We start from the raw sequence: 72,089 nt of genomic DNA, 5'->3' as shown, positions 1-72,089 counted from the left end.
CATCCCCCTGCAGAGCCCACCTACCCTCCAGCACATTGACTTTCAACTTGGTGCAAACTGTGAACTTGCTGAATGTGCCCTCAGTCACCTGATCTGAATAAATAAAGGTATTAATCAGGACTGGACCCAGTACTGAGCCCTGAGCCCCAGTAGTGATTATCTGCCAGCTGGATTTAACGCCATTCACCATCTCTCTCTTTCCTAGCCATCAAGCCAATGAAGACTGCATCCACTGGAGCCTTCAGAAGCCAGATTATCCAGGAGAATGCTGTGGGAAATGGTGTCAAAGGTTTACTAAACTCCAGTTAGATACATCCACAACCTTTGCCGCATCCACTTTAGCAGGTCACTTTGTGAGGAAGAGATCTATTTTGGTCAGGCAGGACCTCCCTTTCATTTACCCATTCTGGCTGATACTCTGGTTGTCCTGTATGTGCTACAAGATCACACTCAGGATGGTCTGTTCCATGACCTTCCCTGACACCGAGGTCTGGCTGACAGGCCTGGAGCTCTCCAGAGCCTCCTTGCAGCCAAGGCACACTGTGACACACAAACCTGTGAGAACCAAGAATTAAATACTTGGGATTGTCTATGCCAGCAAATTACATGGAGTCAGGAACTGTCCTGTGTCACTGAAACTCAGTTGTGTACCTTGTTAGATTGCTGGCATTTTTCCTGTTGTTCTTTTAGCCAACCAGCCCTGGCCCAAATTGTTCCTTATCACAGCTCAATAATTAGTACAGGCAAGCAACCATTCCTAATAAGCAGTTTCCATGCAGCTGCACTTTACTGGAGGGTGAGAGAGTGAGGTGGTTTGGATGTTAGAATAGTCTTTTCTGTGCCAAGGTGTCCTAGTGACAGAGAACCATCCTAAACAAGCATAATTTGTTAGTATAAATTAAGTTTATGATCCTGATTCCTACATGTTTACCCTAAACACAATATAATCTGAATGTTCTGTTCCAAGCTTTGCTGTTGCTATCCAAAAACATCTCAGGAAGACTATATCTTAGACAAGCAGGAGTTAAGTGATGAGATGAACCCTGATTTTGAAATCAGGAGCTTTGTCTGCAAAAACAAAGTGCAAACTCATAACTGGTAAGAACATGCTGATGACTTACTGACTGCTCTTTCATCAATGCAGCTTTATTTTCTCCATTTTAAATTACTATTTTTTGCATTGTTTCAAAAGGAAGGTGCTGGTCATGTTAGAGCTCTGCCCTGATATTAACAGCTGGCAACCATCAGTTCATTACACTGTGCCACTTCAAAATGCCAGTAAAGTAGCAATGGATGGAGCCTCTGCAGATGGGATGATGTGATTCTGCCATGGAGCAGCTGTAAACTTTGTACCAGCCTCTGCTGGTGGTTTGTACTGGGGCAGCCGTGCCAAGGATTGCAATGTGGGAAAACCAGCAGCATAATGGAACTTCAGATGTGTCATTCTTTTCTGATTGTTGTTTGTTCTGCTCTGGTGCACTGGCTCAGAACTCAATATTAATCTCTCACTCTTGATGTGAGTTCATGATATTAGTTTGCTGTGTAGATATGCAGCATGTATGGAAGAATGAGAAAAATGAACTGTTAACCTTATTCTGGTCTAGGTTTCTATGGGATCCTTTGAAAACCCTTATACTTGGAGGGCATTTTTGCTAGGTGGTACCTGCAACTATGTTTCCAATACAGAATTATTTTCTTCAGTTTTTTTCGTAAACCCTGAAGCACTGCTTCTAAGCTGAAAGACACCAAGTCTCTCTGATCCTTCTGAGTCTTCTCCAGAATTATATATTTCCTCCTTTGCAGAGCTTATGTGTTGTCCCAGCAGTTTTATTTACTACTGAGTTTTTTCTTAGATGTCTGATATCCATAGAAGTATTTGAAATCACTAAACTCAGAGGCTAAATTACTTGTATTAGTGGAATATTCAGAAGCTGTGGATGTATCTTCTGAATTAACTGGGGACAAATTTAATGTTCCTTTCCCCACCTGCTCTTTTAAGTGCAGTAAGTCCAAACTCACAGACTTGCTTGGAACATGTTCTACTTAAATGTCACAGCCAATAATAAATCAAAATGAAAGTGTTACATAAATAGGCCAGAATAAAGCTGGCTTTGCATGTTGCCAGCCTACCTGAGGGAGGTTTGGTTGTCCTTAACAATAACATTAATTTTAACTTCTAATAATTTAACAAGCTTACATATTAAGAAGAGAGATATACAAGTATGCTAACATCAAAAGAGATTAGTAAAAGCTTGAGGTTAGAAAAAGCTTGATGATAACTTTTTCTGTCAGAACACACTGTGACTAGAAATGCTTTGCAAATTGGGTTTTTCAGGTTCTTTCTCAGAATTCTCTTTTAGAAGAAAACCCAGGAGAAAATTTCTGACCTTTTGACTTTTTTTCAGAATCAAATATTTAAATTTTGCTATCAGTGCATTATTTTGATGTGTATTCTCAGCAGTGGGAGCTGTGGTGTTAATCTTCATCGTAGTGTTAATCTCCTGCCATTGCATCTTCTGACCACAGGGTCTCATTGAAAGACACTCTGAGAAGCAAACCTCGTGCTTCTCCAGAAAGTGAAGAAGTGTTTCATAGAGGTGAAGGGTAAGTTACAGGCCTCTGTGATGATTACCAAAGTTCAGTGTGCAGGATCTTTCCTTTCATCAATGTAGAGATCTGGCAGCAGGTGGCTTATGCAGCCGTAAAACCCAAAGTCAACTGAGTGCCTTGACTGTCCTCCCCATTTCCTGCACCTGGTCAGAGACACAGCTGCATTACCTCTATTGCCTCCCATTTTTGGTGGATCAATGTAGACATGTCTTCATCTCTGCTGGTGGACTGAGGGCCCTTGATGTTCCCAGTGGAGCATTAAGGGGAACTCAAACAATGCTGCAGGAAGGGTAGGCTGGAAGCCTGCTAGTTAGATGATTCATCTGACCTAACATGAGGTGTCTGCCTCTTGCCTGGGCTTTTATTATAGTAAGTGGTGACCTGATCAGTATAGTCCATGGAGATTAGTGCATGATTCATCCCAACAAATGCAGCTGTCTCACTGAGGGTGAGATGAATCATGACGCAAACTATAGTAGCTCTACTAATTCTTTGCTGACTGCAAAGGCATCCCAGAGTGGCTTGCTTAGAAATAAAAGCCTAACTCTTAAATATTCTCATTTAGCTAAACAAATTCCACTTCATACATCTTAAGGGCTGTCAACACTTCTGAAATACCTTTGACACCTGCATTTGAGCACCTAAATTAGAAATGTCCATGAGTAACCATACTTGAGAATTGTGCTAAAATCATGGTGTCTCTACTGATGCTAAATTACATTGATAGGAGGACAATAAGTCATAGCTCTTCCTGATGCTTTACACTGAGGTATATTGTAACATATTCTAAAGGATATGAGAGGTCTTTGTCTTAAGGAAGCATCAAAGGTATTATGGAATTTTTTAAAAAAGATTTAGCTTGAATGCATGCAGCAAATAAGCAGATCTAGGTGATTCACTTACTTCCTCTCTGGTGTGTTCTAAGCACCTGGAAGTGAAAAACTTCCTTTGTTGGGATATTTTTCATGGAGGAGAACAAAGGAGTTCAGGCAACTTTATCTTGTCTCTCACTGCACTGCTCTGTGGGATTGACACCATCTTTCTGACAAACTCAGAAGGAGTTGACTTCAGTAAAGCCCAGATTTTATCCCAAAAGGACAAAGCTGAAAAACTTACACAGCTTTGAGCTGTGATTTCAAAATCCATAATATTAGCACTTGGAGTTTTCAGTTGGGGTCTAACTTTTGGGGTCAAATTAAACTACATATAATATATATTCTGCTAAAAACAAATTAAGAATAATCTGTCCAGTTGTATAATAATACTTCCCATATATTCCCTTTTTAAAACTGCAGTAAGGACAGTCAATACAGTTTCTCACAGAGTTAATCGTGCCTTGGGCATCATATGATCCAAAGACTGTGGATGGAATAAAGTTTTACTAAAGGTAAAGGCTTGTTTAAAGCATAACAGTGGCAGTAGAAGTTATCAGGGCATTGTCAATAAAGGAATAACTGGAATTCGAAACCAAAATAAAATTGAAATAAATTCAAATTCCTTCTTGAATAAGAAAGACTCTGGAAAATCACATAATCGTTGAATTATTTGGGTTGGAAGAAACCTTTGAGATCATCTAGTTCCAAGCCTCTGTCATGGGCAGAGATACCTTCACTAGACTGAGAACTCCATCCAATCTGGCCTTGACACCTTCAGGGCTGGAGACTTTTTAATAATGCCTGAAATCATTAACAATGTGTCAGAGTAAGGAAAACCATCTCCCTTGTTTTTGTTCTGGATGTGGCCTCTGGATGTTACTGAAAGCAGAACACTATGAAATTTTAAGAAGGTCCTTATGTCAGGGCTTGAAAGAGTACCCTGGAGACACTGGTTGTATTGCGTCATAGCTCTCCTTTGTGATATTTCTAAAAGAAACATCTGCAATGCCCCCCTGGCACTGCAGATTTAATGCCAACACAGTACAATTTAATCATGTGCTGTAGCAGGTGTTTAGCAGGCTGCTCAGGACATTAGCTGAGAATAAGACCAGAGCTGTTGTCTGGGGGAATGAACAAAGTGATGCGAGAAGCTGTTCCGTTGTTCCCAGCCATGGTATCAATTCCTTGGCACCCTCCAGAAATGCACATAGTGCTGCAAGAACATAATGAGGCGTTCTCTGCCGGAAGGACACATCTGGGAATCCCTGAAAAAATCTAAAAGTGTTTCTTTTGCCTTTGTAATGTCATGTCCTCTCACAGTGACCTAGAAAAAGTCCTCTAGGACACATGAGTCTCCACTATCATTGTTGCCTTACCTTTCCTTATTTTCATTTTTGGAAAGTAACCTATTATCTTGCACATAAAAATATTCCGGAAAAGTTTTATGAGAAATTAACCCTAATTATACTTTTCATTCTCTTTCAGGGAATAACCCAGAAGCTTGAAAGCCATTTCATTATATAGTTGTAAATGAGCCACTCTAGGCTGTAAAGAGGTCATGCATATATTATATCTATCTATCTATCTATCTATCTATCTATCTATCTATCTATCTATCTATCTATCTACCTACCTACCTACCTACCTACCTACCTACCTACCTATTCTTGAATTGCTTTTGTTTATTAAATATTCCTAATGTAATGAAAGGAAATGTATAATTTTTTTATTCATAGTGTGGATTTTTTAGGGAAAGGAGAATGCTACCAGAACATGGTACAGTATGTATATGCCAGAATACATCTATCATAGAAATCAGCACTAGCAAAGAATAATCCAAAAGTAATTCCATGTTTATAACTGAGACTGAGCATTTTTAATCCCTTCCTTTTATTAATTATCATCTATGAAAATAAGGCTAGAGATTTTGTTTCCTGTATTTTACAGTCTATATTTCACCTAGATGGAGCCATTTGTGTCTCAATAACTGCACACAGAGACAGCCAAACCCTTAATTTCTGTTTAGACCTTCCCTAATGGATGCATTTTCTGCTACAGATGCCTGGAAGACTCAATGAGATAACTACAATTAGGTGAACTGAGCCTTATTCACAGTTCTTTGCTGCTGAATATCTAATTTCTATGGCACAGGATGGGACATTTCTGTAATGCATCAGAAATGAAGTTGCTCCACTGAGAGGAGCAAAGAAGTTGTTTTTCTGATTAGCATAAAGTCATCTTATTAGAGATGAAATATGGGTTCAGAACATTGGTCTAAATTTGTCAGAACATGATTTTGAATTTGGGCTTATTTTAATAAGCCTATTTTGGGGGAAAATATTTTCTGAAATATAAATAAATCTGGGTACCTCAGGAATGTTTCATATTAAATAATCTCTCAAGAAAATCATGCAAGGAATGGAGAGCAGGTTTAAAATGTGAGCAGAACTGCTCTCTGAAGCTCTCTGAACATGCACCCAAGACAGAGGAATCTGATAGGAATCTTCACATGATGCTTACTGTAGTAATAGATCAGGGCCTGTTTTGCAGCACTGGGATGTTTCATTTCAGGAAAGTTTTCCCCCATTCCTTTAGACCCCATTCCTTTAGTCTCTATTCCTTTTAGACTGATTATGATTTTGTTATACCTGGACCTTGCATGATATCAAGATATGCTTTCTCCCTTAACAAATAACAAAGCAACTTTTTTTTTTTTTTTTTCTCATCCAGATGTTTTGAAGAACATCTTCTCACAATGGAGAATACACATTTTAAACTAAAGGATTGGTGATTTCTCTCACTTCTTTTTCTCACTTCTACCTAGGAATTGTTATTAAAGTGCATTGGCAGTGCTGTGAAGGACCAGCCTTTGTGTGACAGGTAACTGCAGCTGCTGTGTGATTTATAGATTTAGTAAGGATGACCTTAGCATTCCCAGAATTAGGATGAGACAGATTGCTGCATCTGTATGATGTTGCATTAAAGTTGTTACCAACAGAATCTTAAACTTGGTATAATTTCTATAGATGTGTAGCTGCTTACTGAAGGCAAGTAAGTCATTATCATGCAAAAACATTTTTTTAGAGAATATTTGCTTCTGAACACAATATGGAGTACAGAACCTTTGGATGAGCTCCAAGTTGTCAGTAGTAGAGTTGAGTGAATGTTTCAGATCAAGCGATGTGACTAATTAATTTTTATTTCTGCTTAAAAAGTGTCTTCAGAAACATCTGTATATCTTGAGACTGATTTGTCTCAAATCAGCTTGTGGAAGAGGAAAAAAACACAGAACAAAAAAAATCCTTAAGTGTGTAGTAGCTTGATCTAGAGAAATCTCTTTGAGAATACACATTACTCCACTCCTGGAGACTAGTGCAAAGAATAATTTTTTTAATTGAAGAAAACAAAAACTAGATGTTTCATCTAAACAGGAAGCTGCTCTGGGGAGAATTGGTGTTGTTTATAAGGGTTTCTGTCTTTACTTGTCAAGAGATGTCAGGTTAAAATCTGTGTAGGAAGGTGATGTGAGCACTCCTGATGAAAAATTGCATTTTTTGATTTCTTTTGGAGGTTTTGTTTTCTCTGTCTGCAGTGATTGGGTGGTTACCACTCTGAAGGAGATCTTTGAGACTGGTGAAAGAGACCTGCACTGAGGGAACTGTAAGTATTTGGATCCTTTGATCTTTGGTCATTGGCACTTGGTTTAGTGTGACCATGGTGGTCCTGGGCTAATGGTTGAACCCAATGTCCTTAGAGGCCTTTTCCAACCTAAACTATTCTATCGTTCTATCCATAAAATACCAGATCATGAAGACAAAATCAAAGAGTTTTGCAAAGGATGCTTTGAGATGGTTGAATGAGTTTGGCTGCAGCTCATCTGGGAATCCAGAGATGTTCAGATGAACATCTCAAACTTCAGATCATATTTGTTGATGTAATCTACTTAGATCTGGGATGTTTTTCACCATTCCTCACTAGCTGTGGTGAGGACAGAACTAGTCCCCATACAGATAAAACACCCCCTGCACTCAGCATTTTCCTGTCACTGGATTGCTGGAAAAAGGCATAATAAATGACCTTGGGGAAGGGGGGTAATGCAGCCAGTGCGATTTACCAGCAAGCCCCCTGAAAATTTGCTGTCTCTGGGTGCTTTTCTGATCTACTTTTCCCTTTCTCCTCTGACTCCTTGTCAGTTCAGAATGCAAATTGGCTGAAGGAGGGCTTAGCTCTGTGTATGCAAGATTCCTCCTGAAATTGATATTCTGGCTTCCCACAAGGCCTCCAAGTGTCTGCACCCCAGCAGTAATACAGGCATAAAGTCAGCTAAGCTATCTCCATACTACTGTCCATGGATTTCTGCCAGAAGATTTGTGGCTCATTATTCAATGCCTCATGTACTGTCTCAAAAATAGAAGGAATGTTTTGGGTTATAGGAGTGATCTATAGTGGTTTGGGAAATCCCTTTTCCTTAAGAGCCCAAGGAAAAAACAACTTGGAAACACAAAATGATTTTGTTTTAATGGTAGAAGCACTGCTGTCCATATTCTGAAGGAAGAACTAATCTCTTACTAAGCTTTTTTTTCTCCTCATCAATTCATGTTTAGTTAACAATGTTTAAACTGCATCATTATAATCCTTTCCTCTAATAAATGCTTCAGCCTTTCAACTAAAGCAAGGTGGTTTATGTGTGTGTACACTGTGGAGCCAATCTGCAGTGCCTCGTGGCAGTGTTTGCAGAGGATGTAGTAGGAGTTTAGTGCCATCTCTGGGGAGCTGGACTGCTATTATTTACAGTCATGTGAGCATAAGTCCCTGCATATCATTTCTGAAATGTCACCCTGATGCAGTACATAGCAAAGGGTGAAATTCTGTGCATGTTTGTGCCACCAGATTTTGGCATGAATTTGGAATTTGAAGAGCAGAAACTGGTCCCACTAAATAATATGAACCTTGTGGAATCATGCCAGCTGCTTCCTGCTAATGTGACCTTTTCTTCCATGTTTCTCTTTCCCTGTCTGGCTGATGGATAGGATGATTTTAAGAGACTTTAGTACATGATAGGGCTGCCACGTTTGGATCCACATCCAATTATTTCCAAAGGTCAGAGGCACTTGCACTGGGCATTCTTGTTTGCATTCCTTCTCTAAATTTCTAGGAATACTGGTGACAAAAATAACGCAGAGCATAATTCTACTGAATAGATGAACCCTTGGCTAGATATCACTGCTATCTTTCTTATTATAACATATATTTTAAAAGAAACCAATTTATTCCTTACCTGCCTGCTCATATGTCTTTTTGTACCTTCATATTCCAGCATTGAGCTTCCCTGGAGACAGAACTGAATAAGAGATGGATGGATGGATTCAGTGTGGCAGTTCCTGTGTTAATATTGGTCTTAACTTCAGGAGTTGGTAAACAATAAATAAATGAATGAAAAACAAAAACACGCTGGGGTTTTTATTTTTTGACATGGCAGAAGAATGAAAAACAGAACTGAGACCGCTTAGGTCTCCTACCTTGTTCTATCTGTCCTGAGATAGAAAGAAACCCATTTAAACTTTTTGAGATCAATATCCATGAAAAACGTATGACTAAATAAATCAAAAGGAGAAAATCATTGACTAAAGTCATATTCTGGCTATCTGTACATTAAAATGTGAGTTTGCATTTTGTCAGCCACTATCTCTTTGATCCCCATATGCTTCAAATTTAAAGATGCTGTAGCTTCTCTGAATTATTTTTACATTTATCTTTCTGTGGATCCAGATCTTTGCTTTTGGTTAGAAGAAACAAAATTCATGAGGACTACAGTCTTTTAGATTCTGTGCAAGCTGTAAAGTTTCCCTGAAACCACTTTCATTAATTTTGCAGAAGTTGCAGCCTTAAGGCTTTAAAAAGTGCTAAGCAATCAGCAGTCACTCATTTGGGAGCCTAATTATGGAGTTAGGAAACGAATATGTCTTGGTCTATCACTTGCCTTGCATAATATGTGTTCTGGGACTTAACCCCACACCTGCTTGTACAGATGTGTAAATACCTGAGACTGCTGGGTACCAACAGAAAAATCTCTTTCCAAGTATGCCACTGAGTGACATGGGAGAACATCTGCATCTTCACCCCATGAAGAGGAGTCTCCTGGTGGCTGAAACTGGTATTTTATGATTTCAGATGTCATCTGATGTATTTGAAGTGTCTCTGAGTAGCAAAATAATGACATCTATGATATGACTTGATATACATTCTCACATATATTATGCAGGAAAAGGGTAAACATCATCCTTTCAGATGTGGAGTAAACAGAATTAAGCAAAGATGTGCTATTTTCTGAACTCTTTCTTTTTTAGGAATATTTCTAACCTCTATGCCAAACCAACTCATCTCAATTTTAACAATAATTCATTTTTTTTCCTCCCATGTTTTATTGACAATAGCAATAGACATTGGCTTAAAGCAGAATTACTTGGAATGGACTGGCATGGTTTTTCTGATAGAGGGTTTGGAAGAGGACCTGAGCTCACCTAGGTGGACCAGGCAAGCCATGACCTTGAACTCATTTGATCCTCCCTTTTGTCATCCCTAAACTGAATCCCTGCTCCCTCAATTCTTCTTTCCCCCGTCTTCACAGCCTGAGGTGATGCTTGCTGCATAGTTTGAGAATTTGAGGCTTTTGGAGAAATGTGAACCTTTTTTCTTGTATGAGATGACACTGGTGGGTAAGCACTGGCCAAGGGCCAAGCTCCCATCCAGCTGCTGTCTCCCTCCCCCTTCTCAAGAGATCATATGGAAGTAATGAGATGGAAAATTTTTCAGTTTAGATCAAAATCACTTTCAAATTGCCACCATGGGCAAAACAGATTTGACTTGGAAAAGGTAGCTCAATCTATTATCAGTTATAATAGACCCAGATAATCAGAAACAAAGACAAAAACTAAACATCTCCCTCCCACCCCTGTTCCCACTTCTTTCCCAGTTCCTCTCTCCTGAGGGTGCAGGGATGGGGTGGTTGGTCCCTCACAGCAGAGTGGGCTGCCCTGTGCCCTTGGTTACAGTCCTTCAGGGACAGCTGCTCCCAGTGCGGGTCTCTCCTCTGTCTCCATCTTCTGTGGCTCCAAGGGTTTGCTGCCTTCAGCCTCCTCCTTTCACACTGGACTGTAACTGCTCCTCTCCAGGACAGTCAGTGAGGTACATGAAGGAGCTCTACTTCCATATTCCTTTTAGAAACTGAGTTCCTCTTTGCATTCATGCCCCATAACCCCTTCAAGTGTGAAAAACCCCACAAATGCCTCCTGCCAGTCTCTCTTCCTACGCCTATTTATTCCCAACCCTTTTCTCTCCATGGGACTGAAAAGTCAGATGTGAATGCTGAATTTCCCAAAAATGGTGCAATGCTTTCTGAATGACTCAAGCAGAGGCTTTGTCTGAGGTTGCTGGATACATGTGCATTGGAATTATTGCTAAAATTTGTAAAGCACAAAGACCAAGTGTTTGAGTTTAGGTAAACCCCTTTACAGTTGTGGAGCAAGTGGAATTGGTCCCCAGTCTATATGGTCAGAAGCTGGGAATAAAAACACAGCAATAAAATCTCCAGGTGGGGTTAAAAGGGTAGGAATCATGAATGCCAGAGTGGACAGGCCAATAACACAAGGAACTTGATGGAACAGAGACATGGGAAGAGAAACAATTAATTATATGGAGGAAAATGTGAAATCTGGTCTGGGTGCTTTGAGGGAAAACTCATCCCAAATATTCACTTGATAACAGAAAGGAAAAGCCTGAGAAAAATCTAAGCTGAGTCTAAAAAGTCTACAAAACCTCCACAAGCAAGGAGATTTTCCTGGTACTCCCAACCTTGCTAATCTGGGTATTTGAGAGGGAATGTGTTTGTCTGGGGGGTGATGAGGAAGGAGGGGGTAATGGAGAACGCCTCTGCCTCCAGCATCTTCAAATACTGTGTGCACACACTCATCTTCCACTCAGTGCAATTTCACTTAGATTGTTGTCCCACGACACAGGAGTTGTGTTTCCCCTGAAGAGACTCTCCCACGTGACTCTCTGCTAAATTTTCCATATTGTAAGGGTCAAAGAACAATTATAAAGACGTATCAAGAGAAGCACTGACTTAGAGAAACAGCAAGGAAATGATGTGATTCTTCTGGCAATGAAATTGTGAAGAATGGCTCAAAGAGGAAGATGAAAAATAGATACCAAAACAGGAAATGTAAGCTTTGAAAAAGAAGAGAGAATTGCTGTTTTTAGAAGAAAACAGTCTATAGAACAGATTCTTCTCTGAACATAACTGGTACTTGCAAGTAGAGCTGGTCAGAAGATAAGGAAGCTTAACTTTTTGAAAAACAAAAATCTTGCAAAGAATTGATCTGAAATTTTATTCAGGGTCAGATCCACCATTCCTCTTCCCTGCTGCTTTATATCTGGGACTTCCAGGCCTCCAGGCACCAAGGAAGACAACTTCACCTCAGTCAGAATCACATCGCATAGCTGGTTTTTCTCCTGATATGTGATATGAATTAACATCCTTACTAGAAATTGTCAGTTTACATCATTAATTACTAATGATTAAATTACCCTAGGCCTAGTTAGCTATCTAAACATCCAACCCCTTTTGGAATTATGTTTATGAACTGTCTGATTAGGGAAGCATAGGAAAATGCATCCTTTTGTGATGATATGGAAAACTAAATGTTTGTGAAAAACACAGCTTTTCACTTTGTAGAAATGAAACAAAATGTCCGTGTCGAAGACAGGTTGCTTTTATTTTTGTTTGAGAGAGCATGATGAAATAAAGCCCAAACAAATCAAAACATCAACAGGGCTAGAATATTTGGGGGAGGAAGTGGGAAATGAAAGGCTATTTTTTTACTAACAAGCAATGTGAATGAAAAATTTTCATACTGTTTGAACTCTTCAAAACAAGTTCTATTTATAATTGGGGAGAGGCAAAGAAGATGCATTTAAATGTGGATGCTGGAAGTGTTCTTATTTCTGCAGTTTGTGAAGGCTCTGCCTGATTTCTCCAAAATGAAACATTAGGCAAGCAGGTAGGGTCTAATTCTTTACTAGCATAACATATTAGCAACACTGAAGCCACTGGACCTATGGCAATTTATGCCAGTGGAGATTTGACTCACAATACTCCAACGCTCCTAACCTTTGGTGAGGAAGGAAGTGCATCCTTTAGCAAGTTTATTTTATTACTTTTATTCTTTTCTCTCAGGATATGCAGTCACTTTAATGGCAAAGAAAATCATAGACACATATTCGTATGGCTGGATTAAGCATTTTTCTGGCATTAAATACAAGATGCTAAGTTACAGGATTTGAACCTGCTGTGGTTTATATTGTTTTTCCTTGAGGGTAATTTCACAGCTCCATACATGTAACGGGAAGTAGATGTAGATGAATGGTATTTGACTGCAGAAAAATGTGAAATTGAGCTTTCAACTAAATTGTTATTTTAAATTAGATTTCAGTGATGCTTTCCACAGAATACTCTGGGTACTTCACATTGTTTTGGATTTCAAACTTCAAAATTAATTCCATTCCCTAATAGATGATACTGTATCCACAGTGTGCAAGTATCAAAACTGTGTTATCATGGTACCAAAGACACACTAGCACAGTTTGTATGGCCTTATTTTGTGGTGTGACATCATCTGATAATTCTGATCTCTGTTAGCAAGAGCTATGTCAGGTGCTAATGTCCTGTATTGCATTTTTAATCAATCATTCACTCCACAGAACAGCTTTTACTGACAAATAATTAATTTCTTTATCAGATTAGTCACTAATCTATCTGACAACATTTGGACCAGAATCATATTTTGAAGTAACTAAGCACAGCTAAAACTGCTTCCAACTTGTTTTTGACTTAACCTTTCCCCTAGTCTAGTCTGCCTTCTCTAGATATATGATTTTTGAAACACCCACAGCTGCAACTGAAGTGAGTAGATGAAATTCTGGCTTCCAGCTGCCAAGCTCTTACTGACCTCAGTCACAAAAGACCTACTGGCAGTCGTTCAGCACCTTTGAAAATCAGTGATTTAACAACTGGGCAAAGGTCAGACCAGAAATCAATGCCAAAAAAAGGACTAGACCTCTGCAGGGTCTAACTCCCAGTGTGGCCCTGGAAGCATAAGGTACTTTCTTGCCATGGAACATGTCACACACTTTTCTGTCATTTCTAAGCCTTTTTCTCCTAGTTCACGTTGGACTGGGGAAGAAACCTGACAATATCCTGATTAAGCTGCAAACATGCATCGGCTCCTTTACCCTGCAGTACAAGGGAATTTAAACATTCTGAGAAGAAAAAATGTCTCCAGGCATGAGGCAGAAAAAAAGACTAAGTTTTCAGAAACTCCAGCTGTAAAAGAAAAGTGAAAAACACAAGCTCTTCAGAGTATGAAAGGTTCAAGAGGGTAAGAGAACCAATGTCTTGAGATTTAAAGAAGGGCTGTGTTGGCTTAATAGTAACTTACCCCAGCTTTTTTCCTACTTTGAGAATGGGGAGCATTACCTACAAAAGGAAAGAAAGGAGAAGTCTGGCTTCTTTGAAGACTGTTAAGTGTGCTTACCTACTGGGGAAAGAGGGAAAAGGAAGAGCCAGTTCATGAGAGTTGGCGGTGCATCCAAAAGTGAACTGCTGTTGGCTCTGGGAGGCCAGCAGGATTTTCTTGATCTAGTTTAACAAGTAATTTTGGTAATGCAAAGGTTATATCCTTTTTTTTTTTTTTTTTTTTTTTTTTTTTTTTGACAAATATGAGGCTGCAAAGACGTTCCTTTGGTTTTATGGGGAAGGTTGTTGAGAACAGATCTTTGGTTAGTAGGATGTTGGAATCTTTGGTTAGTAGGATGAAAAAGGTGGAAAGCTGTAGAGAAAGCATGCCTGATCCCGATCCCATTCCTATCAGCATAAACACTGATTTAGTTCAGAATAACACTGGCATGAACAGATTCTCTCTCAATATTTTTCACTACCTTCTGCCCACTTGTGTTTGTGTTCTCCTCTCCTTGGTGAGCACCCTAACAAAAGTGCAGTTCATACCTGCATTTGTGCACTCGATGTCCAAAGCCATCTTGGAGCAATGTGGTACCTTATAGGATATTTTCCCTCTGAGGAACTCTTGGGTAATGAGATTCCCCACTACCTTCCATGCCTAAAGTATACAGGAAGGGTATAGCAGGTTGGTATTCAAGGTGCTCCAACATAAGAACTACTGGAAGGCTTGCAGGAAGCTTTAATTTACTCTGTCATGCATCTTTCATCACTTCAAACTCTACAGTAGTGAAATATGATAAAAAGTGAGCTCCTAACAGCTAAGGTCCTATAAACCTTATCCTTTGAACACAAGTCCTTTCACATAAACCATGCTCTGCAGCCCCCACTTGTACTATGGGGTTCCTCCTGTGGACATCTGAGGCACATGTGGAATCAGAAAAATGGGACTGTGGTTAGGACTTGCACTTCCAGCACTATACAAGGATGAACTCACCCAGAGAGCTATCAAGATGCTTTCACCATTTCCATGACTCTGAAGACTGGTGGTACCTTAGCAAAAATAGAAAATAATGAATTCTGTAAGGTCTACTTATAAATTTGTAACTACTGAAACAGGAACCAGGTCTTGCTCTCTCCTGACAAGCTGGATATGTGCAAGTTACCTGTGCTTTGAGTCTATATTTAGTCATGATTTAATTCGCACATGGTGAGAAGGAATTTCTGGCATTTGCTCTGCAGGCTGGCAGACTGTCAAGTAACTCTAGAATTCATTGAGACTAGAAGAGGCTCTGGGCTGACCTGTCACAAGTAAATGATTCTGTTTTCCTCAATCAGTCCACCAGAGCTGGTACCTTGAATATGCTTCATCTAATTTTCTTGCATGCTGGAATCTGACAAATATAATAACGGTATTTTTCACTCATTTGCAATAGTGCATTTCTTTGAATGGCATTAAAATGCTTCTCAAATGCCAAACTTCTTAGTGAAAATATTCACATATCAGTTTTAGTAATGTAACTAAATATTTAGTTGTAGCTGTCTATCTCCCAGGGGTTTTGTGAAGCTTGTTTAATTGAGGTTTGAACTGTCATTATTTGTGAGATGAGATTATCTATCATTCATGAGCTTTCAACTGAATACCAGTTCATTTGGAAGGGAGAATGTTGGCAAATCCTGAAAGTTTTGTGATTTCCAGCACACGTAATTATTCCTCCAAATATTCACTCTATATAGTTTGTTATTTATTACTAGCTGTTCATTATCCTATCTAAAAAACAGTCATCCAGTCAGGTACCAGAATTAACAGTATGTGACTTCTATGACCATTCACATATACAGGAACTTGCACAATCAAAGCAAACAGAGCATGAATAATGTACAGACAAAATTTGTTTACATGAGCTATTCCATGAGTATTTATGAACTAGAAACACATTTGTAGAAATTAGGTTCAGAGAGCAAGGAGAAAAGCAGAGCCAAAATTGCTAGAATTCAATTTCTACCCAGAGTTTATGCTGGTGTTAGAGATAGGTAAACTCTAAGTTCAGGTGAGTCACACAGAGTTGTGCAGCAAACTGGTGGGACCAGAAGGGAAATGGCAACCTGGGGCCAACCCTGCATGGCAATGCTTTCCCTGCCTCCCATCAGGCTGCTGTGCTGTGACCCCTGCTAGGCTGAATTGCAGATCTGCAGCCATCTCCAACCTGACATTAGATTCACCTACATTCCACACCAGCAGTTTCCTCTGCGTTTCCCATCACAGCATGGGAGATGCTCCTCGTGCACCAAAGGCAGGGTGACTGTGGGAGAAATCCATGCTGTGGACTGCAGGAACTTCAAATCTGTCTCAGGAGCAAGAAAGCCTTGTGTCTCAAACACTGACTGTGGTTCAAGCTAGCAGAGGTCCATGCTGTTGTAAAATACCCACTAATTCGTCCAACATGTCTGCCATAATTTCCCAGAGCAGCCAAATGGATGGATGTGAAAGTGGAGCTTTCCTCAATGCCTTTGTTTTTAGCACGTTTGTCAGGTTTAACACCAGATGGCAACTAAATACTGTTAAGCAGCTTCCTCACTCCCCTCCACCTACTGTGAGACTGGGAAGAAAACTGGAAAAAAAAAAAAAAAAACAAACCTCATGGGTTGCGATAAGAACAGTTTAATAATCAAAATAAAGGAATGAGAAGAAGATGAAGGAGAAAGAGAAGGAGAAGATGAAGAAGGAAGAAGAAGAGGAAGAAGAAGAAGAAGAAGAAGAGAAAGAAGAAGAAGAAAGAGAATGGAATAAATCCAAGACAAAAAAGTGATGCACAGTAAAAATCGTTCGCCACTCACTGACCACTGCCCAGCCTGTCCACCAGCATCAACTGTCCTCTCATGACCAGTTTATATACTGGGCATGCCATTCTGTGCTGTGGAATATTCCTTTGTCCTGTTCAGGTCACCTCTCCTGGCCTTGCTCTCTTGGGGATTCTTGTGCACCTGCTCCCCAGCAGCACGTGAGACACTGCAAAGTCCTTGATTTAGAGAAAGAACTACTGAGCAACAACCAAAACATCAGTTTGTTATCAAGGTTATTCTAATATTAAATCCAAAACACAGCACTGTACCAGATGCTAACAGTAATATTAACTCAAGCTCAGTGAAATGAGAAAGTTGACTTTACTTTTTTTGAAACATATACAGAAGTATAGCTTTTGCACTTACAGATTTCCTATGCATTTTTACATAGTCAGAGGATCACAGGGGGATAAGACTGCTCTGTATTATTTCCTTGTAGAAAAGGCATCTTCCTACCCACAAAATCGAGCAGAGACTTAGATTAAAGGCAGACAAGAGCTTGAGAGCATAAGCAGTGAATTTAAATCCCCTTTTGTCTTTCATCTGGCAATAAAATCCTGCCTCGTGTTTAAAAACGCAAATGTTGCATATTAAAAAGCAAAGACTGTATGTGTTACACCAACCAGCTGCATAAATCCTAGTGGCCTTGGAAAATTAATGTTTTGTTTTAAGCAAAGCTGAAGTTACTCATGTTATTTCACTCTATCAATAGCGAGTACATTAACATTATCTAGTGTCTGCAAGCACACTATTAATTTACCTTGTACTGTCCCAATAGAGGGAAAAGAATTGTTCGAGGCAATGAGGCGTATCCACTTCCACTCCTTGGGACTCCTTACCTCCAAATAATCAATATTAATGTGGTGAAGGGAGGGAAGAGAGGAAAAAGATTCTCTGACTGATTTATTAGCTAAAGCCACATCACAGTGGAATGATAGTCTGAAGATTCTTCACTAGACTGAACAGACACTAAATGGTTTATCAAGGGTGGAGTCACTGTCACAGTGTCCATGTGAAGTCAGGATTAATATGACATTTCCTAGCCAGGAGGCTGACAGATATAACTTTCCATTTCCAAAATGATACATTATTGATTGCAGAAAAATATCCAGTATGTTCTTGAAAATACTTGCTCACTCCAGCTCACCTTTTTTTTTTTTTTTCCCATTAAGGGAAATGTTTTCTTACAGAAAAGCAGGATGTTTTCTCTGATGAGAACTTCTTTTTTGCCTACAGGTCAGAAGAACAGCACAACACACAGTTCTTACCAATATGATGGCAACTCCTTGGCAAAGTACAATTGGCAGGAAGTAAAAAAAAAAAATATTGAGGGGGTAGGAGAGGGGCAATTTTTAAATAACATGACCTGAATATTTCTTTTTAAATGTTGGGAAAAGTAATTGGTGTAGAATGACCTTTTGTCCTTTTGACCTTCAGCAAGGAAAAAGTTACTTTTAAAATTGCATTATGGCAGCAAATGCTGTAATTTATACATAGGCTGAAGTCAGAGAGGGATGGCAAGCACACTGAGGCAATACTGAAACATTTGGTTCTGGCTGTCCACAATAACACATGCTTACACTTGAAGATATAGATAACAGTCACAAAAAAAGCTCAGCTAGGGGAAAAAAAAATGACTCAGTGTCAGAAAAAACAGTTTATTTTCTCCACGTTGATACCAAGAGTAGAATACAGGTCTAAGTACTTAACTCCCTACTGTAAGATATAAAACCTGGGTGATTAACTTGCTTTCTTTACTAATCATTATATCAAATTAAGATTAAAGAATGCCTAAACTCATGCCTATACACATACATTTATTATATGAGAAAGCAACACTGGGTGCTCATCAAACCTGCAGCTGGGGCTTTATAAAGAAGCATGTCCCAAAGACAGACCAGGCAAGATGTCCATATTATCCCTTAAGTCCTGTGGGGGAGAGGCTACTTGGAGTTTAGAGGAAAAGTAACTGGGTGGACACTTTCAGGCTGGAATTATAATATAAAGAAACTTGTAGAATGATGACACAAATTATGGAAATTGGGGTGATAATCCAGGCTATGCAGTGGTGACAATGGGGAAGGATGAGGTGCTGTTGACCTTTTCTCTGTGCTCTGCTTTCCTTGGTGCTGGAGAGAATTCCACCTTTGAGACAGCTGACATTTTTTGGGATGGTTTGTTGCAGTGACCTACAGTGAAATGTGTATTACAGAATCATAGAAATATTTAGGTTGGAAGGAACCTTAAACATTATCTTGTTCCAACAACCCTGCAGGGACACCTTTCACTAGACCAGGTTGCTCCCAGCACCATCCAGCCTGGCCTTGAAAAATCCCAGGGATGGGGCATCCACAGCTTCTCTGGACAAATTGTGCCAGTGTCTCACCTCCCTGACAGTAAAGAATTTCTTCTTAATATCCAATCTAAAACTGGTTTCTTTCAGTTAAACTGGAACTTCCTCCTTGTCCTATATCACCTTGGTTTAAGTATCTGCAGTATGGACTTTTACATAACTTATCAAATTTTTCAAATGTGTGTTTTGGGATCAGAGGAGCTGAACCCAAGGCTCAGTTCATTACACCACCTGTAGCCAAACACAATTTGTTAAGGTTTATTCTTTACTTCTTTTCACAAGCTGAAGTGAGGACACTGTCCACTGCAAAGTGTGTGCTGTGCTTTCTGTGTGTTGTTTAACACAACATGAATCTGCCTCTAAATGTACGGCAGGTTTATGCAGCCAAAATGTGAGGTTTTAAAAAAAGTGAATCAAGGGGCTGTAACTAAGAGTAATGGGATGATATTAAGTGAGACAAGTGGTACAGTGAGTGTCAAGAAATGCTCCTGGGCAGTGCAGGCACTTGGACTGTGGAGGAGGCTCTTGGGGGATGGACACTACATAATGTGCACTTAACGATATCTAAAAGGCACAACACTGCACTGACTGCTGCCCAGACTAAATGATATTGCAGGGGTTTACTGCCCTTTATTCTAGGTACTAGGCTCTAAATCATTGTTTAAAACCTATATAACCTAATTCTTCTCTGGGGTAACTTATCTGAAGTTCTCAAGGGTGAAAATGAGCCCTCACAAGTAGGAGAGAGTACTGCAACACCCGGAGGCAGCACTAAGAAACAACTTAGATTTTTGTAACGGATAAATTCAGTTTAGTTTGAGACAGGAAATAATTCCATTTCTCCCTAGTTTCATGGAAATTACACCCTAGAAAACTCCCCCGAAGGATATCCAGTTGCAAATACTCTGTAAACAGAAAAAAAAAATATCATTCACTGTGGTCTTATATCAAACTTTCTCTCCTGAGTCTAAGGATAAAGAAAAGAGGAAAGGCAAAAACCTCAATGAATATATCTAAACTAAATACCTATTAAAAAGATGTGATTTTAGTATGTTTTTTTGGAGAAGAATATCTGTTTGCAACAGCTGCTGGAAACAGGTTTTTATTTCTTCTTTATATATTACTATCACTTCTAATTTATTCAGTCCTTAGAAAAATTAATTATATTTTCAAATCCTCTTTTCTTGATCCGCCTTTCACTTATACAGAGGAGAACACATCATTGATCGGCAGAGATTGTCTGAGATTGATGGGTGCACCCAGTCTGTTTTAGAACTCACATCTTCAGAAGTTACCAAGAGAATGATCCTGAGATTTTCTCAGTTGGTCAGAGCAGATGCTCCTAACACCAAGGTTTGTAGATTTAATCCTCATATGGGCTGTTCATTTTAGAGCTGGGCTTGAAGATCCTTGTAGATCCCTTCCTCCTCAGAATATCCCGTGATCTGGAGTGGAGGAGAAGGGTCAGTGCTGCTTGGAAACAAACAGGAAAAAGCATATGAGTTAGTTAAATAGAGATGATTCACTATAGAGTTAGAATGTTTTCTCCCAAAATACCAATATTCTGGTTTTTAATCCTGCTTTCTGGGGAGTTCTGAAGAAGACATAAGCCAATATATAATTTTGTTTTCATATTCCTGATTAGAAATACAAAATCAAGACAAGAAGAGCAACTTACTCATTACTTTTCCATCCTGAGAGGAGGTTGTGAAATCCTTAGTGGAAATCACATGAGTTTTCCAGGGACATTTTGTATCTTTGGAGCACTCAGGGATTCCAGAGATGCTCCTTAAAAGATGTGTGATATTTGATGAAGTGCACTGAGATGACGTGTGAAGATAACTACAGACACTGATTCCTCAGCTCTGCAAAAGTCAATAGCAACAGGATCAAGTTCTATCTCACTAGCAACAATTTCTCATCAGTGCAGTTCTGTAAATCTTAGTTGGCCAGTATTGATAATAATCTTATTTTACCTTTGCATGAACACTAATTTGAGACGTACTAGGATGTATTTATCACAAACACGGAAGACAGGACATAAAAAGAATGGTTTGGTTGCCCTGCTTGAAGGAAACATCCAAGCAGTGCCTTCTGGTTAAGATGGTGTGCATGGTTTGGCCCTAGCTAAGAACCACCCTGCACTCCTCTCCTGAACATGAATTGCAGCATCTCCCTACAGAGCTGCTGCTGTGTCTGCATCTCCAGCTCTACAATTTAACTTTGCTCTTCCACCTTCTGCTCTTGGAAATTTTACCATTGCTTTTTCTCTAGAAGAGCTGTTACTAAATAAATACCTTGACCTCAGCGAAGCAGAGAAAAGGAGAGATTTCTTCAGCAGGAGAACAAGAAAGGAAGATCCCGTAATCTTCCCACTTCCTTCCTGCATTTGCAAGGCCAAAGGAGAAGTTGAAGAAAGTAACCCCCTGCCCTTAGTGCAGCAGCCACTGTCTCATTAGCCCAAGCATGTTCCATCCCTCTTCTTTAAGTACAGATCTGCACTTTCATCCTCCTTGCTGTTTCTTACCTCCTATTCACATTTATTATTGATATCACCTATCAATAATGCTTTCTGCTGCTTCAAGAGTTTGGCCTGTCTGCCAGATCCCAACTTTCAAGTGCTCTTTGCTTCACCTCATTATATTTTTAATGATCTACACATTTTCTCTCTCTTTTCCATCTTGTGCCTGTCCCCTTCCTTGCAAAGTGAGAGAGAAAGGTGTTGGCTGAGTAAGGGCAGAGGGAACAATGTTGGTGCTTTAAACAGTTGCTCCCACACTGCCCCTCAGCTTACCAACCAGTTTAGCAGCCTCTGCAAAGGTAGAAAATGTACTTGTTTAAAACCTTATTCAAGCATGGATGCTTGCTCAAAACCACCACACAAGAGAGTAAAACCTACTTATTTCCTGCAATTTTGCTGCAAATAGCTGTACTTGATCTTTGAAAAGACAGTTCTCTTCATCAGGTTTCCCAGCTTTATGAATTGAAATCTTTAGCCTATTTTATCTTCTATTTGTTTTCAAAATCAGCTCATTTTATAATGGCTAAGGTACATCCTGTTACTCATAAGACACAGCAACATTAGAGCAGTTATACCTGAGAACAGGATTACAGCATTCAGCCAGACGGACTCAGTGCCAAACAGAGACAGGATTAGTAAATTAGTCTAATATTCAATTTGACAGCCTTGTATAACTGAGGTACCTGATCACAAAGGATTTGTCAATGATATCAGAGTAACACCAGCATACATATTTTGAGTCCACAGAGGAAGTTTCTTTGCCCTTTAACTTTTAACAGCTCTGTCTTGACTCCAGTCTAATACAGTATTCTGTCTCTTGCTGCCATTTCCGCTGTCTGCTGCTTTGTGAGTCTGTTCAGCTCAAAAGACACGTGTTATGTCTCCTGAAACCAAATCAACCAATTATGTCATTTCCCATTATTATAGTTATTTAATTGAAAAAGAATAGCAACAGAAGAAATGTTACAGGCAGGCAAGATCCAACTTTCTTTTTGAGAGGAGTGAGGCTGCCATACTGCTTCTGCGTACATCAGCTTGCTCAGAGTCTTGGTGTGATGGTCAAACCTTCCAAGCTTTGACAGAGGTGAGGCCCATGGAAGGTAAAAGTATTGCAGTCAGATGTAGTCACTGGTCCTCCAACTCTACAAACCACATTGTGACTTCTTCCACAAATGTGATTTCCAGGGTATTTATAGAAGGGTCAAATTGTGATTTTAAGCGGGTGTAAGAATTAATTACATGGGGAAAAAGTCAGAAGGAGCAGGAGGGTGTTATGAAGACACTGTAAGTATCGGAACAGAGGAGAGAGAGTCAAGTGCTCTTATGCTGTGTGAAAGTCATGTGCACATAAAACAATTAAGCAGACATGTCCTGGTTAGAAACAGTGCACTTTGCTGGCAGGGTATCAGCAACATCTGCATCTTTCCATTGCACATCAAGGAGCTGTTTCAGTCACAATCAGAGATGTGCAGGATGCTCAGGAACAGCTGAGCTCTCTGTGGGATCCATCTTGTTGGTATCCTGTCAGCACAGTCTGTACCCGGGTCTGGAAAGGAAACTGGTGAATGCTGCACACCATTCAGTGGTTGCTGTACTGCAAAAGGATGGTTCTGCATGCTGTCTACACCCTGGCCTACCACCAGGAGCATTTCTAGGATTCAAGAAGGTCAAGGTGTCTGTTTTGCCATGGTGGAATTGCAGCAGAGATGCTCCCTTGTTAACCTCCAATGAAGAGGCAGATAATTTACAGTCGGGTCTTGGTATCAGAATTCCATGGCTTCAGGACTCAGAATTTTCCTGATCTCTTACTTGAACGGGTAAGGCACAGCATGAGTGTGACTAGAACTGCTGCCTCTGGGTGTATTATAGAATTTATAGATATGGGAACACAACATACAAGGATTTTTGTCTTATCAGATTGATGTCCTCTATGCTCATACCTTTGGAAGAGCTGTGATAATTGAGATAATCCTCATCCCTAAAAGCAGCTTTTTAAGCTGTGATTATTTTGGCAGCACAGCTCAAGTTTTATCACTCACAGAATGCAGAGGAAGAAAAGGAATAAAAACACATATTCTTTTTTGTTCAGCTTTAACCCAAATAAGCCCAGGCCACTGAAAAGAAGAAGAAACACCTCCCGGTATTCATGTCTCCTCTGATTACTGTCCAGGCATTCACACTTGCTAGAAAATACCTCTCTAATTATTTTATCATCTCACATACTCTGAATATTCTTACAAAAGGAATAAGGGATTTCTGAAATGCACAATCTTTTGCTCTGCATAACCAATGGTCTGTAATTGTGAACATCTATGTCCAGAGCAAGAGCAGAACATGGGAACTTCAAAACCAAATCTAGGACTCTAGTAAGTTTTCAGAACAAAAAGTTTTTCCTTAGCCTTCTTTTAGATATAACATAATAACTCAGCTTCATATTCCTATATTGACTCACCTTCCTAACAAAAATATATATGGTATCTAAGGCTTGCTACTTTCTTTGAATTTCCTATTTGCTATTTTAAAATATTTTCTGTCTGTATTTACTGCTTTTGAGACGTATTCTCTGCCTGACAATGTGTGGGAATTCTGAGGGTGTGAGTCAAGGCTGCAAATTTACTGAGGCACACTTATGTCAGATCTTCCTGACTCCAGCCTCAAACTTCTCCCATCATCATTAAGTTTATGTTTATGTCACCTTCAATTCTGCCTACTCTGTGAGTACCATTGAAGCACAGTGGATTTCCCAAATATCAATGTGGCACACAAAGGTTAAGGATTAAAGTGACAAATTTAGGCACTAAAATAACCAGATATATTAGACGACTCACAACTCTAATGTCAATACCAGTGCACATTGAATTCAAGATCCAAAACCAGGATTCAAAAAATCAATTTTTTTATTTTACAACACACCAAGTGAGGGTGTGTTGTAAATCATACCTTTTTTCTTGTAGCTCCTGACCTGGGGAGTACAGAACTCCTTGAGAAACTGTAAGTCAAACTGCAAGTTGTCTGTCATGCAGCTTGTCCCATTCTTGGTATTCCACTTTAGAGGATGCAAACCCTGGCCATGGAAGTAGGACTGATGGTCCTTTAAGACTCTTTCCAATCCAAACACTTCTACTATTCTTATCTCTGCTGTGGTGGAGAGTGTGAAATCTTGCTGGAGCACAGAGGTTGCTTCTTTAGGTACTTTCCAGGGCTTCTTGATAAAGGAGTTTTATATGTAGAAGCAATTTCAGGCACACAATGGGACAAGATAATTGGTAACAGAGTCTGGATAAATAATGTGTAATAAATCAGGATAAATTTTCCCTGATCAAACAGATTTTTTTTCCGTGTTGAAATAGCAGTGTCTGCGACCATGGGTGGGATGGGGTTTAAATCATTTACATCAGCTTTAGGAAAACTTGCAGCACAGTTTCTTTAGTATCCTCACAGTCATAATGAGAATATATGCACTGGAGGGGTGCACTGTTTGGTGAGTATTAAATTTACCAGATTGTCAAGCTCAAAAGTGTAGCTGTGATTCTGGATTCCATTATCAACAAGGAATGGCTTAAGTAATTAGGTTTCTTTAACCTTGAAAAGAGAAGGACTATTTGCTATGTTCAACTACCTGAAGGGTAGCTATAAGAAAGACAAAGTTAGGCATTTCTCAAAGATGCAGAGGAAGGAAAAAGAGGAAATAGTCACAGTTGCCACAAGAGAGATTTCAGTTAAATGCAGGGAATGAATATTCATGCAGACCCATTCTTCACAGGTTAACCACAGAGACTCTGATCTCTCCATCCCTGAGGACTGCCACAGCTCAGCTGGACAAGGACCTGATCTAACAGACAGCTGGAGGTAACTTTAAAGCTAGTCTTGCTATGACAGGGGTGGTGTCTAGATGGCCTCCAGAAATCCCTCCACTCTATATTCATCTGTGGTTGTAAATATTTTGTAAATCAATAATGTAACCCAAAGAGTCCTCCTGCTCCAAAATGAAAGGTCCCAAAGCTTCTGCTCAGCTAAAAGAGGGAGACAGAAAGCTGAGACCTATGGGATCTGCTGAGGTACATTCAAGAGTCCTGAGGGAATTGGCTGAAGCTTTTGCCCTAGGGAATTGTCTAATGTTATTGCCAAGCCATTTTTCATGATGTTTAAAAAGTCATGGCACTCAGGTGAAGACCCTGGTGGCTGAAAAAAGGAAAGGATTTCACCTATTTTTAAAAGGTGTAGAAAGGAGGTCCCTGGGAATCACCACCCTGTCAGACTCCCTTCCATGCCTGGGGAGATCATGGAGCAGACTCTCCTAGAAACCATCTAAGGTATACAGAGAACAGGGAGGTGATTTGGGACAGCCAGCATGGCTTCACCAAGGGAAAGTCCTACCTGACCAACTAAGGGGCCTTCTATGATGTAGTGACCACATCAGTGGACAAGGGAAGGGCTACAGATGTCATTTACCTGGACTTCTATAAAGGCTTTCACATACTCCTACAAAATCCTTCTTTCTAAGTCAGAGAGAACGATTTGAAGGGTAGACTTTGGTGAATGAGGAATTGATTGGGTGGTTGCATCCAGAGGGTGGTAGTCAATGTCAAAGTGTCTGGATGGACACAAATTATGTCACTCAAGGGTCTGTACTGGGACCAGGAGTAATTGATTTCTTCCTCAATATCACGGACAGTAGAGTCAAGTGCACCTCTAGAAAATTTGCAAATGAAACCAAGCTGAGTGGGGAGCTTGTTGCATCTGAAGGACGGGATGCTACCCAGAGGGACCTGGACAAGTTTGAGAAGTGGGTCTGTGGGAATCTTATGTGATTTAACAAAGCTAGGTACAAGGTCCTAGTATAGATACAAGGTGGGGGATGAATAGATCGAGGAGAGCATTGAGAAGAAGGAGTTGGGGCTACTGTAGATGAAAAGCTAGACATGACATTTTCAAAGGACACTCACAGCCCAGAGTGTCAACTAATCCTGGGCTGCATCCAAAGGAGTGTGGGCAGCAGGTGAGGGATGGGATTCTTCACCTCACTTCACTCTGGTGAGACCCCACCTGCAGTGTCCATCCAGCTCTGCAGCCCCCAGTGCAGACAAGATGTGGGACCTGTTGGAGTGAGTCCAGAACAGGGACACAGAATTATCAGAGAGCTGGAACACCTCTGCTGTGAAGAGAAGGATCCAGGGAGACCTCACTGCAGTCTTTCAATACTTGAATTAGGCTTCTAAGAAGGATGGGGACAGACTTATTAGAAGAGACTATTGTGACAGGACAAATGGTATTGTTTTTAAACTAAGAGATGCTAGATTCAGACTAGATATAATGAATAAATCATTTACAATTAGGGTGGTAAAACACTAGACCAGGTTGCCTGGAAATATAGTTGCCCCATCCATGGCAACAAAGTCAGGTTGTACTGAGCCTGATCTAGTTGAAAATGTCCCTGCTTATTGCAGGGGATTTGACTTGATCACCTTTAAAGGTCTCCTCCCACCCAAATTCTTCTATGATTCTTTGAGAGACCTCGAATGAAATGGAGACTCAGCAGGTCACACAATATGGTTTCCCTGGAATTGGCACTGCAAGAGTTACTACTTTTCTCAGAGGAATTTGAAAGAAGGCACACAAGGGCCAGAAATATTACTTCTTTCAAGTGGGTCCTCATCTCTGCCTTCTCCTCATCTCTGCCCTTATCTTAAAGCACTAGTCAGCTAAGTGAGAAAGACTGTTGATATATAAACCTAAGGAGCCGGAAAAGGAGTTTAATGTACCCTGGTCATTCTCACTGGGTGTTCTCACCTGCTGTTAGTGGGCTCCCTCCCACTCATTTGCTCTTCTTACATGTGCTTTTTTGAGACTTGCACCTGTAGCTCTGCCCATGTGTGTGCCAGAAAGTGCAACTTGGAAAAAACTGCATTTTATGAGGATCTTAGTTTCTGGAATATGCTAAGTATTCCTGATATTTCTTCAGTATTGTAATCTGAGAGAAGGCATAATTTCTGAATCCTGGACAAGCATAACATTAATTAGCTGCCAGCTCACTCAGCTCTTGCAAGATATTTTGTATGAGATTTCAAAATATTTTTTAGGCCTGGACCACCTTGTCCATTCTCTTCCTGATATAGTACCAACATATTCCTTTATCCAGAGAGCTTTGTTTCTCCATATTGAGCTGCAGTGAAAATAAACACTCTGTAGCTGGTTGATAAGATACAAGGTGAGGTTCTGCACTGAGTCACTCTGGCTTGAGATAACCAGCAAGCAAATAAGAGAAATCAGAATCACTGTCATATTGTGACACTTAATCTCTGTGTGCACTTATAAGAAAAGTCTAAATCAGTATAACCGGTATTTTAATTTCTCCTATTGTCCTTTTGTTTTATATGAGATTTTTCTTCCCTTGTTTCTGTCTAGTGGTCAGGTTTATTGTAGTTTATTTTCCCCCCATCACCATATCTTATCATGCCACTATTCAGCTCAGCACATGAATTATTAATACTGGTTTTATGTTAAACATCCCTACCTTGCACATAATTTGACCTTACTTACTGAAGATGTATCTGGCAAACCCTTCAGAACACATTGCCCTCACTGTGTCTGTGAAAAATGTTTGTTCCTTGTGTTTGGCTTACTTAACCAAGATTCAAAACACTTTGAACAGTCATGTGACCATTTTTATTAGCCCTTTTTTCATTGCAGAGTAAGAAATAAAAAAATAAAACACTAACCTTTCTGAAACCTAATTACCTTTTTGGTTGCTAGTAATTGTCCCTGTATTTTCATACTGGCATCTATCCTTGAATACCATGGGAAAGATAAAAAATTAAAACTTGCCTTCCAGTACACTTAAAAAATTACTTGACCATCAAGAAATAGTCAGTGTAGCTTTCAAATATGGTTTAGGAAGGAGCTGTAGCTTGCATTTACCTCAGGATAATTGGAAAAGGTCTCAGTTTGTCATATTGGTTCTGTACTCAGCAAAATGTTTTCTTATACCTCTCCCAACATAGTAAAATTTTAATCCTGTACTGAGCTCAGCAGGAACCATTTTAAATACCAGTCATAATGTCCACCATCTTTCCCTTAGGGAGTGTAGTTTCATTTCCATGTGGAACTGAAATGTAATTCCAAAGTCTTTATAGAAAAGGTGTATGTTTACCAATGGTCTGGTTCACTTCCAGCGAAAGTAACAGATGCCAGACATTTTGAAAGGCAAATGTTTGCTAACAATAATACATTACAGAATAAATAGTTATCAAGCAGCATAAAATATTAATCAAGTTAACAATTAGCATTGTGGTTACTCTGATGACCATTGAAATGCTGTCTTGCTTTCTCAGCCCTGATATGCTCTTGCTTCCATAATATTCTGTGACAAGGATTTTCATAGCCAAATTACAAACTCAAGTCCTTTTTTTCAGTACCCTTATTTCCTCCAGTTTCAGTACTCCTATTGGTTTTCCAAATATGTTTTGTGTCTCCTTTTTCTCCTTGCCAAAACAAGAAAGTCTGGTCTTTTACGGTTTTTGCCACTTGACATTCTCCTTCCTTATTGCACTCATTTCCATGCATACCTGGATCCCCTCAGGCTGTTTGTGTGAAGCAGTGGGCAGCACTGCAATAGGATGAGTTCACAGCCTGTAGTTTTTCAGCTTTCAACAGTTTTTGATTTCAGAATGTGCTCATTGCTCGCTTCCAACAGCTTCCATTCACTGTGGCTTCAGAGGAGGAGGAATAGGCAGAGTGGTAGCCAGACAACACCTCAGTCCTTTCTGTCTGAGTATAAATTTGGAGACCTTGTCCTTGAAATCTGCTATGACATGGATAGGGAAACCCTGTCAATCTGAGCTGCCATCATAATTTTTTTTCAGGAACCTCAGCATGTGAATTCATAGTTTTATTCAATCCTGATGAAACAGGGCCTCAGCCATTTGTAACCCTCAGAATATTGACCTCTTAATGCTTTTTTGTACATTGCATGAACACATAAAGAAACAGCTCCTCCTATCTTCTATATGGCTTACCTTTTGCCAGTAATATAATTTACATTATTTGTAAATAAAAACATACTTACATTCCTATACTTACTACATGATAGGGAAAAAAATGTCTTAACTGTGAAACTGCAGCAACAAGAATATTTATATATACACAATAACCAAAACTGTAAATATTTGGCAATTATCACTGGGACTAATTCTAAAAATTCATCCTCATTTATAACTAGTCAGAATGTCACTCATGAGACATTGTTTTGAAGACATTAAATTTCTCTTTATTATTATTATAATCAATTTGAAAAAAATTTGTTCATAAAGATTTAATTGTGCCCTTACCAATGTGTAGGCTTTCATTGGTAATCAAAGTTTGTTTAGATTCCACTATCTGTCTCTGACACTTTGCCTTACTTTCACGAGTGCTGCATTCTGCTGTCTTATCAGAATACATTCATTACAAAAATGTAATAGACTGTTTCTTAATAGACACCTTCAGTGTTTAAATGATTTCTGAATGCTTTAAAAGTCAGCAAATTAAATTGCCCATTTTTACCTTTTCACCAGCAAAATCCAAAAGAAAGAGATAATACAAGACAAATAATTATCATCACAACTTTTACAGTAGAAGCTTAAAAATAAAGTAAATTAATTTAAATGTCAACTTATTGTCAGGTTATGTTCTTAATTTTTTTCATTTTTTTCCTCTTCAAATGTCAGCCTTGAATAAAAATTTTTGTACAAAATTAAACTGTGTACCCAAATATTCACTACAAGATAAACTTTTAGAAAGGAGAAGGTTGACTCTGCTTTTCAAAATATACAGGTATTTCAGAGTATCTTCTTCCTCTGATATTGGCATTTGATGAATACAGGCGAGCACTGTAAGTTTGTCCAGGCTGGGAACCATTTGGGCATAAATATTTGCATGGCTGGATTGTGAATATGTGTTGGAGATAAGCCAAACTCCCTAAACTTCTTTTTCATTTTTATTTATGTAAAAAGAAGGAGAAAACACCAAGATACAAAACAGGCTAAAACTTAAGACTGCTCTTCTAGTCACCTTAGTATCTATTATTTTTCATAAGGAAAAATATGTCCTTTCCAGCATATTGAAATTAAATGGATGTCAAATATCACTGCTATGTGCCAGTTCCCCATAGATGTAGAGTTTCTTCATTATATGTGATTAATTCAGGAGACAGAGAAGATCTAGTCTATAATGTTCCTCTTGCTCTGGTTACATTCATTACAAGGGATTTTTTTGGCTCACTTCTTTCCAAGTTACTAAACTGCTGTTGTTCCTATACATTCATGTCACAATTTGTAAACTTTGGTGTTACCATTCTTACATTTAATAGTGTTTTCACAATTAATTAATACACTTCTGTGTTACTAAGCCTATTCAAATTCAATTCCAGATTCTGCTGTGAACTTTAATGAGTTTATCAGGCAGGATCCTGCAGGGAAAGTTGGCAGGGCACCACATGGAGTCTTGTGTTTGTTTGACTCTGGCAAGTCACTTCTCCATCTCTCACCCAACATCTGCCCATTTTGCATAGTCAGTGAGCAAATCCTTCACCTGTCATGGCCTGTGCCAGCAGTGCACTGTTGGAGCTGGCAGTTATTGGAAAGCTGAATCAGGGCTTAGAACTCTGCTAAGACTTTGCCAGAAAACCAGGCAGTTTAGCAATGACAAAAGAGTAGACTGGGGAAGGACTCAGTGCTAGATATTCTCCTCAACAGAGTGCCCCACCTCCCTCCCATGCATAGGTCAATGGTCAGTATCACAGGATGTTTAAAGCTGAAGTTTCTTTTTCAAGAAATTCATATGATTTTTCAGGAAATTTCAGGAAATTTCACATGCTTTGGACTGACATCGCTACCTTAACCTGGGATGGAACACCTCTCAAAACAACATATGGTATCCAGTCAGTCTCTGTGAGCCGTCTTTGTTTCACCATTTTTGTACCACTGAAGTGCTCAATGTTGATGTGGGTTTTGCCTATAAATGGTAGTTTCAGTGCATGTGTCTGTATTCCTGACATAGAGGGAGACTGAGAAAGAGGCAGGAAATTTTACTCTGTGTACATATATGCACTGAACACTTCAGGAATACATTATTTAATCTGTGATTTGATAGCAATCGCTGTCAGTTACCCAAATCCAATATAAACTCATTTTCTGTTATTTTCTTCCTTTTTTTTTTTTTTTTTTGCCTTCAGTTTTTAGCACCCCTGGCACAAAAGACTAGAAGTGAAATATTAACAGAAATCTTGTGCCAGAAAAGTTCAACTCTAGAATACAATTTTAATTTCCCAAGTTTCTAGTGTGTCATATGATACTTGGTCAAACAGTAATACTCAAGCCAGTAGTGTGTTTTGCACTAACAAAGAAAATTTAAACTGCTTCTTTTATGCTAAAAGACAAAATAATTTGCCTGAATTAACTGACAAGTGGCAAGTTTGTTACTATGCAGTGGATAAAGAAGGCAATGAATTGTAAATCCCCTGTGAAACATGCTTTTTATACAAGCTCTAGGGAAGTTGTTGATGTGGTCAAAAGCTCCTGTTTCTGATATCATTACACTTTCTAGTTAAGTCTTATTTTAGTTATGCCCATCTTTATTTTGGTCTTATCATTCAAGCATGATACTTGCTGTATCACAATATGCATAGATGACACAATAACAAATTGGCTCCTGGCAGTACTGGTGTAGGATTGAAGTCTAAACTTTTATTAAAAGTTCTGTTATACTCAGCTATGGTGATCTAAAATAGACCTGGAGACAATTTTGGATCTACAATATTAATGATGTTCTGTAGCTCATAAAGGCTAAGGAATCTGAAAAGTGCATATATCAAATGTATGTCAGAATTGGAAATTACTGATTCCCAGTTAAGACAATTTAAACACAACACCCAGATTTGGTGATGCTGCATCAGTGAGATATTTGGCACTGAAGACTGGACAGTCAAGCTAGGATGGACATCTGCTATCTCATTTTTGAAAACCCTTTTTTTTTTTCCCTCTTCCATCTTCCTAAATGAAACACTTGAATCTTTTCATTTGCTTGGCTGTAGGCCAAGTTTGTTCTTCAAAGCAGAGTTGTCTACTATAATGTGTCCTAGAAGTGACAGCGACCTTCAGGATAAATGAGAACAATGATATGGGAAAGAACTGCAGTGGCATATTGGACTTACTGCAGTATTGCACAGGTATGACCCAGAAGACAATCTGCATGTCCTGGAGCAATGGCATAACTGGGTTTGGCTGGGATGAAATTTCACAGGTGAATTCCTTTGTCACAACCCATGTGGGGATTTGCCTTTGGGATTGAAACAGTGTGGGTAACACAGCAGTGTTCTGGCTGATGCTGGGCATCTCTTGTATCAAGGTTTTCTCATTCTCTTCCCCCACCCTCCCAGGTAAGAAGGTTGGGATTAAGAACAGTCTGTGAGGAAACATATCCACGACACCTGCCCCAAACTGACCAGAATTATTCCATGATGTCATATTCAGCAATGAAACTCATAGTAAGGAGAAAGAAGAAGAAAATTCAGAGTTATGGCATTTGTCTTTTCCATTTGCCTTTGCATGTTATGCAAGCTGAGGCTCTTACCAGGAGACAGCTGGACATCTGCCCACCAACAGGAAATAGTGAATTAATTCACATTTTTGCTTTACATGCACACAAAGCTTTTGTTTTTCCTGTTAAATAATTACTATCTCAATTTACAAGTCCTTTTACCTTCCTTCAACTTCCTCCAGCTCCACCTTCCAAGAGGAGAGTGAGGAAAATGCAGGGTCCGTATTTGGATGCTCTCTGGAGTCAGCCCATCACAACTGGCCTAATAGACTAGGAAAGTTATGGCTGTTATCAAAGGCAGAACACATTGGGCAAGAGCAGAGGACCTTGCATATTCTCTTTTTTACATAACACACCTTATATAATGTTTCCAAAATTGACTTTTTTTCCAAGTACAGTGGGGAGGTGTTGGGACCCAACTTAAGGGGTCTGCTTCTTAATGTGCACCAACTACAGGTGAGGGTGTATGGGCTCTCCTCAATCCCCCAAACACCTGAGAGGCAGTGGGGTACCTTGCCTGGGCTCTGACTGCTGGTCCAGAAGACCCCAGGGTATGCTGTAGGTCTGATGTATCTGCCAGCCCCACATCCCCTTGCTATCTTAAAGAGCTCCATACCTATCTGAGAGTGTCTGAATTTTGCCACTGCCCAATGCAAGCAGAGGAGGAGATCCTATTGGCTCCTAAAGTTGATGGAGCAGCTGAATTGCTCTCTGGGCTCTGTTGGCTGAGCTGACCAGATGAGCCAAGCAAGGGGATACCTATAAAAGGATATCTGATGGCACCTGGGTCACTCAAATGGACCCAGGACTACCCAAGCACCTATGACACACAACTTCTAAGAGTACATGACTCCTCGGAGTGGCACCTGGAGGAAAAGCAGGGTGCACTAAATGTCTCATCCCACTGGAGATGACATTCAAAAAACTGAAATGCATTTCTTAAATCTCAACCAACCACAGTGAAGACTTGGACACTAAAAACAGAGGTGAACATCTATTTGTAAATACTTAAAATTAGGAGTATTAAAATGAACCCCACCTGATAAAGGCAGGATAACTGTGCCCAGGTTGGGTGGGTGGCTGGTGCCATTTCATGGAGCTCTGCTCTACTTCCAGCTGCTGGTCCAGGCAAGCACCACCATCCCACAGGTTCTGTGCAGCAGCTGCCAGCCCTGGGAAGATGTCTCAGATATCTGTGGGTGTTGCAAATAACACATGACACGTCTGAGTAGGCAACTGACTCAAGCCTCAAGATCCATTCAAGCAGCTTATCAAATAAAAAAAGGAAACTCCAACACTGATGTGTTATGAAATGCTATGCTTAGAATCTGCAGAATTGCAAATAATAGAGCTAAAATGCCTTTTGACTATATTTGCTGCAATTAACTAAAATGGAGTCATCATATAATCATCAATAACTGAAGGAAAACAACTGTTGTGCAAAACCTGAGAGCTGTAAGTGATGCTAAAGACACCATCAAAAATTCCACCAAGAAGACAAAAACCAAATGAAGTCTACTGTGAATTTCTTAAAAAAAACCTGAAAGCAATCTGGCTGATCCCATTAAGCAAATAAACTATACATGTGATGGAGGGATATTGAATTGATTATATGAGTAAACAGGTCGACAACTCCCTGGCTGAGTCTCTGAACTCTTCAGTTTTGGTTTCAATAGTTTGCCTAATTGTCATTAGTATATGTATTTTTGGCAGTGTTATCTGGATTCCACTGAAAATCTTTTGTAACTAATACTGCCAAAATTACACTGCTTGAAAATTTGCTACATCTCCACATTTTCATTTACATGATATTTAGGCATTGTAATTTTTGTGCGATGTTCACTGTGCAAACATAGCTATTATACCTTTTCTAAATGCATAAGCACAGTTTTTTTTCCTTCTCCCTGGAACATCTGCAATAGTTTCTGAAGTTGATGACCCTTTGATGCTTGCCATATCCTCACAGCTAACACATAGCTTGCCTGAACTCTCCAAATTAAAGTGCAAACTGAACCAGATTCATAGAAATCAACAGTGACTGTTCCAGCCTAAGACATCCCTGAAAAGAGGAGAATGGATTTGTTTTACTTTGCTTTTGAGAAGAATAGGAACTCCACATATCCAGCTTCACACAGTAATGAAGAGGTGAACGGTGCTAGCAAACTGCTGTTGTAGAAGTCTGAGAGTATGTGACTTCATTTTAGGTTCTGTGATAACAATTCACACATTTCCTGGAAAAACTTGATTTTTTCTTATCTGATTGCCCATGACAACTAGAAAAGGTAAAAATCATAGACCCTGGAAGTTTGTAAGATCACAAAATGTTAATTAAAAGCAGAGATGTTGAACTTCAGAGAATTTGTTGATAAATTTCATCAGTATAGACTCATAGAATTGTAGAATTTTTTTGGTTTGAAAATACATCTGGAGACCATCAAGTCCAATCCTTAATCCAGCACTGCCAAGTCCACCATGAAACCGTATCCCTACATACCACATATCTTTTAAATATCTGCAGAGATGGTGGCTCAACCAAAAGTCTGGGCAACATGTTCCAGTGCTTGGCCGCCCTTTAGGTGAAGAATTTTATCCGAGTATCTGATCTAAACCTCCCTTGGTGTAACCTGAGGCTATTTCCTCTTGTCCTTCACTTGTCACCTGGTAAAGGAGAATACCCTCTACCAAATACAACCTCCAGGTTGTATTGTACTGTAGTGAGCAGTAAGGTCATCCCTGAACCTCCTTTTCTCCAGGCTACAAATCTCTCTCACCTGCTCCTCATCAGATTTGTGCTCCAGACCCTTCCCCAGATCTCTTGCCCTTCCCTGGATATGCTCCAGCACCTCAATGTCCATTTTGAATTGAGGGTCCCAAAACTGGTCACAGGATGCTAGGTGTGGCCACCCCAGTGCCCAGCACAGAGGGACAACCCCCACCGTGCCACATCCCCAGCCCAGACCACTGTCCCAGATATCCTCAGCCCTGGCCAGCTCTCCTCTGGGGCAAGTAGGGCAGTGGAAGCACTTTCCATTGTACCCTGATGGATTTTGGAGAGTGCTTTGTGGGTCCTGAGGTCGCTGCTGATTCCAACGGTGAGGAAATGAGGAGAGGCACTTGTTGGGGGCAAAACTCTGATGCTTACTGAGGTCCTGAAAATCAAACAGCATGCAAGGGGGCCAGCCAACAAGAGCAACTGGGGGCTGCTGGCAGCATGTTATATAGGGAGAGGGAGGGGAACCGATCAGCCAATGGGAAAACATAAAGGAGTGGCTCTTGTGGGGATTGACATCTGGGGGATCCAGTGAGGGGGAGACAGGGGAGGGGCCCAGGCCCTCATCCAATCACTCGGTGCCCTGGATGGAAGTTTCTAGAGGCAGGGGAAGGGACACCGAGTGACGGACAAGGCACCTGGGCGGGGACAGGGGACTGACTTGGCATTTTCTAGAGAGATTGACACATGAGGGAAGGCGGGAAAACTTAGGGAGAAACCAATACAGTATGGGGGTACACTTGGAACAAACCATGACAGAATAAAAATGTAATAAAACATACAAAAAACACAACTCCACACCACCCTGTTCCTGCTGGCCACAATATTCTGACACAGAAGGCCAGGAGGCCAATGGCCTTTTTGCCCACCTGGGCTCATGGTTTCCGCTGGGAGCACTGCAGGGGCGTGTTGGGACAGGTGGGCAGGAGGAATATATCCATGGAGTTACACCCATGTACATCTGTGATGATCTACCTGATGGAGTCTAATAATCTTTCACCAGTGGTAGACAAAAATGGTACTAAATGTAACTAAAAAATACAAATTGGCTGCATTATATTTAAACAGAATTTGAAAAGACTGTTGGAATTGCAACTGCCATCATTGCCTTGTGTTGTCCTTTGCAAATCCATCTGTTTCTTACCTTATAATCCTTATAACCTTTATAACCCTTATAACTCAACTAGAAATCTTGCCTTGCAGGGCTCTTATTTCTACCTACAAGCATATTTTCAGCCATGTTTCAAAACAAAGTAAGATGATGTAGTGATCCATCTTTGTAAATCCTAGCTAATATTAGCACCATTATTACAGATTGTTCCTAATTAAGAGGGAAAACTAATCATTTGCATAAGTCATGGAAGATAAAAAGAGGAAGAGCTAGAGAGAAAAATCTAGCTAAACTTGTACTTTCTAAAGAAACAAGAAAGCAGCCAAAAGAATTGAGGCCAATTGTGACTAAAAGTGAGGACTCTATCTTGCAACAGATACTGGGTCTCAGTACGAGGTACTTTAAAAATAACTGTGATGATACATTACTAAAACCTCTGTCTGTAAAAAAAACCTCAAAGGGACATAAGAAGCTTGTACCAATACACAGCAGATTCTCAGAAAGCTGATATTTTTTTTTTAGAAAAGCTCCATGTTTAAAAAGTAATTATGGGAAGAAGGTATGTTTGTACAAAGGAGTCTGGCCTGAGAAAGATGCATCTAATTGATCTGAAATGGTGAATAAAACAGGAGAAGCAAGGTGGTACTCACAGGAGCTCACTGAAATGGAGGCTGATAGCAAACAACAATCATATTTGCCATTTGCTCTCTTAACCTTGAAACTCAGTAAAGAACAGAAGCCATGCTATATTAGACACCCTGTTTGCCACTATCTCATTTGAAAAGACAGCAGAAGATAATTATTTATTTCAAATATTTTCTGTGTTGCTTTTTAGGCAGAAACTTCATTATCATGACTCAGAATGTGTTTATTTATTCAGGTATAATTTATTATGCATCAAAGTTAACTTTTCCACGTTGTGACCATATGAACACTGAACCAGTCAACCCTACAATGACTGAGGACCCATAACCTGCTGTATGTCTGACTTAGTGATTGACACTCTTCATCTGTCTGAGAAATTATTCTTTCACTCAAGAAAATATAATGAATAGATTTTAAATAATAATAATCAGGTTTTCCTATGGCAGATTTTGACCTTTTGATGAAAATTTGAAAACACTTTGACCCTGAAATGTCACATTGGTATATTCCTGGTCGATCCAGGAATCTCAATATATAAAGAAGAAAAGGGGTATGAGACACAGAATTCATGAGTCAGACACAGCCAAACAGCCAGCCATGTGTCAGCTGAAGTTGGAAACACAAAATAATTTGAGTTTGAGCTTCCCCAGGAGACACTTTCATGAACATTTCATTGAATTATAATTTTTTTTCCTTTGAAACAGCCTCAGGAGATTTATTTATTTAATTAATTATATATTTTTGTGAATTGGGTGAGTTGTTGGCAGACAAGCTATAGATATAAACACTCTTCCATTGTAGACCAATTTGATTTTTCTCAGGAACTGGTCATTTAGACATGAAGTATATTTCCTTACACTAATCCTCTAAATCATTCAATTAATTTTTTTTTAAAGCAGAATTTATTTGTGCTTTCTTTTGCTTCATAATATTTTATTTATTTAAAACATCATTATTTTTTCTCACCTTTTCCAATTTTGATAGATCCCAAATACAAAGGGAACACCAGCTCCATTCTTAAAATAGTTTTTTAATAATATATATTTTCATGGACATTTTTTGGCTGGAAATTATTTGAAGATATTTTTATTTCCTGATGTTTTTCCTCCCAAGAGGCCTCTTCATCTGCACTGAGAAAAAAAAAAATGCTTCTGTTTCTGTGCAGTAAGGCTTTTTTCTCAGAAATCACTGTCTCAGAGCCTGAGGGTTCTGTGTTATGGCTGGACTTTTTGTCCAAAGAGTTACTTCTGACATGGGGTGCCAGGGCAGATTTGATGGTGGTTTTTGGAAAGCCAGAGACTATAGAAAAGTAGGTATTTTTAGTACTGTGGAGTAAAGAAATGAGACTAGAGAGTTAGAGAATTTTAGGTAGGACCTAGCTCTGAAAAATAAGGGAAAAAAAATCTCTAGTTATTAAAATAGTTTCTTATGGGGCTTAAGTTTTTAGGAAGTGGTACTATCCTCTATGTTGTATTCTTGGTTAGTTGTCAATAATTCACGTTTGATTAGAGCAGCAATTCAGGAGAATAAAACCTAAATTAATGCACCAGCTCTCACATTTTAAATGCATCCAGATGCAGAGCTTTGGAAGGAGAAAGTTGGATTTCTTACATGGTGCCAAACAGGGAAACAGCAGCTGAATTCCTGCATGGATGTACCAACCCACTGGATATCACACCTTGGCACCCAGTTGGTGTGCAGGTTTGGCACATGGAACCATTTCTCTACTGTCAAGATACAGAATGCAAAAAGCAATTTGCATCGAAAGGAATCAGCTTCCCTCACCTGGAGATGTGACTCTTCCCCTGAGAGTGAAGGTAATTACTTTAGGGTGGGCACATCATGTGTGTCGGGCTACAGGAAATGGATTTTACTTGTTGAGATAATGGAACTTTTTATGTAATCCATAAAACACCACAGCAGAACATCTCAGCCATTTTTTGCAGAGGCACACAGAACGATGCTATTTCTTAATTTTTTTCCTTCTCTATGGTTTTGTGGCAGACTATCTTTCTAATCTATCAGTATTTATGAAATGCTCAGTTCTGAGTCCCATGTAACTTAATTTCCTACAGAATATATAAATTGGAGATTGTTCTTTCTGTATAAATAACACATGCATGCATTATTATCAGAAAGAGCTCAAAGAAATTTACAAGACAGAGTTTTGAAAGCAAGGTAGAGAACATTAGTATATAGCTCACAAACACTTAAGGATTGAAAAGAATCTCTGCCTTAATTGCTTGAAAATAAATTTCCAATTAATTAAGGAAAAAAAAAAAGAAGATGAGCTAAATAAGGTTTCTCAATTAATAATCCTGAAAACTGAAATTAAATCTCGGTCATTAAACTCATGTAATGTCTCTGCACCTAATTATGATTTCCCCAGAATTCCTCTTAAATTTATATTTCACATTATCTGAACTTAATGGCCCTTTTATAATTGGAGAAGATGTAAACTTAGCCTCAGCCCTGTGCATTGGACCAATCCTCAGTGAGGAAACTACAAGTGCATGAGCAGTGTGAGTAATAAAGCAACACCGAGCTGAACAGAGCGGGGAGAATGTAAACACTGGAAGACCACTAAAGGTGTAGTTGTGTTTATACACACACAGGTATGTACAGGGCATCCTCTGTAGCTTTCTTTTCAAATAGTGTCATTCATGATGACCAGAATACCCTAAGGAAAGAGAAAGAGAAAGAGAAAGAGAAAGAGAAAGAGAAAGAGAAAGAGAAAGAGAAAGAGAAAGAGAAAGAGAAAGAGAAAGAGAGGAATAAAAAAGAAAGAAAAAGGAAAAAGAAAAGAAAGGAAATAGAATAACAGCAAAAGGAAAGGATAAGGAGAAAAAAAAGAAAAAAAAGAAAAAGAAAAAGAAAAAGGAAAAGGAAAAGGAAAAGGAAAAGGAAAAGGAAAAGGAAAAGGAAAAGGAAAAGGAAAAGGAAAAGGAAAAGGAAAAGAAAGAAAGAAAAAGAAAAAGGAAAAAAAATTCTAATACTTTTTTCCTAAACTCATTTTATTATTAAAAAAATAGAAGTCTGAATAATTTTCTCTAACTTTCCCTGACAATTTAATGAAGTAAGCACATTATTAATGAAAATAGACCTAGAAGGAATCTCATGTATGCAGCATGCTGGGGACTGAAGTTCTGACCTGTATAAAGCTCATGTGCACATCTGCAAAGCTTTACCAGCTGACCAGCAGAGCTTTTGCATATCCCAAATTACTCTTGTTTAAGAGGGACCAATTCAGCAGCTAAAGCAAGCACAGCAATGATTTCATCTCTCCTCTGAAAAATTAACTTGGTACTCTGTTCCTTCCTCATCTCCTCAACATACCTAGTAGGTATTTCATGGATGTCAGACCCACTAATAATAAATTTATTTCTCCAACTCATCCTTAAAAATTTATGTCTAACATCCTTCTGGATATATCCATTTAACAATAGAGATTCCTTGGCAAACTCGGGAAACTTGTCATCGGGCTGTATGAGCCTATGAAAAATTTAAAATTTCCCTGTGGATTAGGTAAATCCAGGCCTATGTTAATGCCCTGTGTGTAAGTTTAGGGCTTGATGAAAAGCAGGAAGGTCAAGGGACAGAGTGAAAACCCTGCAAAATCTAAAGGCAGCAAAACAAAAGTGCACATGTGAAATCACAAAGGATTTTGTTTACTATTGAGAGGTTCTAGCAGGATTGTGGTCCCAACAAGACAGCTGCCTGAAGGATAAATGATCCTACAGAGATAGCTGCTTTGAGTGAGAAGAAGGAAAAATGTCAGCAAGATAACCACAGTGAAAAAACACACAGCACAGGAAAATAGAGCTCCAGTTAAGATTTTCAAAGGAGCAAAATAAAGCAAAAATATATTTCCTTTTTGGTTCTGTTGGTGGTTTATTGCCCCTGTGGTGGGACACAATTATCCTTAAAAAAGATGCAAATAAGAGATAAAAGATATTGTTAGGATCTCCACAAGAGACAGTGAAAATACAGTATATACCTATAGGAACAACCACAGGAAGAACTTGGTCAAGATGAAAGGGCAGGAATCAGTGTCTACAGGGAACTCTCCTGTCCCATAACTGCTGCTGGAGGTTTCAGGCTTCAAATCCTGGTGTTATTTGCCTCAGTTCAGCTGCTTGGAACATGAATGGGTAATCTAATCTATTCCAGATAGATCCTAGCCCACATTTCATAAACCTTCTTTTCCAGCTGTAGGAGTATTAAATATGCTCTGTTATGTCTGACATCAAGCTAGAGCAAAAAAAAACCCAGAAAAAAACAAAAGAAAGCACTCCACTGCTTCCTTTTCTTCCTGATGCAAATCCCCATCATATAAAATTTTGTTAATGGTGGTAAATTCATATGGAATGATTAATGAGTACAGTTTCTGTATTTCTGAGTCTAAAGTTAATGCTACTTGTCCATTTCAGCTGGCTGCTGTTTGCAGTTAAAGCAAGAACTGGTGCTAGAGGGAAAACTGCAAGTAAGCCGCATAGAAATGGAAAAGCAGTTTCTGTCTCAGCAGAGTGGGATGATGTCAAGCCATTTTAATACATTATTCTGGATTCTGAATATATTTCTCAAGTGTGGAGCAGTATTTTATGCTTGACAATAACAGAAGTTGCAAAAGGATTTGGGATTCCTACAATAAAATCTTTAATCAGTTGACAGAAGACTTTAATTAGCCAGTACTGTTAACGTGGTTTATACAATGCCTGCACCCAGACAGAGCTATGTGTGTATTACTACTTCTGCTTTTACTGCTTAGAAAGGCTTAATGTTGACCTTCCATGAGTTCCCCGTGGGTATTTTCACAAGTAGTGGACTTAACACAGTACTTGACACTGTACTACAGCCAATAAATCCAGCCCAAGTTACTTCAGTGTTCAGTGGAGTGTAATATTTTTGAGTGAAGATGGGAAATTATATCCCTCAGGCTGAGACATGGGTCTGGAGTGACATTAGTGGCTCATCATTTTCTTACACAAATTGGAAGGATATAGGTGAAACTCGCAAATTTGAGATGGAGAACTTTGTAAGATGTCAAGAGTTTCTCAGTAAATCAGTGGGTGGAGCTTAATGAAGAATAGTGACGGATGGTTTCAGATTGGCTGAAAAGCCTTTCTAGATATGTGTGATTTTTTCTGCAGTACAGGACCCTTACACAGAGCTCAATTCAATAACTGAAGATGGAGTTTGGGTTAATTACAGACTTGAAAGGTTTAGTTGCAGCACAAGCCTTTCTTTGCAGACATCAGAGTCTACCCATGTCTCTTTAATGAACACCATGGCCCGGGAAGGGAATAGGATGAGAAGATATACCAAAAGAAAATGTTACTCTACTGAATCTTCATTCCAGAACTAAACCACAGTCTCGTGGTTAAAGCCTTTGTCCTGGATAAAGCAAATTATGGAATTTGTTTATGTTTTTGCATTTTCAAAAGGAGGCATCTTTCATGGTTTAGGAACAGAAGAGTTTTGTCAGATGCCTGGTCTGGTTCTACAACTTTCTGTAGATATTTGAGGGAGTGTAGAGGGACTGAACTCCTTGTGAAAATGGTGTAGTTAAACTCTCAACATAAGACAGGATGAATTAGGGTCACAGTGAATTTGGTAGAACTCACAGCAAGGCTTTCTTTTGACTCTCAGCTGCCTGGCAGAAAGGCTTGCTGATGAAAGCAGAGGTCAGAACTTCACAGATGGATATCAGTGAAGATCAATTCTTCTTCTTTCAAACACTTACCTTTAAACACAAACAGAATTTTTGAGTGTCATAAGATCAGCTTAACTACAGTCCATATAACCACAGGTACATGCACTGTGTTTCTCACCTTTTTTTTCTCATTTCTTTAAATTCCTGCAGTGTAGCAGAATATTTATCCTAAAGCAGTTTTAAGATGTTTACTTCTAGATGTGAATTTCTGCAGCTTTTGGCTGTGTTTTAATTTGGAAAATATTTCTAATTGCACGCTTGTAGAGAAAATTCTTGATGAGTAATTTCTTTCTGTTTTACTCAATATAATGCAGTATATTTACATATTGTGAAGCAGAAGATAGCTGTCTGTGGTTTTCTCTAACTAGACTCAGGAAAAAACTCTCAGCAAAATGGGTATAATTTCCTGCCTTTTAAATTTTTTTGTTTGTTTGGGTTTTTGTTTTGTTTTTGTTTTTGGGTTTTGTTTGTTTTTGTTTTTTTTATTTTTGGTTTTTGGTTTTGTTCAGTTTTTATTTTGTGGCTTTGTTTGTTTGTTTGGATGTTTGTTTGGGTTATTTTTTAGTTTTTTGTTAGCTGGTGGAGTCCTGAGACCTGCTTTTGTGAGTGGGAAGCTAGGAGCATCGGTCTTGGGGTACATGGACAGGGAGAGAGGAAAACAGTAGATTTGAAAGATTGTGTAGAAAATATGAAATATGCCACACAAAAAACTCAATTTCTGTTCCATAGTGCAAATTTCTCAGCTGGGTTCACCCACTGTTTGCATTACTGAAGTTATCCACTGACACAAATTAGTGCTTTGTACACAAAGATCAACTTGCTGTGGTGAAGGAAGCCTGCTAAATCCATAAAAACACTAGAACCTGTAACAGGGCACAGAGCTTTGTCTTTTTAACACTTTTCTGCTTTCCAGACTGGCTAGATATCAGCATCTACTGTAAAAATATAATCTATTTTCTCCTTAATTTACTTCCTCCCTTCCAACAAAGGATGCCATATTTTCAGTTAGAGCCAGAGGAAAAATACCCTCCCTTTCCCTTTCCCTTTCCCTTTCCCTTTCCCTTTCCCTTTCCCTTTCCCTTTCCCTTTCCCTTTCCCTTTCCCTTTCCAACTTCTCATATAATCATGGAATTCTTTGGATTGGAAGGGGCCTTAAAGATCATCTGGTTTGAAACCCCCTGCCATGGGCAGGGACGCCTTCCTCTAGACCAGGTTGCTCAGGATCCCATCCAACTTGACCTTGAGCATTTACAGGGGTGGAGGATCCCCAGTTTCTCTGGGCAATGTGTGCCAGGGCCTCACAGTGAAGAATTCCTTCCTAATATCTAATCTAAAACTATTCTCTTTCAGTTTGAAGCCATTCTCCTTTGTTCTGTCACTACATTCTCTTGTAAATAGTCTCTCTCCAAGCTCAAGGGAGTGATTACCGTTCCAGAAGTCTGACTGCAGCAAAGAGTTGAATTCCTAAATGTGTATCAGTATATATGTTAGACATAGGGGAAGAGAAAGCTTTATTTTTTAAATTCCTTTTTTTTTTTTTTTTTTTTTTGCAGTGGCAGCTTGTTTGTGACTCATGAATTTTGTTTGGTAGAATTGCGTTCATAATTTAACCTTGCCAAAAGTGGCTGCACCTCTTAGTAGTTTTTCATTATAAAAGATCCTCTGTGTTGTCCCTAGATAGTCTCAAGCCAATAAAAAGAAACTGATTATTACATATTTTTTTGTCAAATGGAAGAAAAAATACCCAATGTGCTATAATAATAATGACAATAATAAAAGATACTGACAATACTTAGAGATCAGCTGAATAAGCCCATTGACTGCACTATTTTTGGGAGTGTATTTTCAAGTCCCTTCGTGATGACACTGTTGGAATGTAATGTATTCTGCCTTCCAGATGACACACTACTTTTAACTTTCATGTATAATATAAGCTAATAACATCTCATGGCTTTTCAATTGGAAGTTGTTCTTCGATAAACTGACAGTGGTATGAGCACTCCTGCAAGATATTATTTTTAGAACAATGGAGAGAGAATTGGAAATTCTACGATTAGCGACAAATTTTCAGTGGCAGTCATTGTATATTGACAGCACTGAAATCAATAGGAGAATTCTAGAAATAATGTTCTACTTTGTGTGTGAAAAGAATGTGACCTATCATTAACACCTTCAGGCAAATAAGTGATGATTTAGGGCACTTAACAAAAGCTCATTTGTGTCTTAGGCTTTTGAAAATGAGGACAGGAACTGTAATAGCAACAGTGGGAAAATTTTTGAGCACATGAGAGATTTGAGATTAAACTTTCTTGTTGGAGTATCTTTTTACTGTACTGTTGCACTTAAGTTGTACTTTGAAGTTACATCAAGGTCATCCAGAGTGTGCAGATAACCAGTCTCTGTCAAGTGCTAATACTAAAAAATGAATCACAGAAATATGCTGTTACTTAGAACAGATGCTTTTATATAACCATTATAAACTTATAGAATTAGAGCCATTCAAATTAATAAATGTCAATAAAAATGCCATCGAGATTATGAACCTCAGCATTAAAATGTAATATACAGATAAACACTCTCCAGTAGTATTCTAGCCATTACTCACACTGTTAATCAGTGTGGACCATTTAACATCCTTTCCTTCTGCTAAAAATGAGTCCAATGTCCAAAAAGGAGGGATGACAGATCCAAACATTTAGTCTAGCCGTTCCTTCCAAGTGGTTGATGAAGTTAATTTAGGACATTTTGGTGTCATAGACATACAATACTTTACATCTTGTAAAAAAAGGCAAGGTTCCATGTCAATATTTTGACCAGATAAATCTCTCCATGTTCCTTCCACCAGCCTCTAAAGAGGGACTGTCCTTGTCACCCAGGTGTCTCCATGTGTTTGGGATGTGTTCCAATAGCACTGTATTTCATGCATGCTTTTAAATTCTGCTGTGTGGATGTTCAGCACTACAGATATCCTGTCAATACTTCTGAATGAGTTTCTCTGTTTCAACTCCTCCATTTTGTACCCATAAATGGTATTTCACATTATCCTGTTTTTCTCTTACAAGAGGCTGCATAGAAGGTGTATTGAGCCATTAGGTAATTTCCAAGGTACGTTAATCATCTTACCAGAGTGTAAGAACAAGCTCACAAGTGCCAATATTCAAAGCTAAGTGCTGTGCTTGGAGGTGTCCCAGTGCTCTTGAGGAAGGTCAAATAACATACAATAATGTAAATGACAATGCTTTTACTAAACAATTATTCTCCATAATGTTTCATAAAAGGAACATAGAAATAGATACTCTGGGTTCAAGGATGATTTTTTGAATCAGAATGTCAGAAGCAGACATACCAATCTCTTCAGCAAATACAAATGAAGTCCCTTCAGAGTTACCCTTCAAACACTAGTTTTATAATAAATGGATCTGAAATCAGACTCAAGTCAGAGCTAAGGCTCTCTTCAGAGTCGAGAAAAGAAAGCTTAATCATTTTGAACCAAATGCACAGTATAAAACTTCAGGTGATCTCAGTGGTGGGGCATTTAAAATTCTTATATTCTAAACCTGGCACCACATTTCCCCTCTGTGATCTGGCTGCCCCAGCCTAACACCAGCAGCCTGTGCTCTGCCAGCACAGCTGCAGAGGAGTTCTTTCACTCTTGAGGTGCAAACCCCAGTGTTAATCAGGCCAGCATGGGGTGCAAAACATCAGCTGCCCCCAGATACTGCTCAGATGTGAGAGAATTCCCTTCCTAAGGAAGATTCTTTGGACTGGGACGCAGGTAGGAGCCCAAACCCATCTCTCCTGATTCCCTCCCTGGGTTGAAAAATGCTTCAGATATCTCTGAAGTTCTCTTCTGGCCAGAATTTTCTCTTATCTAGGGGCCAGTGAAAGTTCTGCACAAAGACACGTTCTTCTTTTTTTTTGCCTTCAGGCATATTTCAGCTTTTTTTCTTTTTTTTTTAAGGGCTCATCCATCAAAACACAGACAATCGTAGACGTGACTATCTTGGCAAGTCTGTGTGATCATTACAAAAGGGGAGTGGGAGATGATGATGACAGCTGTGTTTTTTGGAGAGAGAGATGGGAATTTTAGGTCTCATTTGATTCTTCACTTTTACTGGCTTTTGCAAATGGCAGGAAGATTGCAACATCTTCATTCCCAGAACAATATCAATTCTGTAAAGCCTCAAATTTCACAGAATCACTTTTAAATTCAGATATCATTCCCAGTCACTCTACAAAGGATATTAATGCTGGGATTCAACTACAGAATGACATCAACCAAATTAATTTTCTACCCTTGTATCACCATGTTCTCCATGTCCTGAATCTTGTCTGAAGTATTGAAGAATGAAAATTAATTTCTTATGGAGGGGGAATGGCTGCAAGAAATATTGCAGCAATTAATTACTGTAGATTTTGTTCTACTTGACCAAGACATTTATATTTTCTTAACACTTAATTGATGCTGAATTTTTAAGTAATGGAATAAGGAGAAGCTGAAGTGATATTATGTAGAATTGGATTATGCTCCCCTTCTTCCTCCCCATCATCTGGGATGCTTGTTCACATTTTAAAAAGGAGTTTCACAAGGTTAAAACTTATGGAATATAACATGTAGATCCTTGAGAAATAGGTTCTGGTTTTACTCAAACATCAGTAAAAATGGAGCATGCTGAAAACACAAAAGGCATATTAAATATGCAATAAATAATGGTTGAAAATTATGATTGACTTTTAAATTATAGCCAAAAAAATACTAGATCTTCAAAGGGTCAGTTTGAACTTTCCTCTGTTACCAGTTACATATTGAAATTAGAATGTAAGTTTCAATATATTCTTCCCAATGCTGTCTGCACATGAAAATAAACTCACATTATGTAATATTCTTTCACAGCTGATTTTACCTTTTATCACATGACCATCAGAAGTGCATTGGGCATACATATGCTTGGGTTTTTACATATCTGGATTTTTCATGCTGTAAAGAACAGCAACAACTCTGTTCTTATCCAAGCATTACAAACCATTGTCACCAAGCAGTCCTCCACAGCCAGTGGTATTATAGGCCTTGGTTTTATACCTGACTGACCCTTCATGTTTGGTGAAGCAGAAATCTGTGGTCAAACTCATCCAAATGTGGGGATCAGCAGCAACTCTCTGTGTCTCACTTCACAGGACACCATGGAATTTCTATAAAGGGACCATATCCTCTGCAGAAAGAATAAGCAAACCCTTTGTCAGCTCTGTTCTCCCAGCAAGAAAAACTTCCAATTTAGAGCAGGTAAATAATAGTTAACTATAATCTCTAGGTCTGTGTATTTTGAGGATAATAAACCCTAAGCCTGGATAAATCTCCATGGGAAGCATAACAAGACCAGTCCTCACCTGTTTCTTGCCACACAGGTATGACACCCAGATCTGGGACTATTCACAACTTGTGGTCCCTTGTGAGCCAGTTCTGAGTCCACAGAACTGCTCCAGCACTGGTAGGGTGAGTCTGGCTGTGGTAACTGCTCAAGGCAGTGAAAATCCAAGTTTCAGGCAATCATACCTTTTGAGGCACTTTCCAAGTTTCTAATCCCTGATTTTGCTATCACAAATTTCTTGGTGTTTCTGTTGACCTGTACAGGCTGTACCAAGATGCAGAGCATCGCAGAGCTTCCTTTGCAGTTACATCAGTATTGCTAGCCAGAAAGAAAGCTCAATATCAGCTGAGCAAAGCTACATTTTCAAAAAGGTCCTACATTTTTGGACACCCTGAGCAATATGCTGAAGTCCCCAAACTGTGTTTAGAGCTAGCATCACTCAGAGATGATTGACATATGTGAAAAACTGGCATACAACAGGGACTAAAACTCAGAAGTTAGTTTCAAAATATCTATGCAATAAGACCAGATTTAAATTCAGGTAAAAAGTGCTTGGAAGGGCTAAAATGCAAGGTTAATATGAGTGCTCATTGCCATGCTTAATGCACAGAGTGCTATTTCCAGTGGTGGTCTTTCCCTTCCCCAAACGAATTATTGAAAGCAACATTCCAATCTGACAGATGTTTAATTACATATGAAACTCTGCTGAAATCAAAAGCAGATTGAGTGCTTCTGCAGATAAACAGAAATATACTGATCTAATTCTAACAGCAGCAGCAACATATTTCAATATTGGAAGGGTGCAAAGAGAATACCTAATGAAAAGTTAAGGATTTAGAAGAAACTTCACTGATAGGTTTATACACTATGGTTTTTCCTCATCTGAATCATTTATAGAAATTGACACTGCTCTTATAGATATCTGATAATTTATCTACATTTAGTGCAGGTCTTGCATTCAGTTTCTTTCTAAGTAGTTTCAAGCCCAAGGTTCCCCTTTGAATTCTGGTGATAAAGTTCAAAGTAATTCCAATTTAACTTTCAAGGTGTCAGTTAAACTTATAATGAAGTCATAATTTTTGTTTTGATGAGTTTAAAAATAAATTTTGTGACCAGCCTCACACACTGTCTTCTCAGGTCTCTATTTCCACTGCTGTTAAAATGTCTCCTGTCTTGGTCTTGTCATACTTAGGTATTGATCTCTTCTGGAGGTGAGATCTGCTGTGGTTTCTAAACCTCCATGTGAGGCTGACAGGTATCACACAGGACCTCTGTCAGGACCTGGGTGCTTTTAGAACAGGAGCTGGAAGTCTTTTCTAATGATGCCTGATTACCCTGTTCAGACAATCAAATTTCACTCTTCTTTGTGAAATGGGGCAGAATAAATAAACTCCCACACACACATAAGATTCACATCTGAGTTCTTAATTTTGGTTAAACCATGAGGGGTTTCTGCCTAGACACTGATGGTGAGACATTAGTGAAAGCAAATTACCATAACCATCAGTCAGAATTTATGTTCTGATCCAATAAAAATGAGAAAATTTTGCTGTTGAAGGCTCCTTTTCTCTGGACCCATACTGTGATTTACCAGCTATGATATATAGAAGCTGAACCATTTATACCAGAACACAGAAATGATGTTACCCCTGCAAATATCTCATTAAACCATGCACGTACTCTGATGAAAAATAGCTTTTGCAAAATCACATACACAGGCCACTCTGTCAGGATCATGGATAATCCTAGGAACACTCAATAATCACTGGCAGGATTTTGCTTTATAATTTACAAATATCCCCTTGGGAATTTTAGCTCTAACATGCAATGGCTCTACTTCAGGAAGGGTCACAAGGCATTTGTGACATTGCTCGCAATCCTTCTTGCCTCTTTGAATTTAAGAATGAAAGAGCTGAAAAAATAAACCAGGTTCAAAGCTATAATATCACATGGGAACTTTCCTGAAAACTCCCTTCCCCTAGCCCACACCAGAGCTTGCCTAATGTAATTTTTAATATTTAAATGAAGTAGAAACAGCATATTAAATATATAGATATTGACGAATTTGTGTTTTCCAAGGAAACACCTGGAAGCAGATGTTATGTTCAGTCCCAAAAAGGTGTTTCTAATGTTTCAGTGAAAGCAAAGGAGGACCAGCAGCTCTCCAGGCAATGCCACCAATAGGGCCCATTTGTTTGTTTGATGTTGGTTTTATAAACATGCATTCACCCTTTTTTTTTTTTTTATAGGCAATTACTTTTTAGTTTCAAGGGGAGCTTTGGTTTAATTTCCTTATTTGGTACATATGGAAGAGCTGCCTAAAGCACTAGGCAGGAACTTTTGACATTTCTATAAAAACCCAAGTGCAATCAATAGCTAGATATTGAGGTCAGAAAAGTAGCTACTGAAAAAGTTTAGTTAGTTACTGTAGTTTGCACAAAGAAACCACTTTTCATTTAAATCCACAGACTTATGATAGAAGCTAGTGAAGGGCTATAGGGATGACATGATGTCAAAACAAAAATAAATTGTCAGTATAAATCCAGGGAGACACTGTCACAATATCAGCTTGAAACAAAATGACACCAATGCAAATTTTATAAGAAACAACTTTAAGATGTCAAGACACTGGTAAATTGATGTCAGTTCAGGTCTGCAGGGAGACTGTTAGGATTAAGAAAGAAAAACCTAAACAAACTAAAAAGCATTCCCAGACTAATGGCTATAATAGGCATTTCTAATTTTGTCAGTTGAAGTTAGTTGTAGCAACACAAACGTGCAGATACCATAATTATAATGTCAGCAAAAAAAAACAAAAACAAAAACAAAAAAACCCAAACCACACACAAAACCAAAGGAAAATATTGCTAAAAACATAATACACACTTGTTAACATTTTTTGTACAGTTAGGCACAGACATTTCCAGTTTTGACTGCTTCTATATTTAAATCCATAATCTCTGATGCTAGTTCAGTTGACTAATAAGAAATCTGGAAGCTTCTTCATGCAATACAAACCTCCTGTAGCTTTTTACCCATGCAGTATGCAACAGAATTTATGGTGAGTTGAACAGATCAAATAGACAGCAGGAGCAGAGTTTGGCTCTTCCAGTCTCTCATTATCAGGCTTTGCTGGATCTCCTTGTCATCGTTTCACATGTCCTGTAATTCAGTATATCCTTGTAACTCTGAGCCTAAGCCCACTAGTGACCAAGAAGGCTCAGAAACACAAACAGATTTATTTTGAAAGTCTTACAGGGTTTTCTAGGAGTCTTTTGAAGCACTGTTTTTGAGCAGTGGGATGTTGGGGGCAGTTGTGAGAACACTTAATGCCTGGCATCTCTTGAAGTCATTTACATTCAGGCAAAAGTGGGTGGAAATTCTGCCATGTGAAAGCGACATTTGCGAATGTGTAAATGACTGCAGAGCGCTTTTGGAGCAGTCACAACCAGGGCCCTGCTCAGCACTGTGGTGCTGCCATGTGCAGCATTAACCTTTACCATGTTCTGCTTTCCCTGCACACAATAACAGCAGATCCTTGTCAGGGGGTGGTTACACAAGATGGTGCATATGCTGCCAGGCTCCCAGCCCCAGATCAAAAATACATGGCATGTAGCACGGAACTATCTCTGCTCATTCTCTATTCTAAATTCATTTCAAATACTTTAGGTGTACATCTGCCTCTGAAGACTTTTTGGCATAAATCCTGCATTTTAGGCCCTGGCTACTTTAAAATAGAAACTATTATGCCACTAGGACCAAAGTGAATCAGGTTCCAACTGCCTGAAGTTCTGATAGACCACAGGTGCTCTATTTATCATCAACGTGAGCTCTCTTGAAATCAAGCACATTCTGAAAACACATTTTGGTGTATTTTCAGTCATACAAACCTAAATAATAACAAAACCCACAGGCAATAATAATAATGACACCTTTAAAATCATTAATTCCTGAGTTTGTGTTTAGAAGCTGACTGAAAATACCACAGGGCCAGATTTCAACACCTTCTATGCTGGAGCCTATCTGAAGTGAAACCATTGACGTCAGTGGAACGATTCCAGATTTATAGCTGCCAAGTTATGCACATCTCTGTGTGTGTCACTTTATGTTAGTTATTTAATGCATTGATTTGCATACCATAAGCAATTTGCATAGAACCAAAATTTGTATAGGCCAGCATGGAGCCACACCAACATACCAGAAGAGGGGAGGTGAGCAAAGCATCTGGAAACTGGGGTGAAGGTGTCAGTGGCTGTGTGCAGCGAGGATGAGGGTCTGTGGCTGCCTTGGGGGCTGATGCTATGACTACATCAATTAAACTGTGAGACACTGTGCCTTTCACCTGCCATCCTTGTGCATAGAAGTTGTGCCCAAAGGTGCCTCTGCATTTCCTACCCAGGGCACAGCTGGGAGAGGGGACTGGAGGCTGATGCAGCAGGAAGAGAGGAGTCGGGAGGTAGGAGGGATGCTGGCCATGTTTTCTGGTGAAAACATCACTTGGTGGCTAACACTTGAACTGCCAAGTTAAATTTGCAGCCAGATGAGAGCAGGCTCATGTGAAATACACATGTGAAAGATATAATGAAATATACATGGACTTGCTAAGCCCACAGATGTGCTCCAGGGTAAATGGAAAGAGAATTTTGCTAAAATTGACATGAATCATTGACATAAAGGAAACTATCATCAGGAAACTCTGAGGTTATCAACAAAATCTTAGATACTCCCTGCTCAAAGCACAAAACTCAGGTATTGATTCTTTGACCACTTCCTAAAAATTGCAAATCTAGTCTGGAGGAACTATAAGAATTTTACTTTGAAGGGTTACCCAGAAACTTATTTTGCATCATTAATATTGTTAGTCTTCCAGGACGAAAGTAATGTTTACCTCTTCAGAAATATCTCTGAGATTAATTGCCAGCTGGCATTTTCCATGCATACACATCCACTCAACACCATCTGGGGTCCTTGAAGGGCAAACTGGGGAAAAGTGAAACTCTGCCAGGTTCTCTGGCTCCCTGGGTGCTCAATGCCTGCTAATGCCTACATTTTTAGAAAGAAATTCCTGCTTCTGTGCAAATCTAAATTGGTGGCTCTTAGCAGCTTGGATTCTACAGAACTTCATCAGACCCATCCTTGTCTCTAAATGTCCTCAGTGGCTTTGAGGATGCTCTTGGAGTTGCAGCCCTGCAGCCACATTCATTTCAAGCCCCAGTTAAGGTAGTTGATCATTGTGAGAAGCAGAAGAGCAGCCCTGGAATCATGCTTCAGCCTTGAGAGATTCAATCCCAGCCGCTTTCCCACACACTTCTGGTGTTGCTTTCTTTGCTGGCACACAGAAGTTTTGTTTTTTTTCCAGGCGTCCTAATGTCAGGACTTAATTAAAATGCAGAGATGCTGCCTGTTTCAAAGGCTAAGTAACCAGACCATTTTTGTTAGGAGACTTGGGGTGTCTGCAGTACAACCTCTCCAAAAAACAAAACCTCATCCAAGGAAGTTAGCCTAGTGATACCATGGAATCCCAGCTTGCTTTTCCCTTAAAAATATAGTTTGTATAATGAAAAGATGGTGTGTCCTTAGACTCTGTCTTCCTTGGGGACAAAGATGTGGTCTTCACTCATTTTAGCTAGCAGAAATTAGTTCATTTGCAGCAAAAGCTAGGAAGGCAACAGTTTAATCTGCAGTTTTAACAAAGGCTAAGTGTTCATTCATGAAGCAGCTCAAGGGGCAGAGATGCAGTCACCCCATCACTGCTGCAGATCCCCTGCTCTGGTCAGACCTTTCTGCTATTGATTTAGTGGGTTGAAGTAAAGTCAGTAAGCTCCAGATTTTAACTAGATTTTCTAGTCTTTGCTAGAAACATTTATTACCTCCATTTCTTTTTTTTTTTTGGCCTACTTTTAGACAATCTGCATTTGTTTGGGGGGACAAAAAAGACACTTTTTTCTAGCTGAAGGCAAGGCCTTTCAGTGCAACCCCCTTCCAGCAATGGTTAAAGGGGAAAATCCAATTTTTGCAAATTGCTCCTGCAGCAATGTGTCACCCATTATTATTCATTATGAATAAACTAAGGTTATTTAGTTTTATAAAAAAAAAAGTGGAGCTCAGCTGTGGCTTTCAGTAACTGTCATGAGTGAATTGCTGTGATGATGGCAGATTTCAAATGGTCAGTTCTCTTTCTCCCACTGAGATCTAGATCAGTTAGTCAGCTTGTTAGTGATAAACATTTATAAGCAACCAAACAAACCTCAAACAAAGCCCACACACAATTTTTGCATCAGAACCTATATTTAACTTTAAATGGGTGATTGGCTGCAGTTTCTGCTCTTTCTCTATTATTCTGCTTCTCTGTGTTTGTCTCCATCTATCGTGTGTTGTTGCATTTATTTAAGTTCTTTTCTTACGAAAATATTTCTAATCACAAAATCACTCCAATGTAGCAAGCTAATTTAAAGCCACTCACAGTACTTCAGGTAGTAAAGTGATAGTGGTTCTCATAAACTCTGTTTTTGGTCTGGTCACAGTTCTGCTCCAGGGCACCTGGAATACCATTTCAATACTTCTAAAGATAAATAGAGTTCTGTCAATAAACTGAAAATTGCTGACCTTGTCTTGTTCATCAATTTAGGCATTGAAAAAATTCTGCCTCCTGGGATTGGCAGTGCTTTTCCATCTGAACTGAAAAATGCTAAGCCTGCCATATTTAATGACAGGCCCGGGAGGGTTAATGAAAGAGCAGAAGTGGCATTTCACCTTGACTTGCAGCTGCCCTATAACATTGCCTAAGGGTCCAGCTATGTGTTAGCTCCACTGAGCAGTACCAGGCAGGAGCAAAGACCTACAGAGAATTCTAACAGGATATCCTCAATTGCCCTGCTTCTTGACCTGCTTGCCTTTGTGTGTGTGTGAGTGTTTGTGTGGAACCTGTAACCAATGAAGCCTCAGGGATTTTTGTCTTCATTAGTTTCAAAAGCTTTGGAAATGCTGAAAAACTGAGCAAGAAAGAAAGAAATGCTGCAATGAATGACTAAATCATCTTCTATCTTATGCCTGGACTCTACCAGCATTTCAGAATTTGCTTTGCTTATTGATAGCTTCATTTTTATTAGCTAAACATTGATGATTAATCTAGACTGGTAATTAGAAGTGATCCTTTTACACAGAGGCTTGGATTAAGAGCTTTTGTGATTTCGTGGACTCTAGTTTGTGTGAATGTCAATTTGATCCTTTTAGCATGTTTATGCTAAGTATCAGTAGGCTCCTGGGATTCGTGGAAGTGCAGTGCTGAACCTCTCAGATGCTGAGCAACAGCTGGGGTGCCGCTTCCGTCTGAAAGGCTTTCTTCTCTTCTCACTAATAGAGGATCAAAAGTCATCCCTTCAATTAAAAACTAAAGAAAGAATCTCATTCTTTGGCATTAAGAATTTTAGTGGGAAATGTACAGCAGTGCTCACTGATTAATTTATCAAACACAAAAAAACCCCTCTCCTCTACCAGTCCAATTAGCCAGGCATTTTATATGGCTGGGAGATTGAAACACTATTACTACATGGAAACCAGAGGCTCTTTGCATTTGAAATTGTGTGGTAAAGAGACTGAAAAATTTCTTGTCTAATACCCTGCATACTTAGGGCCTGATCCTGTGAATTATTGAAAATCCCTGCTAAAAAATGCATGGTCTTCTGAAGGTCCATTCCAGTATGATATTCAATATCCTGAACACACAGGAGCATCAGGGAAAAGGAGAGGATGCTGAATGCTTTGGAAAATAGAGCATTTACTGCATAAAATGCCCAAAGGGAAGCATAGCTGCTGCTCAGACGATCTCAAGCACTGTGGAACATAATTCATGTGTTAGCTGCTGCCTTCTTACCTTGTGCTGAGATCTCTATGCATTTCAGAACCTGGGATTGATCTCTCCTTCCACAAGCCACCTGTCAGAAACAATGTGGAAATATATTATCAATCATTTGTCACTCCCCTCTAACACAAGGATCATGAATCACACTGTTTGTCAGCTCATGTCCCTTGCCTATACATCAGAAGGGGGTTATTATCATCTCACTTTTCCTCTGCTGAGAGCAGGTGTGAGAGCCACAGCATCCAGACCACTCTCCCTGTTGCATGAGTGTCTCCCAGGAATACACTGGGAAGCACATTGCCTTTCATGTGTTCTTCTTTATTTGCTTATCCTCCTTCTCAGGGTAGTGTTTGGTGAATAGCTTTGTGTTGTGGTATATCTTTTTTTTTTCACATTATATTCTGATATATCATGATTTTGTTGTTGTTGCTCCTGTCTTGTTTAATATATTTTGAAGAACTTTTTTGTTGCATTTTTGTTATGGAAGGTAAGATTAAGGGAACAGGCTTGGTTTTTCAAATGGATTTAAACAGCTCTGGGGCATGAGGATGCTCAATAGACCTAGCCTTGAGTAAGGAATTAGTGCTAAACTGCACAGCTCTGATCAGAGCAGATGGGAGATGCTCTGGCTGCACTTGGGTGGATGGATGAGGTCATATCCAAACATCTTGGAGTGCAGACCTTAGCATGTTTACATCAAGAGTGTGTCATTGAAGAAATCTCCTCATTCTTTCGACTTACGCCCTTTGGTTTGCATTGGGCAGAGCTCTGAGGCCATGACTTGGGTTCCTTCCAAGTGATATTAAATTGGAAGATGTGTGTCCTGGTTCTGAGGGCACTCCCTGGACACGCTGGCCCTGACCTGCCCCATCTGGTGCCTCCCATGTCCCTTCCTGGGGGTGCCAGACCGCATTTTGGTCGAGTCTGAAGAGAACAGTCTGTTCCCCATGGTTCTTCCCAGCCATCCCAGGCTCTGTCTGATATGATTTCCTCTCACTAGGCTTCACCCTGACCCTTGTGGTAGTTAACACTGGCTAAGGGTTCCCTCACAGCTCTTCTCCCTTGGAACAGGGGAGGGAACAGAATGAGAAACCTCATGCTTAAAACACAGGCAAAGATGGGATGGGGGCTGTGCTCAGTCCCTCTCAGCCCCTCTGGGCTGCTCCTGCCTGTGCCCCCAGCTTAGCTGAAGGGCTCAGCTGTGCCTTACCTCAGTCCCACCCTGCTCTTCCCAGTGCCAAGGAACCTCTGCCCCAGCATGGCACTACCTTTCTCTGCCAGGCCCGTTCCTGTGTGCCCATGTCACAGTAAAACCTGTGTCACCTGGAGAAAGGGTCTTGTGGCAGCTCCTCAGGCTGGCAGGTGAGCTACAGAAAGAGTGGTAGAGGTCTGTAAAACCATGAGTGGCAGGAGAGGATGGATGATGTTCACTGTGCCTTCCAGTGAGTGCTGTAGGAAGCATCAGAAAGAACTCACAGATGAAAGAAAGAAAGCAAAGCAATCTGCATATTGCTGTAGTATGGGAGCTCCTCACTGAAGTGTTGATCATAAAAGTTAACAATTTCAGTAAACCATTGGACAAACTAACAGGAATTTAGAAAAAACCCCAACTAAAATCAAGGATTATGAAATGCAAGTAAACTGGCTCAGGCAGTCCAAGAATTACAAAGGACTAGAGATTGTAAAATTCCCCTTGGGCAACGTCATGGTATGCTGTCCCTGCATGTCCCTGTGTTTCTTGGACAGAATTTTGGACCAGACAACCTTTAGTCTGACCTGTTATTCCTACACTTTCATTTCATTCTCACTCCTAAAACCATAAAAGGGGAATATCAAACTCTGCTCTCTCTGTGTTCAAAGCTTGTGTGCTGCCCTTTGCAGAGAAACTTCCGTGGCCTCATCTCTCACTGGTGGAAGATCAGCTCTTCTCATTGCACAGTCTGAGCTTTGGATGGAGTGCAGGATTCCCAGAGAGATCTCATTTGTTCTTTTCCTAATAAAGTCACCTGCATATCTCAGGGGAAAAGTGAGCCAAAATTAAGTAGGAGGAATCAGGTAATTTTCCAAATATGCTGTGATTCATAAGGAAATAATAAAAATAAATTATAAATTTTCTCCCTAGACGAAGATGTTAAAAAGATCTAGAGTGATTGGGAGATACTATCAAGGAATACAAAATTATGTTTCTGGAGGATGAGATCATTGAAAAGGAAGAAGAATAAGGCTTTATGAGGAGAGGAAAAACAGTTGACATTTATATTGGTAATTTTATGAACTTCACTACTCACCCAGCCAGTTATGGTGGATGTCTACAGCATGAATTAAAAGCTCCATAGAACCATGCTGGGGTAAAACTGGAAACCATGTCAACACCATTACTCCCCCTTTTCACTTTGCATTCTATCAACTTGCAGTAAGGACATGGTTTTGATGTCTGTATGATCCTTTCTTTTGTAGGTGATGCCTCTGATTTTCCTCTGTTCTTGATATTTTATACCCTTTATAAGCGGTTGGCAGTGCATATCTGAATTACCAAGAAAAAGCAGAATTGCACAGTCAGGCAGAATTTGTCTAAACACATCCAAACATAAAATAAGGTAAGGAACTTTGATGCCTTGGAGCGTCTACCTAGAACAAGGCTAGACAAGATTAAGAGAATAAAGTGGATATTTATTAAAGGCCTTCAATAGGTACACCTTGGGCAGTCAAAAGCCTCCAAGAGGGGCTACACCCAAGGTGGATGGAGGCCACGAGTTTTTCAGACAGGTATCAGTTTGGTCTGTTAGAATATCAGGGGTCAATACTCCAATTACAGCTTCAGGTAATGAAGTCATATTCCCCAAGTTTGCTTTCCCTCAATTCACTTTTGTTTGTGCTTACTGGGGCCTGGAGCAGAGGATGTCTTTGGGTCTCAGGCTTAGAGGGATTCCTTTGTCTGACCAAGATGTGAAGACAGGTAACTAACTCATTATATGGAGTTTAGAGTTATGCATTAATGGATCACTACAGGATTTGAAAAATATAAGGCACCAGCTTATACACACAACTCTGGTACTAGGAAAGCAAATTTATAACTAATATGTAGATAAATTCAGGCTGGATTTCAGTCTTATTTATCTGTATTTAATCTTTGTCTTCCGGAATTCTAAACTTTGAAGTTCTGGTGACATGGAAGAGAGAAATTGTAAGGATAACTCATTTTTCAGCATCATTCGGAAAGCTAAGAGCACCTGTAGCCTGGTCCCACAGCAACAGGAAAGAAGTTTTGATAAAAAAAAGTATTCTGCCTGGTCAGGTAGCTGCTGAACAAAGAGGATCTGTTATCCTTAACATGGCAAATCTCTGTTTTCTATTCTGGTCTACAGTGGTTTTTTACACCTGATGCACAGGTGAGCTGCTTTGGATGATACCTTCAGTGCAGAACCATCTTTGCCCTGCAGCAACCACTGAAGGGTACTCTTTCTTGCCTCTGTACATACACCAAACATTCTTCATTTTCAATGGAAGTCAAACTGGAACATTGAAGAAAGTCTTCATGTTAATAGTTCTCACAGATTAATGTCTTTGTATGACAGGAAAATTATTTTGACAGGTAGAAATAAATATATGGATATAAAAGAAGAAATTTTACACCCTTTGACAGCTAGAGAGCAAGACCAGCTCATCTGGATTTTTTTTTATACAGTCCACACTCTTCAAAACTGTCCACAGTTTTTGAGATTTCTGTTTGCAGTGAGAGTGCCTGAAGCTTCAACTGAATATTTTCAGGAAACTCAGAGTGTTACAAAGCACGTACATGCTCCCTATTTTCAAAGGCTAAATAAGCATGACTGCAAGCACTATCACAGCACTAGCAAAAAGGTGCTGAACCACACTGTAAGAGACAGTAATTCATGATGGAGTATACTCTGTTATCCATGAGGGAGATTGGTCTTTGTGCAGTGTGAGGAAAAGATAAGCATATTGACATGGCTTCTTTTGAAGTGTCCATCCACTCTGCCACAGCCTCCTCCTTTCTGCTCGCTTCCTATTGATTATGTCTGCACTAAAGTTCAGCTGACCATTTATATTTCAAGTGAGAAGGAGGGAGAACTGGAGATTTAAAGCCATTTAAACACCTCTTGCTAGAGTTAATGCTTGCATGTCACCGGCAGTTGTCAGGACTCAGGCAATGAAATTCCTGAGGGTGGTTCATAATGATTCAATTTGTCAGCATTTCAGGCATTTCAAGCAGAAACATGCAGGTCTGATATTCCAGTCCAGAGGGTGTAAGAAGAGCCAGAAGAGTGTGTCTCTGTGTTACTCACCAGTAAGCAGATGATAGCACAGAGCTGGTGGTACAACTTTAACTGCACTGCAGGAAAAATTGGGCACAGAGGCCACTGAAATGCCTGCCTGTGAGAACTTTCTTTATCTGCTGTGTTAGTCCCTCTGGTAAATACACACAAGGTATAGCAGTGCGTGCACATGAATGAGGGGTGCTCTCTGTAAAGATGTATGTGGGCTTTCACATTCATATTTATGTACCTGACATAATATGCAATGACATACATGCTCATTGTATGTGTATTTTGGGCTTTGACAGGGCTTCAGTAAAATCTGTAGTCAACATCCGCAGGTTTTTATAATCCTGTTTTCTTATTCTTTAGCAATGCTTGGAGACCTGCAGAGACAAGAGGAGAAATCAAACAGCCAGAAGAAGATACAGGGTACAGCCTATTCATTATTCTGTTTTGCCATTTCTTCTGTTGTCTGCTTTGTCTTTCCAGACCACATACCTGGTGTAATTTGTGTTGTACCTGCTAAATCTGGGGCAGAATTTTTTTTTTTCCTTTTTTGTTCAGCACAGTAGGTGATAGATTGGCGACCTGATATGCCCCCACAGTGCAAACACATGGTGAAGTGTTGTTAAAAGTGCAAAGCAAACAGGATAACAGGAAGGATATCTTGTTTGTCTCCTTGTATAAGGTCAGATTTAAGAGGAAGTCTGGAAAGGAGAGCGGGCTGAAAAAATAACCAACAAAAAATCCCAAACCAAAAAACCACTAAATAATAATAATAAAAGCCATTACTAACTTTTTTTCATAAGTGCTAATGGCTTAGTTTCAACCAATTACAAACTACTCTCTAGGTTAGATGAGCCTTTTCATTCGACTATGTCTGCACACCTGTGATCTGAGAAACCTGGTGGTTTGATGGACTACTCCTAAATGGCTGTCATGAAAGCTGAGTGAGAGAAGTCAACACAAGGTTTACAAGTTCAAAGTCCCTCGTAAGGATCTGTATTTTCTCCAGTGGGAAGCATGGCTCTTTTCCTGGCATGGAAAAAGTCTGAATAATTACCAATTAGGAAAACTGAAAGAGTAAGCTGGAAATAAACCATATAGATTGTGTCCAGACCAAATTTACTCTCCTGCTCGCAGAGCTTGTATATGGACAATAAATAAGCATAGATGATACATATGTGAAAAGTAGTATTTTATCTCCATTGGATTTTAATATTTGTTTATCTATGAGAATCTTCTATGTAATTTAATGTAGTGTGCTTGTCTATGGCTTGTCTGTGGTACTTTTTTAGTAAAGATTCAATATGCTGCTTCTGATATAGGTTATTCAAACAACTGATTAGTAAAGCTGCACAAAAAAGTAGGAGCTGATTTTCTTTTACTACAGTAGGATGGTTCTTAGTGTAGAACCTTTATGCAGCTTCCATTTCCCATACACTACTCTCTTTTTAATGATTTTTTAAAACGCTCACATGAAAAATAAATTTAACGCAAAACACTCATAAGGCTTCACTCCTCCTATGACTGTGGGGTTTATATTCTAGAGTAATTTCATAGGGCAGTTTCATTAAGGGGCAGTTTTGTCAGCTGCTTCAGGCTGGTTTTTCAGGAGGTCTGGAATGAATAGCCTATAAGGAAGGACAAAATAAACCAGTATTGTTACACCTTTATACAGCTGAGGGGAAGGTTAATTGCAATGTAACAATCTGAAAGATAAAAGATGTGATTAGAAACACTGGGCTTGAAGTACTGGGAGGAAACAAAATACATCAGACAGAAGGAAAAAGCAGCAATATTCAAAGGATACAGAATTATTATAAAATAATATAAAATAAGTAAAAGTATCTGCCATTGTCTTTAAGCAAAACAGGACATATAAAAAGAGTCAGAATTTAGGCTCTGAAATGGGTAAAAGTAGATATTTATTGTCTATGGGCATACAATGGAGTAAAAAAAAGATTTTATAAAAATAGGTTCAAGCCACAAGGAAAAGATTGAAGAATTTTAGTGCCTAATTCTAACAAATACTAAAACACTATGTCATCTTTGAGTGAATTCTTCAAAACCAAATACTTAAATAAAGCTTTTCCTCTCTGTTTATTTTTCTTTGGAATTCACTGTTAAAAATTCCAGAACTGGATGTTGCCAAGAACCTGAATCACAGAGGTCAATCATCTTAGAAAATAGATATTCCCATGTATTGAACCTAGTAAATTTTTACTTGCCTGTCATGGATAGATACTATAATATCTTCTCCTTTTGCTGCAACAATTAAGGTGGAGATGACATTTCAATTAAAAACACCATACAACTCAGTGGGGAAAATCTAAATGATCCAGCTGGGCTGAAGCTGTGCTTTGGACATATCTGTCTTGAAGAGAATGTTTCCATCAGACTCAGATTTTAAATTGAGATGTGTCCAAATAAATAATGTAAATAATTTTTTAGGCACCAGTGTATCTGTCAAATGCTATGCAGAGAAAAGGATTCTGAGGCAGCACAGCCCTTGGCATGGGATTTGCTTTGGAAAGGCCATACTTCTCAGGCTTGGACAGAAATTCTTCTCCTGTACTGGATGAACAATGTGAAGTTATTGGGAATAAAGCATTTTAACTGAGGTGGTGACTGTTCTCAGTAGTTTTGAGCCTTAAATGGATGAAACAAAAGCTTGATATTAAAAAAGGAAATCCAGTACTGGTCTCCAGATAGGCCCTGATGTTCCCAAATTTCCCTCTCCCTGCCTCCCTTCAGACTCAAGCCAGGCCATGGCTTCCTCAGGAAGACTACAGCAATCTCCTCTGACTGGGACATAGGAAGGGACTGTTTTTAAGGAGTAGCAAGACTCAGGTAGTTCCAGAGCAGAAAGCAGAGAAATTCTCCAGCCATCCTGGACCCTAAGAGCTCAAGCATCCAGCACACATCTACAGCAGAGGGAGTCTGAGCCCCAGACACCCAGGGTTCCTTTTGCAGTTGTCTCCTAATGGGGTTATTTAGGAGAAGGAAAGCAAAATGCAACCAGAATCGATCCAGCCACATTTACAGGGGAGAATAAATGTTACAGTACTTGGGATAATAAGGCCAGGTTTGCAGTGACCCCATCACACCTTTCCTTAAGGAGGATGTAATTTGGCTCTTACTCTGTCCTAAGGATCAGCCTGGGGAGCCATGAGCTTTTGTGATTTGTGACATAAGGACTAAGACTAAACTGTGTGTCCCTTGGTATCAGGCTGGGACATTGCCTCATCATCTTTCTGACTGTTCTCACAACAGCACAAGGTCTTCCATTATCCCAGACCTTCATCTTTTAGCAGACAACTTGTTATACACTATTTACTTGAAGAGCAGAGCAGCCAGAAAGTTTCTTTAATGAGTACAATAGATTCTGATCTCTGCTCAGTTCTCATTTCTCTCAAATCCATGTTCCAAAGTCAGTGTTGAGTGCAAGTGAGGGAAGAAAATGAGGCATAAGGGTTAGCTGAGACAAAACTGTAAAGATAAGATGCCAATAACACATATGACAACTATAGATACAGGAAAACAAGATAAGAACTTATGTGAGAGAATCTAATGTAATCAAATTAAAGAAATCCAGAGCAATGGTTAGTGCTTTGACTCACATCCTGTCTTCATTTGGGTACAAGCTGGATGCAATATCAGGCAGGGCAGGCAGGTCAGTCACCAAGCTCTCTGAGCTGGACCTGGAGCAGCTTTAGTGTAGCCTGGCCCCAGTCCTGATGGCAGGTACAAATGTGTGGTCACCAGTGGCAAGACCCAAGGGAATGGAATAAACTGAACCAGAGGAGGTTTAGTTTAGGTGTTGGAAAAGGTTCTTCACTCAGAGGGTGGTTGCTCACTGGAACAGGCTCCCTAAGGAAGTATCACAGCTCCAAGCCTGACAAAGCTCAAGAAGTGTCTGCACAATGCTCTCAGGAACATGTTGGGATTCTTGGGGTGTCCTGGGCCAGGTGTTGGATTCTATAGTTCTTGTGGTTCCATTTTAACTTAGGATATTTTATAACTGTGCAAATCTAAAATACTTTATAAAATGCAAGACTTATCTGGGCTTTGTATGTTTTTTGTCCTGTTAAATGTTTCAGTATATATTTAGAAATAACCTTTTCACATCATGACTTTTACTTTAATTCAGCATTATCAGTGCCACCATAGGAAAACTTTTCTTTGTGGTACAGAAACTCAGCTTTTGCTTTGTGGCTGTCTTATAACAGTCTGAAATTTTCCTTCTCAGCTCAGCATAAAATTAGCCCTAATGGATATCTACTTTATAACACAGTTCTTTCTTTGGCTTTTCTTTTTTCTTTTCACATTTTTCTTTGCACTTTCTCCCTTCAATATTTCTCCCTGAATCATTATCCAATCACAGTATATTGTCAAGCTTCTCAGATAAAAGTGCAGAAGTGGAGATTAAATGTCACTTGTTCTGTTTGCACACTTCTCTGTTTTCCTCAGAGCCCATCGTGATAGGACCTGAGTGGTTTCTGTCTGAAATGCAGGCAGGCTCACTGAATGAGAGCACTAGAGAGACTGGCAGGAGGGTGTTTGAGGCAGGTCAAGGCAGCTCTGCCACAGCAGAGACCCCTGGAACACAGCCCTGTGCAGCACCATGTGGAAAGAGGGATGTTCTACTTGGACTGTTCCCATCTGTGCTGGGTTTGAATGGGATAAAGTTAATTTTATTCATAGTATTCAGTATTAGGCTGTGTTGTGGCTGAACACCTGCCTGCCCATGGGAAGCCGTGAATGAATTTTCTGTTTTGTTTTTCTTCTATGCATGGTTTTTGCTTTGCCTATTAAACTGTCTGTATCCCACCCCACAGATTTGCTCATTTTTACCTTTCTGATTCTCTTCCCTACCCCATCCAGTGGGGAGTTTTGTGGGGCTTAGTTCCCAGCTGGATTTAAACCACACCATCAGATACAGGGATTTCTCCTGCTTTTTTTTTTTCTGTGACATTTGAACAGTAAGAAATTCCCTTTGCTGTTGCAGAGTTAACATGATAACCAATCTAGGGAAATGTAGATCCTCTCCTAAAATGTGTAATGGGTCTGGATCTTCTCCTGCACCTCAGAAATTATCAGAACCTTTAGGCATCTTTGGCTGGAATGAGGCCCAGGGGCTCAGTATTTCAAACCAGTTGCTGTGGAATAGTGTTGGCAGCCTGGGGAAGAGAAACATGTGCTTCTGCCTCCCTCCCCTGCACTAATGTTTGTTATTATATCTGCACTCATCCCAGCCTTTGGCTCCAGCTTGAACTCTCATTAATCACCACCTGGGAACACCATCCTGGAACAGGTGTATGTGAGCTTCTGTGAGGAAAAGCAGAGGGGAAGGAGGCTGTGTCATGTGGAGGTGTGAGTGATGACTTTGGGGTGCAGAGTGAGAGACTGAAGTGAGGAAGAACTAGAGCAAGGAGGGAAGAGGAAAGGACACTGCAAGAGCTGTTTGGGGAGATAGAATGAGAAAACACAGGGGAAAAAAAAGACAACCCTATTTCAAACAAATTGGGCAAAGGGGAGAAGAGTGCACTACTAACAATATCCCGTTTAGACTGCTCTTTTCCACAATTACTGATAAATTCTAAGAGAAAAAAATGTAATTAGGACAAGACCATTTGCCTATAGCAAAGATGAGGCCAGGAGAAACCCTCCCCCCAGTTTCTGGTTTAGTTCTCTCCCTGTGAAGACTTTCATCTAGATCTCATTATGAACAATTTTCTTTTTGGTCATAATTTGTGCTAAGAATGGCACAGAAAGTACCCCAGGTCAGGCAGCTCTCCCATTTCCTGCAAGGTTTTACTCTGATCTCTGGTAATTGGTGGACTGCTAAAAAGGTTATTATTATTTATTATGTTTATTAGAGTCATGCCTAACAGCCAATAAATGATATGGTTTGCTTATGTTAAGCACTCTACAAGCACATAGTGGTAGGAGATCTTTGCTCCAGAGAACTTGTAGTTCAAACAGAGATATGGGTGAGGCTAAGAGCTTTATGCAGGAGAGTGAGGAGGGTGCTGGCAGCATAGGCAGCACTGCAGCATGTGGCAGTGCCTCCATGCTTTTATTTCATTGGCATGATGAGAGGAATAACTGTAGAAAAGAAAATGTGGCGTATGGAAAGAAGAAAATTAAGACACATGATATGTTGTCAAGAAATTCTAAGAGTACAAATCTGGCCCATTGAGAGATACAGATATGTCTGAAATTCAATAATGAACTGGTTTGGACTATTCTGTAACCCACTGCTTAGTGTCTTTTAATGATGCTTCTCTACAGGTTATTTCCTTTTACTTTTCTTCTTCTTCTTTTCTTTTTATTTTCTTGGGGAAAAACAGTTGCTCACAATACAGAAGACATAGCCCAGCACCATGTTAGGCACAAGATGTCCAACTTATGTGCTGCAGATGAAAAACAATGCTCTTACAAAGCTATTTTTCACTGCTCAGTCATTTTGTCACTGTTTTCCAAAGAACATGCAACAATGTCACTGGAACAATACATAAGGAATGGACAAGTCTCTAGTTTTTTACTCATTTGCAGGTAAAGAATATTTTCTTCTGAAAATGTAAGGATTTTTTGTTTTCTCTAAACTGAAAACTCTGGGCACAAACTGTCTTTAAGTCAGAGATATTGTCTGAGACACTGAAGGCCTGTGATGTGGTCCTGCACGACATCCTTCACTCTGTGTTGGAGGGACAGAGATTTGACAGGTGGGCTGTGTGGTGGATGATGAACTGGTTGGGTGGTCACATCCAGAGGATAGTGGTCAGTGAGTCACTGCCCAGATGGAGGCTGTGACATGTGCTGTCCCTCAGGGGTACACACTGAGACCAGTGCTAATTAATATCTTCATCAATGACAGACAAGGGGATTGAGTGCACCCTCAGCAAATTTGCAGACAACATCAAGCTGAGTGGTGCTGTTGGCACTCCTGAAGGACAGGATGCCATCCAGAAGGACCTGGACGAACTTGAGAAGTGGCTCATAAGAATCTCATGAAGTTTAACAGGACCAAGAGCAAGGTGCTGCACCTAGATTGGAGAAATCTGTTATCAGCCCAGTCTGGGGATGAAGGGATTGGGAGCATCCCTTCCCAGAAGGAGCTGGTGGATGAGAGGCTGGACATGACCCAGCAATGTGCTCTCACAGCCCAGAAACTCCCCATGTCCTGGGCTGCAGGTGAGTGAGGAGGTTCTGCCCCTCTGCTCTGCTCTGGTGAGATCTCACCTGCAGTGCTGCACCCAGCTCTGGGGTCCCCAACACAAAAGAGACTTGAATCTGTGGGAGTAAATCCAGATGAGGGGCACAAAAATGATCAGAAAACAAATGTCCTGTGGAGAAAAGCTGACATAGTTGGGGTTGTTCAGCCTGGAGAAGAGGAAGCTCTGGGGGCACCTCACTGCAGTCCTTCGATACTAAAGGAGGCCTACAAGAAAGACAGGGAAAAGGTTTTTGGCAGGGTGTGTTGCTGTAGGACAAGAGGCAGATTGTTTCAAACTAAAAGAGTGCAGATTTAAACTAAAGATAAGGAACAAATTTGTATGGTGAGGGTGGAGAAACAATGAAAGAGGTGGCCCAGAGAAGTGGTGGATGCCCCATCCCTGGAAACACGTGGAAACCATTTAACTGTGATATAGAACCATGTGTGCAATTCCTCTCTTTATGGACAGAAAGGCTACACATCTACTGATAAAGAAGGGCTTTTTTTTTAGCTGAGTGGACAGATAGCATGGCGCAGGTCATACCTGTCTGGATAAAGCCCTTCTCCTCCTCTCAAATAGGGTGACTGTACTGAGTAACAAGAAGAGACCATGACTGATGCTAATACCAAGCTGAACAAGGAAAAACTGCCAGCTGGCACAGGAATACTACAACATTAAAAGGTGTGGATGAGCATGGACCAGCTTTGTTTCCATGTCTCTGCCATGGGTAGTCTATAGTATAGACAAAACTGAAAGAACCAACACTGTAAACTTCTCATAATGAAGACAGACAATTTCTTTTCAGTGCAGTGCTTTTATTTCAAACTCTCTTTGGTGACTCTGCCATGACAGAATAGATTTTTTTTTTCAAAGGTGATGAATTTGTAACTTATTTTAGAGTTTCATTTTTGGGACCTTTGCCTGAACCAAGGCATGCAAGATGAATGGTCTTTGCTGGGAATAGTAGCTCCACAATCTGGTGCTGGAACACTTTGATCCTAGATCCTTCTCCTTTTCCTCTATTTTGATCCAAATGACAAAATCAGTCTAAATCATTTCTGTGCCTGAAGCTGCTCAGATGCTTGCTGGATCAGTATGCAAGCCATATTCTTTGACAACAGGGAATGTCAGACGAGTGTGACATGTTGTGTTTCCTTTTAGGTAAAGCTGGCAGTATCTTGGGTTTGGTGATTGTGGCAGTTTCTGTCTGAATCTTTCAGCAGATGGCTTCAATGTGATGGAGCTCAGTCCTTTGCTTTGAAAGACATAATCCTTGGCTAATTTTACGATGCAGAGTGACATTGTGGGACAAAAAAATTGCATACCTGTTATAATAAGTGGCATTACACATTTGATGATATGATGCCAATTATGCATTTCAGGATGTCTTAAAAAATCAGTATGTGACAAAGTTTTAATTTGAAGGGAAAACTTAGAGATAAATTATTACCTTCTCATTTTCAGATGTTTCTCTGTTGAATGTTCCATACCAGTAGAGTAATGAGATTTGTGCTTATATATCATAATTTTCTTTTGAGCTTCACTGTCTAATTTCATTGCTCATTAAGATTTCTTACACATAGCAGTGCTTTCTTATAATTGAGGATCATCTTTAGTTAGCCTTAGGACCATCCTAATCAGTATGATATCTTAAAGGTAGCATATTTTCTTGTGCATTTAACTATCCTAATATCTACATCATCTGCAGCTAATTCTACTTGTCAGATTTTCACCATCTATATTCAGGAATCAAATGTTGCCATTCAGTTGCTTTTTGGAGTGGAAGAACAGACACAAATTCTTCAAAATAGATTTAAGATTTGTTTTTCTGTACATACAGCCTTTAATGCACACTTTTCAGCATCTTTAATACTGTGTTAAAATGTCAAAGAAAGTTTTACAGCAAAGAGAAATTGCTGGTTTGTGCTGCTGAATAATTCTTCTTAAAGCAAAGATGTAGATATGGAAATGAAAGAGAGAAGAAAACAATGTAGGGGATACAGAAACTCAGTCGTGACTTGGAACCACGAGACAATTATTGCACTGTAATTTGGAAAACAGAGTAGGACTCTTCTATACAATGCTTATTTCGAGTTTGACAAGGAAAATTCACAATTGCTTAATCACAAAGTTTTGTGGTACATGTGAATCACTTGTAATGGTATTTCCTAAGTAAGAAATTATATCTGTTTAATGCCTATGAACTTAAAAAGACCCATAATTAAAATTCAGGAGGGAGAGTGCCAGTGAGATTTTTATTAGGGAAATGGTAGAAATGAAAGATCTTTGCATTTTCCCAAGTAAGATGGTTGGGTTCACCTTTCATTGTAGGCACCTAGAAGCATGTAACAGCATAAATCTAGGTAATGGTCCCTGCAGAAGACATCTCTTGGTGATTTGGTTTTAGATCCCAAAAGAAAGCTTTCACTTTGAAAGGCAGAAAGAAAGAAAGTACCTGACTTTCATATTATATTCACCTAAGGGGGAAGCAGGGCATCCAGGACTACAGATGTAATTGGACAGGGATTTTGCTTGAAATGATAAATATGGGAAAATAATGGTAAAAGCATTAGAGGAAAAATAATGCTTAAAACAGAAGACATATTTGTAAAGTTTGTGCCCCAAAGTAAAAATCTATAGGGAAAATATTTGCCATTTATATATGAGCATTTATCTTTCATAATATTTTATTTTAGTACCTCTTTGTGAGTAAATAATCTTATTGTGACAGAATGAGAAATATTCATCCACTGCTAAATCCAATAAGATAATATTTGATTTTCTCCCAGCCCTTTATCCGCGAATTTGTTAAAATTTAGTGCAAGATTTGTGTAAGGGAGGAATTGAAAATTTAGCTTATTTCAAAGATTAATTAATTTAGTAACATGTTCAGTTGGCCTTTCATTCCCTAACCAGTTTCTTTGGTCCTTTATATATGAAAGATATCAAATTAATTCGATTTCTACATGCATTATGTGCAAGCATCATGCAAAAATTCTGAAACTCTGTATTTCATTATTTGTTGCCCCTAAATTCCACATGGGTATAAGAGGACCTGAAGTAAGTCAGAGCTCCAAGGTGGACTTGGAGCACACCACAAAGACCAAGGAAGCTCTCCATCATTGCAGATGTGCTTATGGAAGCACAAGAGAGAAGTAACTTTGAAAGTGAAATTGTAAAATGATACTTCAGATTTAAGATCCTTTGGGTAAAATATATTAGAAAATAAAGTATTTGCAATCAGATTCCTCTGTTCTTCTTTCTTAAAATGTTGGCCTTAGCCCAGTGGTTTTCAGAGCCTTTCTGGGCTGTAACAAACTCCACATGAGTAGGTTGCATTTGGTTCTTGGAAGTCTTTTCACTCGTTCTCTAGAAGTTTACCAGTCTCAGTCTTTGTTACAGATTTCCTGCTGCCCTCGTCAGTCTCTGCACTCCAGCTGCTTCACTCAGGAAGGGCACAAATTCCCCTCAACCCAGAGAGCACCACTTCCTGCAGGGAGTACCTCTCAGCTGAGGCAGGTGAGCAGCTTTCCTTCCTGCACCCCTTTTCAGCAGAACAGTACATGCAATAAAACAGATCAGACTGCAAGAAAGGAGATTAAGGAATAGTTCAGTCCATCACCATGTCCTTCCTTAACACTGTCTCCCTAGTCAGACCTCTTTGAATTCCCTGCCATGGTTTCTTATATTTATTTCTTTGCTTTGCTGGAAATAATATTTTGAATTCTTGTGAGCTCAGACTTTATTTTCTGGCGAGTCAGGACAACTCCTTTCATAATGGACACCAATTTTCTTTCACTCCCTTGACCACTATCATAACAGAATATAAA

At 39.5% G+C, this 72,089-nt stretch overlaps 1 long non-coding RNA gene across 1 annotated transcript; it reads right to left on the bottom strand.

The window, feature by feature from the left end:
* Positions 1–18,480: 18,480 nt before the first annotated feature.
* On the bottom strand, positions 18,481–52,178 carry LOC110476981 (uncharacterized). Its single transcript, XR_002466500.2, has 3 exons — positions 51,914–52,178; positions 34,330–34,483; positions 18,481–20,665 (listed from the first exon to the last, which is right to left on the bottom strand). It is a non-coding gene; the product is annotated as an uncharacterized LOC110476981 (long non-coding RNA).
* Positions 52,179–72,089: the final 19,911 nt, after the last annotated feature.

This window comes from Lonchura striata, chromosome 1 (genome assembly GCF_046129695.1).
Source record: "Lonchura striata isolate bLonStr1 chromosome 1, bLonStr1.mat, whole genome shotgun sequence".
NCBI classification, from domain to species: Eukaryota; Metazoa; Chordata; class Aves; order Passeriformes; family Estrildidae; genus Lonchura; species Lonchura striata.
The sequence above is the reverse complement of the archived record's forward strand: the minus strand, read 5'-3'. Positions and strand labels throughout refer to the sequence as shown.